The 72,089-nt window shown below is 46.3% G+C and overlaps 2 pseudogenes; both read left to right on the top strand.

Annotated features, from left to right (window-relative positions):
* Window positions 1–52,273: 52,273 nt before the first annotated feature.
* On the top strand, window positions 52,274–56,985 carry LOC123139101 (F-box/kelch-repeat protein SKIP25-like; annotated as a pseudogene).
* Window positions 56,986–57,933: 948 nt separating this feature from the next.
* LOC123139100 (5-methyltetrahydropteroyltriglutamate--homocysteine methyltransferase 1-like) lies at window positions 57,934–63,376 on the top strand (annotated as a pseudogene).
* The last annotated feature ends 8,713 nt before the right edge of the window (window positions 63,377–72,089 follow it).

The raw sequence follows: 72,089 nt of genomic DNA, 5'->3' as shown, positions 1-72,089 counted from the left end.
TGCCCGTCGTCCGGTAGCCGGGGCGCTATGTCTGCGGCCAAGTATCCGGCCGCCCGAAAATTTGCGATATGCTTTTCCTTCACGGTGGAAGCCACCCACTTGCCTCCTGCTCCGGACATGTTTAGCTGTGCAGAGAAGACTTGGACTAGGGCGCTGGAGCTCGAGGAGGCAAGGATGAGCAAAGGACGAGGAAGGCGTGGGTGAAAATGAGGATCCTTTATCCCTTTATAGATGCGACGAAAGCGGTGCGCCACCTCACTTACCCGTTGAGAATCGCTTACTTCCCAAGCGCCACGATTGATGGCGCGGTGGGATTACCCATACCCGTATTGATAGAATCCCGTGATAACGGGACACGATCTCTGCTGCGACAAGACGTGTCAAGGAAACCGCCTCGCAATACGCGTTGTGGCTGGTTGTGGGGAAATAGTTTGAATAATGACCCGACCGTAATGACATATCACGTCGTCTGAAAAGTTGTCAGCTGAAATATCATTCTCTCTACGGTGGTATGTGAAGATCATTTTGCAGGTCCGGACACGGTCTACGTGTTCTATAATTACTTTGGAGTATTTGGAGAAGGAGCCCGCCTTGCAATGCCGAAAACAAGACTGTGCGCCGGACTCATCGTCATTGAAGCCTGGATCAGGGGCTACTGAGGGAGTCCTGGATTAGGGGGTATCCGGACAGCCGGACTATATACATCGTCCGGACTATTGGAGCATGAAGATGCAAGACTCAAGACTCCGTCTCGTGTCCGGATGGGACTCTCCTTTGCGTTGAAGACAAGCTTGGCGATCCAGATATTGTGTTTCCTTCCTTGTAACCGACTCCATGTAAACCCTAGCCCTCTCCGGTGTCTATATAAACCGGAGAGGTTGGTCCTTAGAAGGCCGATCACAATTACAATCATAATCATCATAGGCTAGCTTGTAGTGTTTAGCCTCTACAATCTCGTGGTAGATCTACTCTTGTACTACTCATATCATCAATATTAATCAAGCAGGAAGTAGGGTTTTACCTCCATCGAGAGGGCCCGAACCTAGGTAAACATTGTGTCCCTTGCTTCCTGTTACCATCAGCCTAAGACGCACAGATTAGGACCCCCTACCCGAGATCCACCGGTTTTGACACCGATAGCTGCTGCCCTCTCTCCCCTAAGGCCCACTAAGGCCCAATACTTCCCCGGGGGTTTCCGGTAACCCCTCCAGCACTCCGGTTTTCTCTGAAATCATCGGGAACACTTCGGTGTCTGAATATAACCGTCCAACATATCAATCTTCATGTCTCGACCATTTCAAGACTCCTTGTCATGTCCGTGATCATATCCGGGACTCCGAACTAACTTCGGTACATCAAAACACATAAACTCATAATACCGATCGTCACCGAACGTTAAGCGTGCGGACCCTACGGGTTCAAGAACTATTTAGACATGACCGAGACACGTCTCCGATCAATAACCAATAGTGGAACCTGGATGCTCATATTGGCTCGCACATATTCTACGAAGATCTTTATCGGTCAAACCGCATAACAACATACGTTGTTCCCTTTGTCATCGGTATGTTACTTGCCCGAGATTCAATCGTCGGTATCTCGATACCTAGTTCAATCTCATTACCGGCAAGTATCTTTACTCGTTCCGTAATGCATCATCCCACAACTAACTCATTAGTCACATTGCTTGCAAGGCTTACAGTGATGTGCATTACCGAGAGGGCCCAGAGATACCTCTCCAACAATCGGAGTGACAAATCCTAATCTCGATATATGCCAACTCAACAAACACCATCGGAGACACCTGTAGAGCACCTTTATAATCACCCAATTACGTTGTGATGTTTGGTAGCACACAAAGTGTTCCTCCGGTATTCGGGAGTTGCATAATCTCATAGTCATAGGAACATGTATAAGTCATGAAGAAAGCAATAGCAACATACTAAACGATCAAGTGCTAAGCTAACGGAATGGGTCAAGTCAATCACATCATTCTCTAATGATGTGATTCCGTTCATCAAATGACAACTCATGTCTATGGCTAGGAAACTTAACCATCTTTGATCAACGAGCTAGTCAAGTAGAGGCATACTAGTGACACTCTGTTTGTCTATGTATTCACACATGTACTAAGTTTCCGATTAATAAAATTCTAGCATGAATAATAAACATTTATCATGATATAAGGAAATATAAATAACAACTTTATTATTGCCTCTAGGGCATATTTCCTTCAGCATCCAACCAAAAAACAAAAATTCACATAAGCGAGCATTCAGCATAACTAACACCGAATAATGCACCACAAGTAGGATATAATTTAATTGCAAAACATCTCGAGTAGTTGCCTCGCACTATCTACCACATAGTGCGGCATACTCTGTGGCCAGTCAAAGGCACTCCTCATATGTGAAGTTTGAAGGCACTATGAAGACATTGGTCTTCTACATTGTCAATGGCATCTGCTTCAACACGCGCGATTTCTTCATCAGGCGGTTGGCAGCTTCAGGCATTGATCTGTTTCGCCTAAAATTCTATGCACCATGGATTATGCGGCTGCCTAAGCTTCAATCATCACTCAACTATCAAGCTTCAGCGTGCAATCATGTTGTCTTCTTGCCTGAAGTCGATATGTCTCATGAAGCCATCTATCCAGAACTTGCCAAGGAACCAGTTCTTGAAGACTATGCTACTTTCCAGAGCTTCTCGACACCTCTTGAAGCCACTCATGCACCCAATACTACTACTGTTGTTGGTCCACTTGTCGGTCAGCTTTGTCTTTCGCATCATGCAAACACTAATGCAATAGTCAACATAGTTCCTCAAAGGCCTCAGAAGTGTACCCGTGTACTCAATGACAAAGAACTTCTTGTTTCTCTACATTAGAAGCATGATAGGCATCATGATTGGATGAAGTGTCAGATGCAAAGTCTTCTTGTGGATGTCAATTGTATTCACAACCTCTTCACCAATAACTCATTTGTTGCACATGAAGCATGTCGGCATGCTTGGAACAGCCTCATTATGCTCTGTTCTGAAGATGAACTCACTTCAGATGGCTTCACAGAAAGATTCAAGTTTGACTCCAAGCCTCCACAATCAGCTAGTTGGCGTCCTACACCATCATTTGAAGATTCTGACTACTCACCATCTGCTCCAACTGTTGTTGCACGAGTCATTGATGAGGAGGACGATGCCACTTCACCAGCTATGGCTTCACTGCATCACGATGTTGCATCAGGCCCGACTGCACTACCCAACTCCACCGTTTACCCGCCTGCCCCAACAACTTCACCAACACCTCCGGGGAACGCTTAGATACCCTAAGTCTTCACTCCTTTTTGGTCATTCGATGACAAAAGGGGGAGAAGCATATGGGTTGATAGTCTTCAAGCGGGTTCATATGGGTCGGGTGTTATATTTTTGTTAAGTCTTGCAACTCTTGTTCATGAACTGTTGGTTTTTGAGTTGTAACACTTAAGACAAATGGGACGCCTGCTACATTTTCTGTTGTTTTTAACTGCGTGGTTGAATTCCTATCTTATGTGCATGAAATCATTCTGCGGACGTCCATTTTGCATTGTGCATGCCATTATCTTCAATACATTTTTGTATGCATGATGATTTGTCGTCACGAACTGAAGGAGATCTCCACAAAGCAAAACCTGCAATGTGCATTTTTATTCAAAGGCAAATTACTTATATGCACATCTTCAAGGGGAGACCTTTCAAATTCATGAAGCCAATGACCACGTACTTTAACTTTCACATATTTTTAGTCCTATTGAAAATTTCAACCAGTTTGTCATCAATCACCAAAAAGTGGGAGATTGTAAGTGCATCTAGTGCCACCCCTAATTGGTTTTGGAGTATTGATGACAAACGTGGTTGAGGGCCTAATGTGTTTGTGAGATTCACACGGGAACACAGGTAGAAGTCCCTATTAATTTGGTTTACCCATCGGAGATGACCCCTAAAAATATGAAGACATTGAAGACAATGGTGGTTCGTGAAGACATCCATGTCAAAGATAATGACATGTGAAGACATTCACTTGAAGACAATGGAGTGCGAAGACATAGTTTCTTTCATAGTTTCATTTTCTTCTTTCTTGAGTCATAGGAACCACCGAACTGTCAAGTGGGATCCAAGTGAACAAAGTCAGAAAACTGACGTGATGCTCAATCCAAAACATTTTTCTTCGAGTGAAGACGATGAGAGAAAACCTTATCCAGAGTTGGATGAGTCGGCTTTACTTCTAGCACAAGCAAAGCTATCGCGTTTGTTTGAAATCCGACCATTGGAGACGTGTCGGTTCCTTAGTGACCTAGGGTCATTTCGGACATATCATGTCGGGTTGCCTCCTGGCTATAAATAGCCCACCCCCTCCATCTTAAATTGGTGGCTCCTCAGAGTTAGTGCACGACTTTTGTTGTTTGAGAGCAACCCACCTCTGAAGCCTTTGAGAGAGAATCCTTGTGAGGACAAAGCCGAAAACACCCAGAGCCTAAAGAGTGTTTGGCATCACTGAAGTCTTTCTGTCCACGTGATCTGAAGGCTTATTACACTTGAAGACTGTGATCTTCCAGTCGGTTAGGCGTCGTGTTTTGAGGTTCCAAGAGTCATTGTGGATCGCCGGTGAACGAAGTATGTGAAGTTTTGCAAGTCTGCCTTGAAGACTTACCTGAGTGATTGGGCGAGGGCTAAGTGACCTTAGTTCAACGGGAATAAGGTGAAGACGTGGTCTTTTGAGTTCAATCTCAGCCTCCCTAACCAGACGTACAGTTGCCACAACAACTGGAACTGGTCTACCAAATCCTTGTCTTCGTCAAGCAACTGGTTCTATCTCTTCACTTGTTTACTTACAGTTTAGCCTCGTGAAGTCATTGCTTTCCTGGTCTATTTGACTTCATATTGTGAAGATATTCTCTCTGATTGCATATTTGGCTTCATATTGTCTTCCTATTCTGATCCACTCTACTTAGCTATTATCTGTCTTTGTGTGTACTCTGTACTATTTCCTTGACTATGGCATGGCTATTGTAGTTTATCTTCCACTTCATATTGTATAAGTTTTATTTGGTTGTCTGTATTTGAAGACATTGCCTGTCTTGAAGACTTGCAAAAAATTGCCTATTCACCCCCCCATCCATCGATAACTAACACTTTCAAAGAGGAAGAGTAGTTGTAGTCTTTGTTTTTTTTCTTTTGTAATTTTCTTTTTTCTTTGTAATTCTCCTTTTCCTTTTGTAATCTAGAGCGTGGCCTTGAACTCTTTTACTTACGAGGGATGGAAGGTTTTAACGAGGCAACCACTAATAAAGCTCAAGATTTATCCCACATGCTGACATTTTGCTTAATTTTATTTTTCTATACTTTTTGGAGTTATTCGGCCCAAACGTGCCAAACGCGGCCCTGATAAAAAATGTAAATTTTTTTGGCTATATAAAGGGCTGCCCACCCCTCTCATTTCACACACACTCAAACCCCATCTCACCTTCAACACTCAAACATGGATGCTCCACATGTTCACTGAAGAACCTCGGACATCTGGGACTACTTCGACGAAGAAATATTTGTGGAGGGTGGTGTCAACGTGCGTAAAGCTAAGTGCAAAAGATGCGGGTACTTGTTGACCTCGGGATACGGAGGAACCAACCACCAACATTGACACAAACAGGGACACATCAAGAGAGACGAGCAGGCCGCGGGGTAACAAGTCGTGTAGTTGTACTGTTAGTATTTTTTCCTTTTTTCTTTGTAATTTTCTTATCCTTTTGTAATGTTCGTTTCCTTTTGTAATGTAGAACCTGTCATTGTAGGGACATAAGGTTTTAATGAAGAATGCATTACTTTCTCAACAAAATTAGGACAAGCATTAATAAAGCTCAATATTTACCCCACATGATAGCACATTGCCACATTTTTATTTTTTATATTTATTCTTCTTTTTCAATTTTTTGCCTTTCCCCTGACATACACATTTTCTTCTTCTTTTTTGAAAGTAATAAATGTGCTACGAAATTTTGTAAGTAATAAACGTGTTACAAAATTTTGGAAGTAATAATCGTAGCAAAACCTACTTCTACCATGCTAGTGCTACGTACGAGGGACACGCCGACGAGCGCACTGCAGCCCTGCGGGCCTGCGCTGGTCACCGGCGGAAGTGCCTTTTTTTGAAGAAGTCTATTTTTCACCCTCCAATGTAGCCTGAGGGACAAATACCCCCTAAACTCAAATTTGGTACAATCACAACCCTCAAATCCTTAATACCAGGTAAATCTTCCCCCTTAAGTGGTTTTGCTTTGATTTTAGACGGCTTTTGGGCAAATTCGTGTGACGTGCCATGGTATTTGGGTGCACATCAAACACATTAACAGTCGCCACAAGGGCGAGTAACCGTGCGGTACATGTGTCTTTTTTACTGTGCTAGCGATAAACAAAACAAAACAAGGGAGGTAAGTACATATAGGAGATTGAAAGCAGTTGGGAAAGACCTAGCCCGGGGTCTCCGCACGACTCACTCCTCGCTTGACGCCGCCGCCTTCTCTCCTCTCCCTAGATTATTCTCCAAGAGAATTACTTATTTGGCCCTTTCTTAAAATCTACTTCCCTTTCTGACCCAAGAAACTTTTTTCTTTTTTTTGACACTTAAACTTCATTTTGTTCCCTACGTGACACATTCATCCATTTTTTCATCCAGCAATGTTAAATCGCATGTACAAAGACAATTTTATCCCTAGTGATAGTGTCGGCAAGAAAGGGAAGAGAAGGAGCACGAATATGTTGGAGATCTCACGTTCAAATATTCATATCCACCACCGCCCAACTAGTCGTGTTGCAGCTTGATCCGGCAGGAGCCTGCATGACGTGCATCCGGTTCGGAGTCCTAACGCTAGCCTCTTCCTCCTCCTCACCACAAGAACCAAGGGCGTGTTTGGTTGCCCGCATTAGGCCCAGCCTGTCCCGGGCGGGAAGAATTTGGCCCGTTTGGTTTCCTGCATTCACTGTGTGGCCCGCATCGCATGAAACTTAAAGCACGTTCAGGCCAGGCCCAGGGGAAACACAAGAATCGGCAGTAGCTCGCGAGCCTGGCTCGGGCGAGGCAGGGGAGGGCGACGCGCTTCTCCCTCGTGCGAGCAGGGGAGATGGCGCGAGCTCGCCCGCATCGCCGAAAAATCGACAGGAGGATTTCGGCTCACCTCCCGCCACTCCACCCCTATTTAGCCCCTCCCTCACCGCCCCAACTCCCGCCACCATTCTTCCTCCATTCGCACTTTCCCGCCGACGTGCATCGGCACTGACGAGCAGGTAAGTGATGCATCTTCATCGGCCGGCGGTCCACGGCGTCGGAGCTCCTTCACCGGCCGGCGTTCATCTTCCACCATCGCCCCCCTCGTCCTCAAGCTGCAGCCATGGCCTCTGTGAGTTCAATCCCCCTTTATCTCTATTCCTTCTAGCTAGATCTGAGCTACAACTAGGGTTTGATCTAGATGCATGGTTGATTAGTGGTCTGATCTATGAGCTGATATGGTTGGTTGCTATGCTGTGGTTGCAATTTGTGGTAGGGCTAGATGTTCAAGCATGTGGTAGGCTAGATTAGTAGTAGAGTTTGAAGTTGAACCTTGTGCTTGTGTTGAATCATGCTTAGATCTATGATTTGTAGCTATTGGTGGTCCATTTGTAGCATGTTGTTTGTTGTAGATGTATGTTCCTTCTCATAGATTCTCTGGTATGCTTAGTATGATAGTGATGAAGCATGTGCTTGCTATGATAGTGATGTACCACGTACATGTATGCTCCTGCTTTCATGGATTGTCCGGTATGTTGTGTGCTATGCTCACTGTCAATGCGCTCTACAATTGTAGGACATGACCACGCAGACGCAAGATCTTAGTCAGGCCCTTGTCGTGTCCAACAGCCAGTTTGCTCCATTGTTTGTCGAGGACTCACAGCCCATGTTCGAGATGGCACCCGATTCAGAGGTGTTTGAGTCTGATTCCCTCTATGTGCCAGTAGTGCTCGTTGAGCCAACTCCTGCTGCTGCTACTGCTGCCGCTGCAATCAAGCTAGCAGCAGCAAAGGCAAATAAGGATGGTAGGTCGAACAACATGAAGTGGCAGCCGTTCATGTCCATATTCATGCTGAACAAGATGTGTGGGCTCATCTCTAGTGGAGTTAGGACTGGCAAGGGCTTTAAGGAGGTGCACTTGAACACCATTGTGAAGCAGGTGTTCGAGTTCTGTGGGCAAGAGGTGTCTGCCACCCAGGTGTACAACCACCTGAGGAAGTGGAGAAGTCGATGGATCCAAGTGTCCAAGCTGAGAGACCTTAGCGGCGCCTCATGGGATGAGAACACTTGCTCCATAGTTCTGGAGGTAGAGCACTACGCCGTCCATGTCGCGGTTAGCTCACAGCCCTCTTCCTTTTCATACTGTCCACCATTGCCTACTCCTAATCGCAACTAACAACGCTTGTGTTTCATTCTTAGGACCACCCAAGGGACGCTGAGTTCCTCAACACACCCATCTAGAACTACAACCAGATGCAACACATCTTCTCCTTCGGGCTGGCAACTGGGAAGCATGCCATGGGCTCGGGTGAGCCTCTTGGTTCTCCCATGCCAGACATCCCTGGGACACCGGACGTCGAGGTCCTTGATGGCCCTGACAAGCCCGCTGCGAAGCCCTTCGACAAGCCATTTGACCCCGTCCATGATAGGAAGAGGAAGAGAGGAGGCCGCTGGAGGAGGAGATCAATGTCTTTTGCCGCATGACTGAGGCGGTGAAGGAGGTGGCAACAGCCATCAGGGAGTGCAAGCCCCTCGACGTCCACCCTGACATGTATGGCACTGTCATGACCCAGGTGGATTCAGTGACGAGGCTCTCATGGAAGCTCTCAGCCACCTGCTTGACAACAAGGCCCAGGGTGTTGGGTTCGTTGCGATGGCCGACGCTCACATGGTGCTGTGGATCAGGAGCTGGCTGGGCAAGCACTACTACTAGAGTAGTGCTGCCTGTGAGCGTGCATGATCCCCGACGGTGATGGTGGTGGCGACGACGACGATGATGACGATGACGACGTACATTCTGTGTAGCTAGGGCTCAAAAAATATTTGATGGTCTGTATTTTTTGGTGAGGTGGTATATACTAACCCCTCACACTGATGGTGAACTTGCGGTGGTAGGACGACACCCTCTTTTGGATGTGGTGGTAGGTTAACACCAAGGTAGTGCTAGGTTGAACTTGCTATGCCGTATGATCATGCATGCTTTACTTCTCTTCTGCTCCATTGTTGTTTGTGTGCTACTTTGCTTGCTACTTGTGCTCCATTCATTTGCTACTTCAACTCTTGCTCTTGTGCATTGCTAGGGCAAGTGGTATGCCATGTTCATTGGTGAAGTTCCAGGGGTTTATAGTTCATGGGAAGAAGCCAATGCACAAGTGGCATCGTATAGCAACAGCAACTATAGAGGGTTCAAGACTAGGCAGGAAGCAGAACAAGCTTACTCCGCCTAGGTGCGAAAGCACTGAGGCAGCAGTGTCGACAGTGCCAAGGTTGGAGTTGTCAAAGTGGAAGCTGCTAAGGTGGATCGTCAGTTCGGCCTAAAGCTGAAGAACTTCATCATCTTCGCCCAGTTCGTCACCATTGCTGTGTTGTGGTGTTGGTGTGCTAGGTGTGATCATTGTGGGTAAGCTCACCAACTAGGGTACAAGGTAAGCACAACATGTACGCTGTATGCAACCAAACACTGTGTTCATGTGCCGCTAGGGCCAATGCAGCCAACCAAACAAAGTGCACTTGCATATTACCTAATGCAGGGACTAGGGATGCAGGCAACCAAACAAGTTGCATATGGCGTATTAGGGCCTGTTTTTCCTCAACCAGGTTGGGTTGAGAAGGGTATGCAATGCGACTACTATTCCAAACTGGAACCAAACACGCCCCAAATCACCCAGTTGCTCACGCACGATACGTGCAAAGCTAGCTCGAGAAGCACGCTAGCTAGCACCTCGATTGATTTTGCCTAGAACAGTGCATTGTGCACGCACGTCTAGCCGGCATGTCACATGCGTGCGCGACCAGTGGAAGCTATTAACTCTTAATTGATCGGATCGATTCAATTTCGACGGAATACTCTCATAACTTATACGCTATGGTAGAGGCTGAATGGGTTGTCACTGTTCCATTCATCATATTATTATTAGCCCCTGTAATTTTTTTATGATTAGTCATATAGTACTTTTTGTTTTTGTTTATTCAACCACGACAAAATATACCAAATTACTTCTATGTTTGCATGTGAATAACTTGGTCACAGACAACACTAGGGGTAAAATAGTCCTTTTAGGTCAGACTTAACATCATTACTAGCCAAAACTGGCGGAAGTGTCACGTAGGGAACAAAATAAAGTTTATGTGTCAAAAAAGAAAGAAAGAAGTTTTTTGGGCCAAAAAGGGAAGCAAATTTTAAGAAAGGGACAAATAAGGAATTCTCTCTTATTCTCCTCACGCCGCCACCTCGAGCAGGCACTACAAAAAAAAGACACATCCATGACATTTTGGGCCGAACGAAAATCTTTTCTATCATACTTATGACACTTCTATGACGATAATTATGACAAAACCCGGTATCATCATAGATGTGGTGGGGTCCTACTTCTATGAAAAAAAATCATGATAGAAAATGGGCTTTTCATCCTGGGCGGGCCGGAGACGCAGCTGCATGACATTCTTTGGGCCGTCCATGACGGAAAAAATCGTGGTAGAAGCAAGGGTGCGGAAAATATCAGGGAGTCCCCGGTTACGGTGGCTGGTTGGGGGTCGAGTGATGTGCGTTTCTCTCGTACGTATGCGTGTGTGTGCGTGGTGTTGGGCTCTAACTGAACCCGAGCGATTGCACTGCAGGCTACGCGTTACTGAACCCGAACGATCGATCGATGGCTGTTAACTGAACCCGATCGAGCGATTCCTTCGCTACTGCTGCTAACTGAAGCTGATCGATGCTGCCTCTAGATGAACAGTGAGTGTTGCTGGGGGGTTTGGATGAACAGTTCCTGGTGGGGGTGGATGAACAGGACCCCGTGGCGTTGCATCTGGATGAACAGGACCCCGATCGTTCGAGCTGGTTGGGGCTGGATAAACAGGACCCCGTGGAGGGCAGGATGAATAGGACCACCCCATGGAGGGCAGGATAAACAGTAGACGGTGGAGGGCTGGATGAACAATAGCCCGTGGAGGGGTGGTTGAACAGGAGTCCATGGAGAGGGCTGGTTGAACAGTAGTCGGTGGAATAGCGCCCGGTGGAGGCTGGATGAACAGGAGCCCATGGATGAACAGTCGCAGGTGGAAGCTGGAGCAGGTCGATGGTGGATGAACAGTAGCTCGTGGAGGCTGGAGGGGGTCGATGGTGGAGATGAACAGTATCCCGTGGAGTCCCGTTTTGCGGTACGCCACACCCCTCCCGATGAACATGACCCCCGTTTCGACCGTAGCGCTCCAACACAAGTCTGTTTCCTCCGTTTTAAGGTGTGCCACACCCCTCCCGATCAACAGGACCCCCGTTTCGGCAGTCCGTTTCCTCCGTTTTGTGGTACGACAGACCCCTCCCGATGAACAGGATCCCGTTTCGAATGTGGCCGGTCGAACACAAGGTCGTTTCCTCCGTTCTGCGGTACACCAGGCCTCGTTTCCATTGTCTGTTCTGTCCAAGCCCTCCCGATGAACATGACGACGCATTCTGTTCCGACCCAGCCGGTTGGCTCCCCATGAACACGACGACGACGTTGTTTCTCCGTTCCCACCCAGCCATGTACACAAGCCCTAGCCATACGTATGTGCGAGTAGGCTTTCGAGACCCTGCCCGTATGTACGTATGTGGCCATATTTTCTTTCTTGCACCCTGGCCGTTGTATGTACGTGTGCATGCTACGTGCGCGCCTCTACTACGACACATGCGCGCCTCTACATCGACCAGTATGTACGTACACGTTCGCGACCAGAATGACAATGCTACGTACGCTTCGACCAGGTGGGTCCCGACTGTTAGGCACTTCCTTGCCTGCGAAGATGTAGCTGGTGGGTCCATGCAGTCAGGGGGCGAATCGTTTTTTTGCCCGGACGCACTTCCTTGCGTGCGAAGATGTAGCTGGTGGGTCCCAGCAGTCAGGGGGAAACATTTTTTTCGAAAAATACGATGGTCCGTCCGGTGGGTCCCCGCTGTCAGGTGGAGGAATAATTATTTTGCACGTAATAAGGAGGCACTTCCTTGCTGCGGCCGTGGACCCAGCTGTCAGCCTCTCCACGTACAGTCCACGTCCGATGGAAGTCGTTCCTTGACAACGTTGACCACACCGCGCCGAGAGCACCAAGGCGGTGGACGATGGTGAGGCCTAGGAAGGGGACGACACGGAGCCAGGGAAGACGTGGTAGTGGAAGCCCGCGTGGAGAGGAGTACGAGGGTTCACTGGTTCGGCTACGGTGTGAGGCTGCCGCCGCCGCAGGGCCTGGCTAGCGGTGGGAATAGTAGGGGCGGTGAGGCCTCCACGCAACATAGCCGGCCACGGGATGCAGGAGCATGCGGCACGATAGGAGCTGCTTTGGGCGGCTGGAGCAAGAAGACCAGAGGTTGAAGAAGCACTAAGGCCGTTGGATGGACATCATACGGTCACTAGAGCTAGAATCGTTCATATTGACTAAGTTGACAAAGCCCTCTGTCCCCGTCAACTTAGTAAGCCCACAAGTCAGCCTCCCACTGTGGTGGGTCCTAGCTGGCAGGGGGTATTCATTTTTTTTGTGCGCAATAAGGAGGAACTTCCTTGCGTGCGAAGATATAGTTGGTGGGTCCGACCTGTCAGCGGAGGGAACTTTTTTTCATGAAATATAGAGGCCCTTCCGGCGGGTCCCAGATGTTAGGTGGAGGAATCAATATTTTGCGCATAATAAGGAGGCATTTCCTTGTGTGCGGCCGTGGACCCAGCTGTCAGCCTCTCCACGTACAGTCCACTTCCGATGGAAGTCATTCCTTGACCACGTTGACCACGCCGTGCCGAGAGCACCAGGGCGATGGACGACGGCAAGGCCTAGGAAGGGGACGACATGGAGCCGGGGAAGACGCGGCAGTGGAAGCCCGCGCGGAGAGGAGTATGAGGGTTCACTGGTTCGGTTGCGGTGTGAGGCTGCCGTCGCTGCAGGGCCTGGCCAGCGGTGGGAATAGTAGGGGTGGTGAGGCCTCCGTGGCAGCACAGCCGACCACGGGAGGTAGGAGCATGCGGCATGACCGGCGCTGCTTTGGGTGGCTGGAGCAACAAGACCAGAGGTTGAAGAAGCACTAGGGCCGTTGGATGGACATCGTACTATCACTGGAGCTAGAATCGTTCATATTTGACTAAGTTGACAAAGCACTCCATCCCCGTCAACTTAGTAGGCCCACAAGTCAGCCTCCCACCAAGGTGGGTCCCAACTAGAAGTGGGAGTATTCATTTTTTGTGCGTAATAAGGAGGCATTTTCTTGCGTGCGAAGATATAGCTAGTGGGTCCGACCTATCAGCGGTGGGAACCTTTTTTCGTGAAATACAGAGGCCCTTCCGGTAGGTCCCAGCTATCAGGTGGAGGAATCATTATTTTGTGCGTAATAAGGAGGCATTTCCTTGCGTGTGGCTGTGGACCCAGCTGTCAGCCTCTCCACGCACAGTCTACTTCCAATGGTGTCGTTCATTGACCACGTTGACCACTCCGCATCGAGCGCATCCAAGGTGGTGGACGACGGTGAGGCCCCGGACAGCAACGAGCCGAAGATGGGAAGACATAGGAGTAGAGTCGCAGACGGAGAGGTGTACGAGGGTTAACTGGTTCTCGTGCGGTGTGGTTCGGCAGTTGGTGGAGAAGAACAGGAGGTGTGGAGGGGTGGAGGGATGGCCTGGCCAACGGTGGAGTAGCGCTTCACAGCGAAGCGTGCTAAGAAGAGCTGCTAGCAGCAGGAGGCAGGAGCAGTTCGTCCGGGCGGCGCTAGAGGAAGAAGACGAGAGATTGAAGATGGATGTCGGTCGTTGGATGTAAATCCAACGGCTAACGATGTCAGAATCATTTGTTGACTAAGTTGGACAACGACTTGCATTGGCTTTGACCTATTGGCCCACATTTCAGCCTCCAAAAATGTGGCACGTATTCAACCCATTTTTTCAGAATTTACAGTCTTTTTTTTGCGGGGTAGAATTTACAGTCCATTTGATCTTTTTTTGAATTACAGTCCATTAGCTGGGCTGGGTGAACAAATAATGTAGCATCCATGTGGTCCATTTATGTTTTTTCCTAAAAAATTACAGGCCATTTGCACTTTCTCGAAATACACAATTTTGCTGGGCTGATTCTAATTATAATGTTGGGGTGGACGCAGCAATGTTATCAAAAAATAAACAAGGGTTGAGCATTTTGTTATAATATATATATATATATATATATATATATATATATAATAAGTGATTTATTATTACATTGGTCCTTAAATCTTACCAAGCTTTTGTACACAATCACCAAGATTTTCGTTGCCAAAAAAATTCCAGGATTTTATTGTTAAGAAATTATTTTTGTAAGTTAACAAGATGTGGGATATTGTTTTCTTACATATGTAAGTATGTGTTAAATATATGATGACAATAACAATAATATATAATAACATATAAAATCATTTAAATATATATAATATAGTTAGAAGGGAAACATAAGTTGGACCAGGCGTTCCTATTCTTAAATAGAAAAATAGAACAGACCTCTGCGTTTTCTTAAAAAATAATACATAAATTGGCTGCCGATGTTTCAGGAAAAATAAAACCTCGGATGGGAGGTCCATAGGCCGGTCGATATATGACGGCCCTCAAGAAAATACAAAGAGCCTTATGGACCTCCCATCCGAGGTTGTGGGCTGCGCATGTTAAAAAAGAAAGCCTAGACTGGGCAGCTGTTCCGCCCGGGTTCGATTCCACCTATGCAGAGAAAATATCTCCAAAATTTTTGCCTCTGCCTTTATTGACATGTGGGTCCCAATTGTCATCTACGCACACCACGTCCTACACTTGTCAAAACTTCGTCCCTCGTTTTCTCTGTTTTTCGCACACTCAACATTGCGTGGGCATTTTGAAAATAGCATATCTTTTTGACTGTGCATCATATGAAGATGTGCTATGCATGAATGTTGATCAACAGGATGTTAACTGGCTGGTAGTTTCAGTTTCGACCATCAATAAAACTTCCAACATGATGTTAACACTGTTCGAAAAGGCCGTGTTAATATAAATGCTCTGCCTCTAAAAGTTGCAGTTTCTTATCTGAAACTGAACTTGGAGTTTCTTATCTGAAACTGAAACTTGCAATTTCTTCTCTGAGAATCACATTGTCTGCACTTTTATACTCCTATGAAACTACATTTTTAAGTGCTAAAATAGATCTCTAGAATTCATAAAATACTTCATATGCTCAATACTGCAAATCTGAAATTCAAAAGACATTCATATCTGAAAGTACTCTCAAAATACACAACACAAAACACAATTCACAACCTGCAAATACTAACAACGCTAAGCTCCTCCTGACAATTCACAACCTGTCCGACTATTGGTCTGGGGGGGGGGGGCAAATCCCTCCTATTCCTCGGCGGCAGATAGCCGCCCCGTGAGACGATGTGAACGGCGAGGGAGAGGATGGCGGGGAAGCGTCGTCGGGCCAACTGTTTTTCTCCTCTTGCAGTTGGGTTCGGTCGATGAAGACTCCACCGGATCGCTCTGGCACGTCACCCTCACAAACGGCACCCTGTAGATGCTCGATCCTTCAATCTCTGGTGGATGCTCCATCTGGGATCGATACTCCCACCACCGCTCCCTCACGATCGGATTCGGTGAATCTGTTTGCTCCATGGCCCAGAGGAGCAGCTCCATGTACTCTCGCGCGACTCCCTCCGGGAGTATCGCCGCCTTTTCGCTCTGTTGCATATATTTGGCCATGGATGTCGCCATTGCCGCTAGTTGGTCCTTGTTGTCAAACCAAGACTGTATCTCCAACATCCTAGCTAGCTTCACAGGGTCGCCGTCTGTGATCCTCACGTATCGGTTGTACTCCTCCATCGATCTACTTCTCCACAACACCTTCACTCACCGGCGGTGGTTTTTGAATGGAAGAGGAGAGGAGCAGCATTGGTTTTAGCTTAGAATGGGAGAGGAGCGACGCTAGTTTTGGATTGGAACAGGAGAGGAGGGGCGGTGGTTTTGAAATGGAAGAGGAGAGGAGCGGCGCTGGATTTAGATTGGAACAGGAGAGGAGCGGCGGTGGTTTAAGAGGAGAAGAGCAGAAGAGCGGCACTGGTCTTGGAAGTATTTTTTGTTTTGCGTATTTTGGTCAAAGTTTGACCACGTACTGTATTTGATAAGCAAAATGTGAATGCATGTCACCAAAAATTGTATCGTTTGGTTCGTATCTGAATGTACTTTCAAATTATATTATTTTTGCAATGTATAACATATATTTTATTTGTGAAAATCGTGGTCAATTATGACCCAGAATAAAAGGGAGACTAGTTAATGTGGGGTCGCTTTCTTAATTGAAGGGTAAATTGATTTTGATTTTGATTTTGATCCAGTCACAGCGCGCCGGCCCTCTCGTCCAATCCTAAATCGCTGCCACACGCTCCTCTCCCTCTTCTACATTGCAAAACCACCTCCTGTCCTCTCCATCATCTTCATTCCAAAACCACCGTCTCGCCTCTCCCTCTTCTCCATTGCAAAACCACCTCCTCTCTCCTCGGACGAGGATCCCCTGATGTAGCCCATCCTGCCATTGAGACACTGACACATGGGTCCCACCAAGCGCGGGGCCCATCTGTCAGCGACTGAAAGGCAGGGGAACCTCTCCTCTCCATCATCTCCATTCCAAAACCACCGTCTCGCCTCTCCCTCTTCTCTATTGCAAGACCACCGTCTCTCCTCCCATCTTCCAAAGCTAGCACCGGACCACTCGGAAGGACATCTATGGAGGGGATGCAGCAGCGAATCTGGTAGATCGCCGGCAGCAACCAGGTAAAGTTAGCCTGGTTGAAGGAGATCCTTACTTGGTTTGACAATGAGTGGGAGATTTCGAGGATAGTGAGGGCCATGTGGCAATGTATGCGAAAGAGCGAGGCAACGGCGATGAGGGCGGCGATGTACTCCATGGTGGCAGTCACGCCGCAGTCCTTCAAGTTCATCGAATATCTCCTCTAGGCGATGGAGCAGACAGATTCGCCCGAGGCGAAAGTCAGGCGGAGGTGGTGGGTGTACAGGTCAAAGGTTGAGCACCCAGAGGATAACAAATCAATCGAGTATGGTGTGTCGTTCGTGAGGGTGCAGAGCCAGCCGGAGCCACAGGAGTATTCGTTCTCCCACCATAAGAGGAGGCTGGATGGCGTGATGTCGCTTCCCCGCCGTTCTCCACGGTTCCCTCGACGCTTGCCTCGTTTCAACGGCGTCGGTAGGGTTTAAGGTAAGCTTCGCACTAACCTAATATTCCATCTACTCATGGTTACAATCAGTGTGACAACTAATAAAAATCATTCTTACAATCAGTCTCCGAGTACTACGCCAATCACCCTAAAATAGCTCTGGACCTTTGGGTCAAAGTTGTGACACTGTGTACAAATAAAGAAAAATATATTGGTCCTTCTTTCAGAAAAGAGTACACCCCTAGAAAACTGCCAATATAAGCTACTAGTATTATTTTAAGTCTAAGCTACTAGTATTTGGTTAAGAGGATTTGCTGCCGAGAAAGATCCATCCACAGTGAGCGCCACACATCCCACTGATGGTGGTGGATGCCAATGCTTAGATGGAGCAGGGTTGGTGCCGGTAATTTTTACTTGGCACCTAGCACTCTGCATATATGCCGGTTCCATCCGTACATTTGTGCAATTCCACCAAAATGCAGCTAAATAACCCTGCTTGCACAGATAATGAAAAGGCGTGATTACATTTTTTTGACAGAAAGACTGTAAGGGAACCCCTTATAGTATAATTGGTGCAACAAACCCAAATTGCAAGTACCGTGCCTTGAACCTGGGTGGGTGGGAAGGCATCAGCCCCTTCCTACCACTAGGCTATGCCTTAGTCTAGGCGTGATTACATTATAGTGGCTCTAGTTGATGAAACATACACTAATAAACAGAAGAAAATATTACATCATACTGGAAATCGACCCAAGTCTCCCCGATACACCTTCTGCCAGTGATGAACATCAGTGTACAGTGGTAGTACAAGGAGGGGCCTTGAGACATTCAAATCTCTATTTTTGTGCAGATCAACTAAAATTAAGCACCCCAGTTTGCAGAAACGCTTAAACATTAACAATGGGACTAGTTGATGAAACATACATTAACAAAGAGAAGCACTTTCTTTATCTACATTGGAAATGAAATGATAGAGGGGACACTCGCTCTATTTTAACTGTATTATTACTTCATTTTATCAGTGACACTAGGGTCGAGTAGGTGGCAAACAAGGTGTACCGTGCGTCGCAAGGATGAAGGCCGGGGGTGCTTAGACTGGGATGCTGAAGCTGGCTCTTTCAGTCCCTATCTCCCCCCTGATGTTTCTGTGGTAGCATTTGGGTTGTAATCCAAACTTGGTCGAGCTGGTGCTGCGTCCCCCTACCTGCCTAGCTTATGTGGCGAACTTGTCTCCTGCTAGTACTTAGTCTGTTCTAGTAGTAGTTGCATAACTGCCCGTTTACATTGAGATGTTGTCAGATAATGGTTCTCTATGGTTGGGTTTCTTTAATGAAATCGAAGGGAACCCCCTCTTTCGATGTATAAAAAACAGTGACACTAGCAGTGCCAAAACATTGCCTCAAATTAATAGTGCCACTAGATTAAGGTGCAAAATAATAACATTACTGCGTTATCATGGCAGTGCCAAAACAGTAGCACAAGAGCAGGATCAACATGCAGGATCTTTGGCAAACGGTCAAACCAAAAAGGAACATACCTCGTGATGGGAACCATATCTGCAGTCAACGCCATCATAGAAGGGATGACACCAGTCAACAACATGGATGATTCAATTCATGGGACCTTTTGGTGCAGTTCACCTAAAATGAAGCAATGTCCCATGAGCTAGCTTCTTCTTCTTCTTTTTTTAAGAAAAGGGCTCCAGCCCCGGTTCCATTTCCATCAGAAAACAAAACCCACAGAGCTTCTTCATTAGTTGCAATAAAATTGAGCAACATCAAGGTTGGTCGTGAAGCTCCTGGAGAGTGTGCGGACCAGGACAGTTGCATATCTAACGAAAAGAAGCAATTTATCTTAATGGGAAATTTAGCAGGACATGAAAAAAAGTGCCATTGATTCATATTACTAGAGGCATTACATTGAAAACAACATTGGTTTAACGTGTCCTTACTTTTAACAGTGCCACTGCTACATTTTACCAGTCGCATTACATAAGAGCGGCTCGGGGCAACAAACATCAGAAGACGATATCTGGGTTGGTCCCATTTTTTGTTTGGTATATAGCCACCTTATACTGTGTGAGGCTAGCAAATCTAGTGTTGGACTTACTCTGTTGACTTGTCCCCCAGTCCCCACTTTCTTTCCTTTTTCAACCAATAGATCGGGTTTATATTAAGTTTGTACTGCGTTCCCTTTATTTCCCTATTAGACCTAGAGACCATTTGGATAGCCAGTCTCTGCTACTTTTCGCCCCCATTATTTCCTCTTTCGACCAAGTCCTAGATTCAAGTAAAAAATCTTCCCCCACCCCCACCCCCTTTCTTCCTTGTTTGAACCAAGTACAACTAGATTCGAGTGCATGAACTAGTTTTACCTCTTGACAGTAAAAAAATTAGGTGGTTTTCGAACAGCCGATCGATCCTATCTACACGAGGGGTCCTGAGAAATAGTAAAAGATACAAATGCAACAACGTCAGGAGCTAGAGAAGTAGAGCAAGGCTGGTTCCGAAGGAAGTTATACCTGAGGGTCGCCGGGATGTCACGAGGTGGGCGGCGGGAGGCCGGATCTGCCCACACTACAACAGCGAGGAAGAAGGGGTGGGAGGCCCTCCCTCGCCAGCGATGCTTGGGAGAGAATGGCAAGGCACGCTGATCGGGACGCGCCGACAGTGGGTAAGAGCCGTCGCCGAGGACGGCCACGTGAACGTTGCACCTTCTCACCTTCCCAGGCGGAGAGGATCCGGCTGGATCTGTGACCAGCGGTGAGTAGAGAGAGAGTGTGGCCACCACTGTCGTGTTTAGATCTGGAGAGGACGAGACAGTGTGAAGAGAGCAACACTAGCAAGCAAGCGCGGAGGCTCCTGCCTATATAGTGGAGTACTAGATTTCTTTTGTCTACCGACTGGAGCCAGCTTGACCTTGGCAATGACTGTCGAGAAGTCTTCATGCATGTGCCCCGGAGGCGCAATTGTCGTCATTTTGATCTGAAGCACCGGATTATAACATATAACACGAAAAAATGCCACATGACAAGAAATCATAACCTCACTGCCCAAAGGAGACAAGATGAATCCCGACAGACAAACTAGATGAGGATCAAAGCTCAAATTAAAGATAAACTCGTAGAAAACGGGTCCGTCAATAGTAGTCTTCGTGCATGTGCCCCCAATGACTAGCCCAACTCAGTTGTCGTTGTTTAACCCTCGTAGTGATCCGAAGCACATGACACCTAATTTTGCGAGATGACAAGAAACCTTTTTTTAGATTTCTCACCAAAACTACAACCCTGTACAACACAGCCTGCACGATTTGTAGACGATAGCCAATCCAGGCGTGTTTGCTGGAGTCTGGTCACATGCATGGATGAACTGATCTTCCGTGTCTTGCAGGGATCGTCCAGGTACCAAGGTGGAGTATGTGCTTCTATTAACTTAGCCGACTTGCGGGGCCGGGGAGTGTGCCTATGGTCGGTTCTCAAATGCGGTCCCACATGTGTGTGCAAACGCAATATGATGCGCGTTCCATTCAGAGAGTGGTGTGCCAGACCGACCGACCGTCTGTGGTGCGACGCGAACGCGACGGGCATGTTGTATACTCCGTACATGTGTACCGCCATTTTCTTAAGGCTTTGCTCCATGGCGCAAACCATGGATACAAAATTAGTATATTGTACTATTTAAAAGTCGAGGGCGGGGCTTTTCCCGCGTGGTAGGCGGGTAGTTCTACATAGTCGGTTCGACAAAGACGCGAGAAGATGAGGGAGTAGGCTGCTGCAAACATAGGGCTGTGTGATTTTACAATGAGTTACTGTTGGACAGGTGGGGCTCGGTGATTTGACTTGCCATTATCATTTTAACCGCGGCGCTACGACCGGCTTGAGTCTCCCGATTCCTGACCACTTCCATACAGGTGCCTCTCGCGATGCTCCACCATGTAGAGTCTGGCTCTTGCTTGAGAGCCCACTCCTCCACTTTTTCCTTGCCTCTTTCCCCCACATATGCAAAAATGCCATGTAAAGCGGGCTTATATCCCACTATTGTACTTGATCCTACAGGTGCTAAGCCTGCCACATAGGCATAAAGTCTGATGTGGCAATTTAATTAAGAAGAGAGAGACTAGTTTGGTGACCTCGGGAAGAAACGGTGCTAAGCGCATGTACCTAGATGATAGACTAGTTTGGTGGTAGGCGCGACCATGATACGGGCTGCTGGCAGCTCTTGGATCTGAGATCGAACGGTTGCATGCTAAGTTGCTGAAAATTTGCAGAATAACCCTCCAGGATAGGATGTTCACCCATAGGTCTAGAATCACGCCATGCAACCATTCGATCTCAGATCCAAGGGCTCTCAGAAGCCCGTATCATGGGAGAATGGAAAGCTTCGTATCACCTGTAATTTTCCCGACGCTTGACATGACATCGAACGCCATTTAATTGGGAGTCGAGTAGACATGACATCTAATTGGGCCGCCATAGTACTGTGCATGAATCAATTTATCCACCAGGCAAGCCACTACCCTGCCATTCTCACGCCCCCCCCCCCCACTCGACATTTTTACAATCGATAAACCGCTCCTAGTCGTCCCGTCCTTTCACATTATGGCAGTTCCACTAATACTAACCGTCCTCCCAAATCCATGGTGTCCCAAATCTCCATGATCGGCGGTGAGTACAAGGTTAGAACCATCGTCGGTGATGAGTTCGACGTCATCTACACATGTTCTTCCGCAACGGTGAAAGAATGCCTTGCTCGCTTCAAACACATGTTCGAAAACTCAAATGATGAGTGGGTCGCTGGGCTAGATGTTGAGTACACCACAGTCCTGGGAAGCGAGAAGAAACTAAAGGAGGCAGAGAAGAAGAAGCCCGTCGTGATCCAGGTTTGCGTGCATGACTTATGCTTGGTCTACCACATATGCCATGCCAACGTTGAGTGCGAGGAATTTAAGAAGTTCCTCAAGGGAGGCCGAGTCAAATTCGTTACTGTAGACTTTAGGAACGACAAGGAAATCCTGGGTCGGATAGGCCTCGTTGCAGGCGACCTCTTCGACCTGCAGAAGGAAGGGCTGGTGCCCTCCCTTGATCAGCCTTCAATGTTGACCCTGGCAGGAGCCATGGTTCATCCTTCATATGGTAAACTAGAGAAACCTCCATACATGTTTCATCGTCATGCATGGTAGTGGAATGTACTAGATATGGACCACATCCACTACGCTGCAATGGATGGCTACCTTTGTTTCAATATCTACAAGGGTTGGATGAAGAGCAAGAGCCAAGTGTGCGGTTCAAGCAAAGAAGTATCTCCCAAGAGGAGGAGGGACAAGGACGAAATCGAGGACATGGACAAGGACTCCGAGTAAGGTGGCAGTGTAGTTGCTCATGGTGGTTCTAATGTAGTGTCTACCGGATTAGTTGCTTAGTTTAATTTCTGGTGTGCTTAGTTTTATTTGAGGGGTGTGTTGTGCTGAGCCCCTAGCAGAACTATGTTAAGTTTCTTCTTGTTATATTTCGTACATTTCATCTTTTAGTTGGTATAGTACTACCACTCGTTTCTTGACATTATATATGTACAATGTATATGGCCAACTTCATATAGCTAGCAGTTTAGTTGTCAAAGAATTTCAGGGTGCTTAGTTTTGTCAAAGAATTCCAGGGTGCTTAGTTTTATTTGAGGGGTGTGTTGTGCTAGACACCATTAACTTATCATTGTGAGAATCGGCTTATTTTTGTCATGTAACATGGTCAACAGGGTTTGACGTGAAAATAACAATGTTTAATGGCATTTCTGAGCAAACATCTAACTTAACGATGGCATTTTTTAGATATCTAATTGCATTTTTGAGCAGGCATCTCACGGATCGATGGCATTTTTTGAGTAGTTGCAACTTCTAATGGCAAAACTGAGTAGTGATACACAACTAGTGGCATAAATAATAAGAACCCAAGAATTAAATAGGGCTAATTTCTTTATTTCTTTATACCTTTGTGTGTGAAACAATATACGCTGCCTACCGCTAGATTTTCTTTACAGAGGCAACATAGAAATATATGAGTGCCCTGTTAAATTTTGGAATTATTCTGGGTTCATTTGGCCTTTTTTATATGTTAATTGAGTTTTTTGGTCATTTAATGTGCATAATTCAAATTTGAACTACAAGCACATGCTTCCTGTGCACCAAAGTTGACTGAAAAATCACATGTGTGTCCTCGGGTGAATTTCTAGGTCCCATGCAAGAAATGGGAATGAAATTCCAACATCTGGGCATCGTGGTTCAGCCGAGAACATTGAGAAGCTAGGTTTTAAAATTCTTGTAAATCCAAAACATGCCTGAAAATCATGAAACTTGGCATGGTGTCATGTCATGGTACTACCATGCTGTGGTAAAAAATGCAGAATAGGAACAAGTTTTGGTATAAGTTTCTTGCAAACCGGAGCTTCTCTCAAGAAGGCTCGTGTTTCTGAGAGGGAACGTGTCACCTTTGTGTGCATAATTCAAATTTTAAATACAAGCACATGCTTCAGTGCACCAAAGCTGGTTGAAAAATCACATGTTTGTCCTCGGGTAAATTTCTAGGTCCCATGCCAGAAATGGGAATGAAATTCAAACATCTGGGCATCATGGCTCGGCTGGAAACATTGAGAAACTTGGTCTTTTAATTCCTGTAAATCCGAAACACGCATGAAAATCATGAAACTGGGCTTGGTGCCATGACATGGCACCAACATGCTATGGTAATTTTGCTGTCCGATTTGCGAAGACGCACACATTAACAATCAACAAAGTCATTTTGGAACAAGTGCTGTCACGTTACAATCGAAAACACAAGTATTATTGAAACCGTGGGTGTTCTATTTATCATTTACGTGCCACCGTGCGTCCCCTTTTTTATTAGCTAGGAGGCGCCGTGCAGGGTAGCTATTTGAGTACGGGAGGCGTGCGATCAGACCCCTGCGCGTGCTTATCGGGAGGAGAGCCCTTTGACCTCCATCTGCCGTCCACCTTTGTCCCAAGGTACCATTAATGGCGCCCGAGCCTCTGTTTAATGGTGTGGCAATGTCTAACTCGACTAAGATTTAAGAGAGAAAAAAGAAAATCTAAAAAGAAAATTTTGCACGGATCTTGATGTAAGATCCGACGAACCTATATAGCATCTACTGCGACTTATAGCAAGACTAATGAATATATATAAGGATGACGAGAGTGGATAATAATTGTCTTACATAATTAGGAAGATAATTAAAAAAGCCACATGCGGCTACGTCCGAAATACACAAGGGCAAAAGAAGAAGGAAGACGCATACAACGATCTGGCTCGCTGATCTCTACTTTCTTTATGCGCTGCAGGTCGTAGAGACTAGTTCTCGCGGCCGGCGATGATCTCTTTCATCAGGTTCATGTCCTTAATACGCTGCTTGGTAGCATCCATGGATTCCTCCACCAGCCTGTTGCGCTCGATGCGGAGCATGGCATTATCGTCCATAAGTTTCTTGATGATGACGCCCGTCCTCTGCAACATGGCAGTGGTCTCCTCCTCCTGCTTCGCCCTTCCGGCGATCTTCACCCTCAGCGGGTCGCGCTCTCCCCGGAGCTTCGCATTTCCCTCCCCGAGTTGTCAGATGACGCCGGTAGCCTCGTCCTGCATCCTCGCCCAGACGGAGATCTGATCCATCTGGCTATGGACTATCGCATGCATGCGCCTATAAGAGTCCTCGCCTGCCCGCGAGAAATTTTCCCAAGCCGCCGCGGCGCGGCGGGACCTCCCTGCTGCTTCGGTGGCGCGACGGGACATCTCTGCTGCTTCCACGGCATGGCCGGACCGGTCTGTTACATCGATGGCATGGTGGGACCTCTGTGCTGCTTCGGCGGCACGGCGGGACCTCTGTGCTGCTACTGCTACGCGGCTGGACATGTCGGCTGCTTTCGCGGCGAGGTGGGACATCTCTCGTGCTTCCTCTTCCATGCTCACCTTTCCCTGGTGGAAATCTCTTGACCCAGAACTCACGCTGGCTATGGCTTGATTATTTCTTGTGGATGATGAGTTGAGGAGGAATGTGCAGTCATCTTAGCATAGTAGTATTTATAACCGAGTACTACTAATACACTCCTAAGTGGGAAACCGTTTAGGTTGTGATCGGTGTGAATAGGTTTGCAATTAAATATAGCATGGTAGTAGTAGTAATTTGGAATGTTACGAGACGCGCTCAAGATTTATTGACGGGTCTAGTTTCGAAGTGCGGCACTATTCCCGGATGGTGTAACGTCGGCACGTTTTCTCGGCCGTGGTGTAGCATATGCCATGGTACTACTAGTTCTTTTTATACTGCTATGTACATGCAAAAACTGGCACCGTCGGATACATATCTTATGCTTGGCGTTCGACAGGAATAGCCTCGTGGCGAGCTATAGACTAGTCTTTTTTTCAGACGCATTACACCTATCTCTCGGGACTTCTCGCACGCACCATCACTACTCCCTAGGCCGATGCCACCCACATACAGTTGTACTCTGAGAAGAGGTGCACGCACGCACTCGTCCTCTCTCACACACGCATCTGTAGCTATGAATTGTAGTGTTCTCAACCATCTGATTGGCTCTATCATAGGTTTCACGTTGCTCCTTGGCCTTGAGATTGAGATGTTTTAAACGCAGAGGCTAAGATGGAGGCGCGAGGTTTTGGTTAATGTGCGGGCCGCACACGGCACCAACACGACATGAGCTTCTTCTGCCTAGTGCGCATGCAGTCGGGTGAGTTGTCCAAGTATAGACACAACCAGGCCCTCGTTGGTATCCGCGCCTCGACTTTGGATAGTGGAGAGTAACATAGACTAGTTACTAGTCTATGTTACTAGTACTACCTTCATAGTGGGTAGTGTCATATACGTAGTAGTATATGCATAGTTTTGCTCCATGGCGCAATCCATCGATACTACTATTGTACAAATGTATACATTTTTTAAAAGGCTAGAGGGCGGGGCAGTCTAGCTTGGTCCTTTTCACAAGAGGCAAGGGCCTTTGTGATTTGATGGCTCATTACTTCTGGAAGGCGGGGCCTTGTGATTTGACTGCTCGTATAAATGTGCCGATGACCTGAGAGGAGCAAAGAACTATGCGGTATACTCAAGTTTTCCACTGGAGTACGACGGAGGAGCACGAAACACGGCAGCCTAGTGCCATATCCTCTACCCTCTACTCTTATTATATATTACTAGCAAGAGGCATTGTTCTATTGGCGATAAAGAATGATCTAATTTGCTAGTCATCTCATTTTTAGCATTGTTCTATTCATGCCTCATAGAGAAGGTGACATGTGCTGCGAAACACCCAAAGCAAAATAAGAAACACATGACCAAAAGAAGAAGGAGGATTATCACCCCAAAAAAAGAAGGAAGACACACACACACAAGTGCGGGGCGCTGCTCTCACTACATGAAGGGTTGCTGGCCGCGGAGTCGTAACTGCTTCTTCATCGCCTCCACGACCTCCATCTCCTTGCGCGTCTCCTCCGCCATCTTCATCATTGTGTCCATGATGCGGGATTTCTCGGTGTGAGCCTTCATCATCTGTTCCACGGCCGCATTACGTACCTTGACAGCAGCCGGGTGCTCGATGCGGAACTTCGCCAACTCCTCCTTTTGTTCCATGACGAGGGCCTGCAACATCTTCATCGAGAAACTACTATTCTCATGCAGCTTCTTCCAGCCGGCGTTCTCCTCCTTCAGCAGGTCGAGCTCATGGCAGAGCTTTGCGTTGTCCTCCTGAAGTTGCAGGATTTCACCAGTCGCCTTCTTCTCCGAGGCAATGCTCTTCTTCAGCAGCATCACCAAGCCGGCGGTCAACTCCCCCTGCTCATTGAGCTCAGCGGGCATGTTGTCGAGGCTCTCCTTCAGTAGCTCCACCAAGTCGTGGATGAACTCCTTCTGCTTATTGAGGTGCTTATTGAGCTGATCGGGCATGCCGTCGAGGGATAACGACTCCAGCGCCGCCAGCTCGGCATGTTTGCCTTCGCGTCTAGGGCGCTCCTGGGAGCCATCGCCTACCAGTGAGAGATCTTTCGAGGTCTCTGCGTGGCGGCGAGCCCTCTTTTTTTTCCGCAGCCTTGGTTGCCGCTCCCTTGTTACGAGTAGTTCTTGACCTAGAGCTTTGCACACCGGCCATGGCAAAGACGGACGAAGAAGCAGGACTTATGAGGAGGAAGGTAGAGTAATTTTCGGTTAGGTAGTTCCCCTTTTTATAGCTTAAGTACTAGCACTAGTACTAAAACCTGCATAGTGGGAACACGTTCAGGTTTGGTACATACTGGTAGGTGTGAGCAGGCTTGCACTTAATTGTAGCACTACTACTTTCGAATGTGATGGGAACAAGGTAAAGATTAATTGATGGTTTTTGGTTCGAGGCCCAAAACGGCTCCCAATGAGTTTAATGGAACATAAATTTCAAGTAGACTGCACTGCTCAAATGCGTAAATATTAGGGACAATTGCAAGTTTGCCCCTAGTTGGAACCCACCCACGGGGTTTGCCCTTAATTTTCCACCTTGCTCAGTTTTGCCCTTAAATTTGTCCCATGGCTCGCTTGAATGCCCATTCGTGACGGCCCCATGTGGTCAGCGCCGTTTGACCACGGTTTTGCACCGTTTTGGACAGCACATGCCCCTGCCCTTTCCTTATATGTGGGACCCGCGTATGTATCGCATCTCATTTCCCCTCTCTATCGAATCTGTCTCTAGAACCCTAGCACAGCGGCGACCCAGGCAAACCCTAACCCTAGCTTTTGGCGGCGCGCATCCGAGCCCGGCCCGTGGTTTGGTCGATGTCGTGAGAGATCCAGACCACATCTTCATCGGCTACGATGGTGAAGACCCGTAGCTCACGCGGCGGCAGAGGTGAAATGGAGGGCGCGGCGTCAAGACATAGGACTCCGATGTCGATGGAGGATATGAGCCAACAGATCCCAGATGGTAAGTTCATCTGCTTTTTTTTCACTAGTTCTTGCTTTAGTTTTAGGTAGATCTGCCATGCATGATATTTTTTGGACGTTTTCTTGCATTCGTAGGATGAATCCAGACCGCGCATTTTCTCTGTCCATTAGAATGGAAACAACTCTTTTAGCAAGATCTGGTACTAAGGATCAAGGCACTGGCTTTACTTTTCCTCTTGTGATCGATGCTACAAGCACATTCAATTCTTTTAGGGATGCAGTATACAAAAAATATCCGTGGGGTTTGTACAATGTTGTTGAGTTTAGATTTTGGGACTAGGATAAATTTGCATGGATCCCTCTACAGTGTGATGATGAGCTAGCCCAGATGTTTGCAGCCAATGCACTGTTGAAAAGTGGCAAAATTGAAGCCACTGTCATACAGAGAGCCAGACCAGATGCAGCTCCTAGTACAGCAAAGCCCCCTGTCCCAGGAAACAAATCAAAAACTGCTGCTACTAGGTCTAGGAGCAGCAGGGCAACTCCAAGTAGTAGCTGTCATCCACCAGGAACTCCTAGTGCAAATGTACCATCTCAACCTGGTGCTAGTGACAGTAATGCTACTAATACTGCCAGTCAGATACCAATAGATCCTATAATTGAGGAGGCAGAGCCTAATGATGTGCTAGGTTCAGATGAAGAAGATGAGAGAATGTTTCCTGATCTAGTACCCAGGAGGAATGTGGACCAGCAGGATGAGGACTACATTCCAGCAGAGTTTTCAGATACAGATGAAGAAGAGGAACAGGAGAACATTGACATGGGATGTTTTGAGAATGATGATGAAGACAGGCCTGAGATGTTGTATGACAGAGATAATCCAAGTCTAGCTGAAGGGGTTGTCTTTCCTTCTGCTGTGGATTGTAGAAATGTTGTAGCTACATTCTCCATAAAAATGAAGTAGAGTACAAAATAGAGCATAGTGATCCAACAAGGTTCACTGTGTATTGTGCTTTTCCAAGATGTAGGTGGAGGCTGCATGCCTCTCTAAAGAGAAACAACACATTGTTTCAGGTACTAACAAATTGCATAATCAGTGCTGACTATTTTCCAATTGATGTTGTAACATAGTAATTATGATTAATTTTCCTATTGAGTATCTAACTTAAATTTTTAGTGTGCAGATCAAAGTAAATCCCTATGAGCACCATTGTCCCAGTGTCAACAGAACTGAAAGATTGAGAGCAGCCAAGAGGAGATGGATTGCTGATGCTGTGCAGAACTGGATAAGAGAAAATTCAAACATTGGTCCCAGGGAATTGCAAACCAACTTGCAGAAAAAATATGGTTTAGATTTGCCTTACATGAGAGTTTATTATGGTAAACAAATGGCTATTGACAACATTTATGGAAAGTATGAGGACAGTTTTCAGCTTTTGTACACATTCAAAGCTGAAGTAGAGAGAGCTTCTCCTGGTAGTGTTGTAGAAATAGATAGGCACACTGTTCCCTTCCAATTGAAGGGAAAGAGGTATGAAAAGGAGTGTTTCAGAAGAGTTTTTGTTAGTTTCAAAGCTTGTTGGAGTGGATTTTTAGCTGGATGCAGGCCCTACCTTGTTGTGGATGCTACAACTCTGAATGGTAGGTTCAGAGGGCAATTAGTAGCAGCATGTGCAGTTGATGCACATAACTGGATTTTTCCAGTGGCCTATGGTGTACTAGAGATAGAGTCCCAGGAGAGTTGGGCCTAGTTTTTCCAAAATCTGAAGCAGGTTATAGGACACCCTGAAGGACTTGTTATTCATACTGATGCTTGCAAAGGCCTAGAGAAGGCAGTGGACATAGTCTTTCCAGGAGTTGAGCACAGAGAGTGCATGAGACATCTTGCAGCAAATTTCTCCAAGAAATTCAAGGGGAAATTTTATGATGAGCATTTGTGGCCATGTTCACTCACTTATAGCATCAAGAAGCACAATTACCACTTGAGACAGCTCTGCACAAAACCCAAAGTGCAGGCTTACCTTGAAGGAGCACCATAACAAATTCTGGGCTAGAGCAATGTTTAATGACATATGCAAGGTTGATTATGTCACCAGCAACCTTGCAGAATCATTTAATTCCAAAATTAAAAAACTTAAAGGCCTGCACATTGTAGACTTGCTTGATAAGATCAGACAGTACATTATGGAGAAGTTTGGTCTTAGGAGCAGCATAGAACTTCAAAAATTCATGGGGCACAAAATCATTCCTAGAGTTATGAAGATCTTGATGGCAAAGAGCAAAGGGTTGGATATGACTCTAGTAAGGAGAAGTCCAACTGAAGGAGAAGTCACTACTGTAGACAAGGAGAAGAGAGAGTGGAGATACCCTGTTGATCTTCAAAAGGGGCAATGTAGTTGCAGGAAGTGGTAGCTCACAGGTCAGCCATGCATACATGCACTATTTTTCATTACATATTTGAGAGGAGATGCAAATGTCATAGATCAGTATGTGCATCACTATTTCTCAGTTGATATGTTCAAGAAAACATATGCTGAAAATATACCATCACTTGAGGGAAAACAACAGTGGGATATTGTTGATCCAGGTTTCAGACTTTGTCCTCCTATTCAGCACAAAGCTACAGCAGGAAGGCCAAGGAAAACAAGAATCAGGGCAGCAAGTGAAGGGAAAGGCCTTGGAGTTAGGAAGAGGAAATGCAAAAGATGTGGAGGGTATGGACATTTCCTAAAGAACTGCAAAAATGCCATTGATCCTGCATTTGGAGAGAAGAGGATGCACATTGGGGAGCTGACAATGCAGAGGAGCCTACAGAGCCAAATAATGCTGACCAAGGAGAAGATGATGCAGTTAGTGCAGATGAAATTGAAGAACCAGATCATCCAGCAACTGTAATGCCTTATCCAGATCATCCAGCAACTGTGCAGCCTTCTCCAGAGTCATCAGCAACTGTGCAGCCTTCTCTAGAGCAGCCAACAACTGTGCAGCCTTCTCCAGAGCAGCCAGCAACTGTGCAGCCTTCTCCAGAGCAGCCAGCAACTGTGCAGCCTTCTCTAGAGCAGCCAGCAACTGTGCAGCCTTCTCCAGAGCTGCCAGCTAGTGAAGATGATGTATCACAAGAACCTGCTACACAAGCTTCTACTGTTGCTAGTGCAGTTCTATGGTTTGTACTATTTGCAATGTTTCTCCTTTTACTTATTTCACTGCAACTAACTAACTTTATTCCTTTTTCCAGCACTCCTAAGAAGAATTGGAAAAGGCCAGCTATGAGAGGACCATCTCCCTGCAAGAAGAGGAAGATGAGCACTACTTCTACAGTAGCAGGCACACATGGGTCAGTGATTGGCAGCAATATGCATGAGAAAACTGCTGCAACTCAAGAGGAAGTGCAGGCTGATGTGCCCCAAATCCCAGCAAAAGTGACTAGAAGCAGAGGTAAGGAGATGCCAAACCCAGCAGGAAACACCAGGAGCAAAAGGGCCAAATCATGAGTGTTGTCATGTGTGAAACTATCAGTTTGGGATGATCTCTTATGTCATGTTTGAACTATCTGTAGTTGATATCTATGTGCACTGTGCACTCTAGTTGTATGAAGTACTATGTTTTCATGTGTGAAACTATCAGTTTGTGAACCTGAATTTAGTACTATGTTGTATGAAGTACTATGCAACTGAATTTGGTAGTTTGTTGTGTGAAGTAGTATGCAACTGGAGTGGGTGGTTTGCTATTGAATTTGGAACTATGTTGTCTCCTAACATCTTCACATATAACATATCAGTGCATAACTTATGAGGCATTCATACATCACTGCATTCATGGATCATAAACTGCAAATAGATCATAAACTTCATAGATCATAAACTGCAAATACATCAGTGCATTCATACATAACTGCACTCATACATCAGTGCATTCATGAGCTACTACATTAACAATGAAATTTTAGTGTGCATTTTGTGCACACACTGACATTGCGATAGCGAGCATACAAATTGTAACTATAGGGAAAAAACATTGTCCAAACGCGCATCATTTCCTTTCTTTCCTTCGGTTCTTTGGTCAACGCACGATTTCTCTTTGCAGATCAACTGCTTGCTTCTCCAACTTATGACTTTTGATCCAGCTAGCTTCAAGCGTTGCATGTAAATCTTTGAAAGCTAGTCCAACTCTTGCTGGAGGTGCAGGGTCAACCCAAACCACCCACTCACATTCATCTGGCAACTGCATGAACAATTTTCGATTAGATCTGATCTCGAGTGCTTCGTCATGGATTTAAACCCAAGAATGTAAAATGCAGTTCAAATTCTTACATCCAGGGGCAACCCAAAAATCGACGACCGGTGCTAGCTCCACCCCATGAGACACGACGAGCAGGGATTAGGCCATGTCCTGGACAATGATGCTTCGAGCGATACTCCAGGACGGAGAAGGAGGAGTATGGCGAGTAAAAATCTGAGCTGTGCTGCATAATTCCTACCCCATCCACCTAATTTGACCAAAACCACATAAATCACCCGAAATTTGAGCTAACCCTAGAAAATGGGGAAATTTTTACTCTACCTATTACAAATTACCTCTTCAGCGGCGGCCGACGACGAGCTCTCCAATGACATACCCGACATCTCCATGGCTGTGGGCAAGCCTGCACGACGCCCCCTCCAACAGCTCCTTCCTTCCGCCCCCTTTTCCTTCTGCCTCCTTTCTTCTGTCTAGCGCGAGGTAGCAGACGACTAAAAGGCTAGGGATATCGAACCAGGGGTAAAAATGTCAGAAACAACGCAAAACCATGGTCAAACGGCGCTGACCACACGGGGCCGTCACGGAAGGGCATTCGAGCGAGCCATGGGACAAATTTAAGGGCAAAACTGAACAAGGTGGAAAATTAAGGGCAAACCCCGTGGGTGGGTTCCAACTAGGGGCATAAATGTATTTGTCCCTAAATATTATGTTACTGTCAAAAATTGGCACAAAATACGAAGGAGACCAATGGAAGTACTACTAGCAACCCATGATTTAACTACTCGCATGCGCGCAGTGGAGTAGTAATGTCTTTCTTCCGCCCTCACGTCCACTCAATTTGCATGCGCTGTATTAATTGACTATCAATGAAGTGAAGGACTTTACACGCGTCAAATTATCACATGGGGTGGATCTTGGTACAAAATTGCGTTCGCCCGTGTACCCGCGTGTGCGTGCGAGGGAATGAGTGCGTGCGTGGCGTGCGTGCACATCTTTGCTTCGTGCATGTACCGCCAGTGCATCTCAGGGAGGATGAGTACATTCTTCTGGAACCAGCAGCACGTCACTGTGATCAATCCACGGAAGGATGTCGCGACAACGCCTCCACATGTGCCACGTGCCCACGTGGCTTCATGAACTGTAAGAGAGACACTATGTAGCGTGCCATTGTGTTTTGCACATACTCGAAGTACTAGTAAGGTACACGTGCATTGCATGCATCAGATTTTGCAACCAAATTACAAATAAATACCACACTGTAGCATGTAAGCTCTGAGTCATATATGCCTGATGTAGACCTTCGTTTAATTCTTATAGTTCATCTCATTCAAAATCAATTAGTTTTTATAAAAAACCTAGGGCCTCTTTCATTTGTAGGATTTCCAAAACGCGGGAATAGGAAGAACATGGGATTAGAGTGGAATGTCATCTTGAATCCTATAGGATGGTACGAGTGTTTGATTGTGCATAGAAAAAACGCAGAATTCTTTCAAAGAGTTTTGAGTGGATGGGATGTTACCTATGAAATCTAGTGCAAATGAATCATATGGAAACATTCCTATGGTTTACAATCCTACGAATCAAACAACCAAGATAAGAAAAATTCCTAAGGATTAGAATCCTCCAAAATTCCTTCGAGAATCCTTTGAATCAAAGAAGCCCTTAATCTATTTTATGATTCATGGAATTGTGCATTGTAAAGCATAAAGTACAAACAAATAATGGCAATTCAACTAGAAAGAAAGTTTGGGCAGTTACAATACGAAAGATTCTAGAACAAAGGAGAACCACTTTTGTTTTGAGATTTGTGCATTATGCTTAAGTTCAACCATGGAGTCTGCTAGATTGTACATGTGGAAAGATCCGGTGGGGTCTAGAAGATGGTGCGAGGGGCCGAGTGGAGGGAGACTATGAAGGAGTGCACAACTACAAGATCGATATTTAGAGAGAGGGGGCGAGAACGTGCGTTGTTGCACCCAGTGGCGGAGCCATGGAAAATGTCCCATGAGCTAGGGGGCCAAGCATTGCTAATCCTTTACGAGGAGGGCCAATTCATCAACTTAAACCATTTTTACCAGAAATTGTCTAATGATCACATTCATATTATATTAGCCTCGATATATAGTGATGTTAGGGGGGGCGGGGCCCTTGCTGCCCCCTGTCTTGGCCATTGTGCGCGCGTCTGAGAGATGAAGCGGAAGGCATGGATGATGAGAGGGGGGCGTTGGATATATAATTAATGTGGGTGTATTAGCTATATATGTAATCCTATATAGAGAGGTCTAGATTGATCGATGTGGACGTGGGAAAGAGGGTGAGACCTCATTAGATATATAGATTGATCAGTTTATGTGGAAAACTATGAAAGACCTAGCTATATACACACACACACACATAGAGGAACATCGATCGTTGTGCATGAACGTCGGAGATAAAGAATGGCTGATATGATGGAGAGGGGGATGTGTGTGTGTGCGCCTTCATGGGAGACCGACCTAAAGAAAAAGATTGCATGTGTGCGATCGATAATGCCGACTGGTAGTGTGTGTGCATGCATGCACGAGAGAAAGTTAGTGGTATAATTATAAAGATAAGACCAATGTGTGGGTGTAAAAGACTAGGTGAGGTCATAATCAATGTAAAGTTGAATTCAAATATTTGAATAAGAGATCATGATGTTTGAAACTCATGCATGCATGAATATAATGGAGATCTACGCGGTGTGGTTTGGAAACGAGCATGTTGCAATGTATACACATTGAACAAGGTCGGATTGGTTTGAATTTGAGATACCGATGGCCGACATCATTTGGCCACATTGCATCCGTGCATGGACAAACTATTCTAATTGGAGATGATGGGTGGCTTTCGCATCACATATCTATATCTATACCCCTATATATATTATATTATATATTTTTTTATATAGTGTGCGGATAACTTTAACTTTGAAAGATGGTCGTTGGATGAGGCCAATCCGATGGTGCAGAGCTGGCAAATTTGAGCACTACTGGCCGTTGGATATCATCTAGATTCCACCAGATTTTGCCACATGTACAATCTAGAAGACTCTATGGTTGAACTTAAGCATAATGCATAAACCTCAAAACACAAGCACTTCTTTGTTCTAGAATCTTCTGTATCATAATTGCCCAAATGTTTTTCTACATGATTTGTTTTTACTTTATGCCTTACAACGCACAATTTCATGAATCTTAAAATAGATTAGCTTTCTTATAAAAACTAGATGATTTTGAATGAAATGAACTATAAGAATTAAACGAACATCTACATCATGCATATATGACTCAAAGCTTACATGCTATAATGTGGTATTTATTCATAATTTGGTTGCCAAATCTCATGCGTGCAATGCACGTGTACCTTACTAGTCTAAATTGTGTCTGTGTGTGTGTGTTGTGCGTGTTAAACACATTGTACGCAGGATATCATACTAGTCTAAATTGTCTTTTTTTTTATTTTGGGTACACGTTAAGCTTGTTCTCCCGAAAGTTCAAGCCGCGCCTTGTTATGCCGAAATTTCAAGCTAGCGTCTCTATCTATCGTGCTGCGAAACTCCCGCCTCTTCAATCCACGCCTTGTTAGCCCAAAATATTTAAGATATATCTTTGTCTCGTTGTGCTCTGACAACTCCCTCCATCTCAACCCATGCCTTGCTATTCCAAAATTACAACGCGCATGAAAACTCCCACCTCCTATGAAATCCCGACACGCGAAATGCCCGTGATACCCCTGAACCGAAAGAACCACCTCAAATCGGTGGGGGTACTTTCATAACTTACCCCGCATTTCGGACAAGCGCGTCCCTAAGCCATGGTTCCCCACTCCCATCCCATCCGCCCACCCATTCATACACCGAGGCCGGGAAAACTCGCGAAGCCCCACACCCTCCTCCGTCCGCCACCCAGCTGGAGCCTCTTCCCCGACGACGTCGTCCACAGCAACACCTCGACGTTCCTCATCCACCATACTGGATGAGGATCCGTTGTCGATCTGGTCGTCCCGCCGGTTCAGCCACCCCGTCCTCCACCTCCAAGGAGCTTCCCCGATGTTCCCCTCGTCTTTCGCACCACCTCCATTCCCACACCGCTGTCTTCACCTACACTACCGGAAGAGCATCAACATCACCGTTTCCTCGGATGAAGTTGCGGCCTAATCGGCGCCACCAAAGAGGTTGTACACTAATCGCCGCATTTTCTTCTTGATTCGATCTCACGGTACTACCGGCGCTCGGTCCCGAGCCGACACGGCGCGGCTCCATCCACCGCGGCGTCGCCGGCCACTTCCTCCATGGCGTCGCTCCCTCGGCGGTGACGTCCACATTAGTAGGATCTGCTGCTGCTTTAGCTCTCGCTCGCGTTGCTGCTCTGCTCTTGCTCTTGGTCCCCTGCCTGGTCTGCTCTTGCTCTTGCTCTTGCTTGCGATGCTGCTCTGATTTAGCTACACTTCGGTCAACTGAATTGACTTTTGGGTCAGTCGATTTTCATGGGGTGGGGGGGGGGGGGCTCGCCGGAGTTAAGGAAGAACCAGCCACAGCGGGGAGGGGGGCTCGCCGGAGAAGTACCCCACTATCTATCTTAGGGTTCAGGGTGGTGCAGGTGGTCGCCGGTAGTGGTGGGGCAGTGGTGTGGGGATCGCCGGAGAAAAAGCTCGGCACGAGGGGGCCTAGAGGGATGGCCGGGGCGGCGGTGGACCGGTGGTGGGGAGTGTTTTCGGGGTGGGCGGGGCGACTGTTTGGCCGGTGGTGGCTGGCGGCTCAGGGGGTGGAGGTTGAAGATGAACTGCAGGCCCTTGATTTCGTATCCAACGGCTGCAAAATCGACTGACCAGAGATGAAAAAGTCAGTCGACTGACGTGTAGCCTCACCTCTAGTGCGTTCAGTTTCGACAGTAAAATTCAGTTTCAACAGCAAAATTCAGTTTCGATAGTTAAGTTCAGTTTCGACAATTAAATTCAGTTTCGACAGTTAAGTTCATAGATGAGCGGCTGATGTATACATTTAGCACTTTGTGGTTATGTATTTAAGGTCATCTATTGGAGATGCTATTAGAATTCCAATCAGGTTAACGTTGTCTCTCTTGTCCTGCTTTAGCCGGCGTTGTACAACTCACTGGAGCTGCTCCAACGACGAAACCCTCCATCACAGCAGAGCAGTACCTCGGGCTCCATCTCCAGACGCCTAAGATCTTCTTCCCCTCCTCCGATAGCCAAGTCAGCCGGAGCATCCTCACCGGCCAACCCAATCACGCTGAGATCGACATGGCTTCGCCAAAGAGGTTGTACACTTCTTGTGACTTGACTTAATCTCACCATACTTCTTTGCATCCTGTGATCTTCCAATTCTTGTGAACCAAACACCCAGGTTGGCACAAATCCTGTGTTTTTAAATTCTCTGTTTTGCACGTGCATTCCTATCTTATTCCTGTCTATTTCCTATCCCTGCATTGTTAGAATCCTCAAATTCAAACAAGCCCTTACACAATTACTTCTATTACAGATATGTGTCAAAGAAAACCTTGTGTGGTTTGTCCTGCTCCTGCGGTGCTGTGTTCCACCCCAGCTCAGCTGCTCCAACGACGGAAGGGTTCACCACAGTAGGGATCCGCTCTCCAGACTGTCTTTTGCCGCCTCAGATCTTCTTCCCCGCCGCTGGCAGCCACGACAATTGCATTACCATCATCAACTGAGAAGATGACCTTGAGGACTACATGCAAGAGAGGTCGCACTCTTCCGTGTCTGCTTACGTTATGCATCACTTAATATGATGACATGCTACTTTATTGTCGTGTTCACCTATTAGACTCCGAGTCAGGTCCAAACTTATGCTGAAACTTGAGTTTTTAAATGGTTGTGGGGTGCATATCGGGGCAGCAATCAGTACTATATGTCTACTATCTGGTTAATCTCGGGTGTCTACTATGAGTTTGACGTTGGGTGCAAACAAACATTAAAGGAGCCATTATCTGTATTTTTTAACTAAAGATATTATCTGCCTGCTATCATTGGTTTTGGGTCTATCCACAGTTTGCTACCACCACTCTGGATTTGTGCATGCACTCCTTACATAATCTCACTATGTTTTACTCCTATGCATGTCAGTTATTGTACACAATGGAACTGAACATGTAGAGCAAAAGAGACGAGCCTTGCGTGGCAATAAAATTTCATGCAGACATCGCTCCATGGTGGGCGCAAAGGCAGCCCCCTCCACCCATTTTGGATCATAATCAAGAGGAAGATAACTGTTCTGAGGGGGGTTCAAAAGCAGAAGACCACTCCTATTTACCCCATGAGGTCTTCGCTCTAACTTGGCATGCTGATGTTGGTTATATCATGCATATGGTGCCTTGCATTGCTTACTTTATACATCAAATATGTCAACTGCTTAGTTTAGACATGCTTTGTGTGAATGCCATCTATTTAGTTTATTCATCGTTTATGTGAATTATGCAATGCCATCTTGTTTAGCCAGGCATCCTATAGGTGATTTTTTCAATGCCATCCTGCTTAGCTAGTTATCTTATATGTGAATTATATCAGGCCATCCTTTCTTTTTGTTAAGTATTACATTTGTCAACAATGTTAGTACATTCAACTACTCTTCATGTGCATCAGCCATTTGACACGGTGATGGAAAATTCTGGAGTGAAAACAAGGTCCTCAGAGCAGGCTATGCTATCTGACGAAGCGCATATCTCGCTGGTTATGGATAACTCCTCAGAGGAGGATTCACAGACAGATGACCAGTCCTATCCCCCCCCCCCCGAGGTGTACGCTCTAATTAACTTGGCAGGGTTATGTTGCTCATATCATGTGTATGGTGTCTTGCATTGCGATGTCATTTCATTAGTTTAGACATGCTTTGTGTGAATGCCACCTGTTTAGTGTCTAATTACCATATATGTGAATTATGCATTGCTATCTTGTTGCAAGACATTATATATGTGAATTATGCAATGCTATCTTGTTGCAAAGGCATTATATATGTGAATTATGCAATGCCATGTTGTTGAGCCAATCATCATGTATGTGAATTATATCATGCTATCATTTTTTGTATTACGTGTTCCATTTGTCGACAACGTTTGTATATTCAACTACTCTTCCTGTGCATCAGCCATTTAAAGCGGTGATGGAAGTATCTGGAGTGAAAACAAGGTATTCAGAGCAGACAATGCTACCTGCTGAAGCAGACATCTTGCTAGATACAGAGAGCTCCTCAGAGGAGGATTCAGAGACTAATGACCAGTCCTATTTCCCCCCTGAGGTCTATGCTCAAACTTGGCAGGGTTATATTACCCATGCCATGCATGTTGTCTTGCATTGCTTAGTTTTTACATCATATATGGATTTCCATATGCTTACTTGCTTACTATATAAATCATATATTTGAATTATATCATGCCATCATGTTTACATACACAACATCTATCTGAATTATGGCATGGCAACCCATTTAATAAAGACATCATATAGTTATATCATCTCATCCTGTTTAGTGTTTACAGTCATCATATTTTGAAGTATGTCATTCTATCCGGGAATTATATCATGCTATCATGTTTCCATAGGCGGCATGTATGTGAATTATGGCACGCCAACCTATTTAATAAACACATTATATAGTTATATCATGTCATCCTGTTTACATAGTCGTCATATTTTGAACTATGTCTTTCCATCTTTTTTAGTTAGCCATCATAATGTGAAATTGTATCTGTTGGAAATATGCCCTAGAGGCAATAATAAAATGGTTATTATTATATTTCCTTGTTCATGATAATTGTCTATTGTTCATGCTATAATTGTATTAACTAGAAACCGTAATACATGTGTGAATACATAGACCACAACATGTCCCTAGTGAGCCTCTAGTTGACTAGCTCGCTGATCAATAGATGGTTATGGTTTCCTGACCATGGACATTGGATGTCATTGATAACGGCATCACATCATTAGGAGAATGATGTGATGGACAAGACCCAATCCTAAGCATAGCACAAGATCGTGTAGTTCGTTTGCTAAAAGCTTTTCTAATGTCAAGTATCATTTCCTTAGACCATGAGATTGTGCAACTCCCGGATATCGTAGGAATGCTTTGGGTGTGCCAAACATCACAACGTAACTGGGTGGCTATAAAGGTGCACTACGGGTATCTCCGAAAGTGTCTGTTGGGTTGGCACGAATTGAGACTGGGATTTGTCACTCCGTGTGACGGAGAGGTATCTCTGGGCCCACTCGGTAATGCATCATCATAATGAGATTGATGTGACTAAGTAGTTAGTCACGGGATCATGCATTACGGAACGAGTAAAGTGACTTGCCGGTAACGAGATTGAACGAGGTATTGGGATACCGACGATCGAATCTCGGGCAAGTAACGTACCGATTGACAAAGGGAATTGTATACGAGATTGCTTGAATCCTTTACATCGTGGTTCATCCGATGAGATCATCATGGAACATGTGGGAGCCAACAAGGGTATCCAGATCCCGCTGTTGGTTATTGGCCAGAGAGCTGTCTCGGTCATGTCTGCATGATTCCCGAACCCGTAGGGTCTACACACTTAAGGTTCGGTGACGCTAGAGTTGTTATGGGAATTAGTGTGCAGTTACCGAATGTTGTTCGGAGTCACGAGGAGTTCCGTAATGGTCCGGAGGTAAAGATTTATATATGGGAAGTCCTATTTTGGCCACCAGAAAATGTTCAGGATTTTTCGGTATTGTACCGAGAAGGTTCTAGAAGGTTCTAGAGTGGGGCCCACCTGCATGGGGGGACCCACATGAACATGGGTAGTGGGGGCAAGGCCCCACACCCCTGGTCAAGGCGCACCAAGATCCCCCATTAGAAGGAATAAGATCATATCCCGAAGGGATAAGATCAAGATCCCTAAAAAGGGGGGATAACAATCGGTGGGGAAGGGAAATGATGGGATTTCTTTCCTCCCACCTTTGCCAACGCCCCAATGGACTTGGAGGGCAAAAAACCAGCGCCCTCCACCCCTATATATAGTGGGGAGGCGCATGGGAGCTGCACCCCTTGCCCCTGGCACAGCCCTCCCCCTCTCCAACACCACCACCTCCTCCGTAGTGCTTGGCAAAGCCCTGCAGGAGAACTGCAAGCTCCACCACCACGCCATCGTGCTGCCGGAGCTCTCCCTCAAATTCTCCTCTGTCCTTGCTGGATCAAGAAGGAGGAGAAGTCCCTGGGATGTATGTGTGTTGAACACGGAGGTGCCGTCCGTTCGGCGCTAGATCGGATCTTCCGCGATTTGAATCGCCGCGAGTACGACTCCATCAACCCCATTCTAGTAACTCTTCCTCTTAGAGATCTTCAAGGGTATGAATATGCACTCGCTCTCTCTCTCTCTTGTTGCTAGAATCTCCATAGAATGATCTTGGTGATGCGCACAAAATTTTGAATTATTGCTACGTTCCCCAACAGTGGCATCATGAGCTAGGTCTATTGCGTAGATTCTATGCATGAGTAGAACACAAGTTGTTGTGGGCATCGATTTTGTCAATTTACTTGACGTTACTAGTCTTATCTTGATTCTATGGCATCGTGGGATGAAGCGGCCCGGACCGACCTTACACGTACGCTTACGTGAGACAGGTTCCACCGACTGACATGCACTAGTTGCATAAGGTGGCTATCGGGTGTCTGTCTCTCCCACTTTAGTTGGATTGGATTCGATGAAAAGGGTCCTTATTAAGGGTAAATAGCAATTGGCATATCACGTTGTGGTTTTGGCATAGGTAAGAAATGTTCTTGCTAGAAACCTATAGCAGCCACGTAAAAACTTGCAACAACAATTAGAGGATGTCTAACTTGTTCTTGCAGCATATGCCATGTGATGTGATATGGCCAAAAGGATGTGATGAATGATATATATGTGATGCATGAGATTGATCATGTTCTTGTAATAGGAATCACGACTTGCATGTCGATGAGTATGACAACCGGCAGGAGCCATAGGAGTTGTCGTAATTTATTGCATGACCTGCGTGTCATTGAATAATGCCATGTAATTACTTTACTTTATTGCTAAACCGTTAGCCATAGTAGTAGAAGTAATAGTTGGCGAGACAACCTCATGAAGACACGATGATGGAGATCATGGTGTCATGCCGGTGATGATGATGATCATGGCGCCCCAAAGCTGGAGATCAAAAGGAGCAAAATGATATTGGCCATATCATGTCACTATTTGATTGCATGTGATGTTTATCATGTTTTTACATCTTATTTTCTTAGAATGACGGTAGCATAAATAAGATGATCCCTCGCTAAAATTTCAAGAAAGTGTCCCCCTAACTGTGCACCGTTGCGAAGGTTCCTTGTTTCGAAGCACCACGTGATGATCGGGTGTGATAGATTCTAACTTTCGAATACAACGGGTGTAAGCCAGATTTACACAAGCAAAACACTTAGGTTGACTTGACGAGCCTAGCATGTACAGACATGGCCTCGGAACACAAGAGACCGAAAGGTCGAACATGAGTCGTATAGCAGATACGATCAACATGAAGATGTTCACCGATGATGACTAGTCCGTCTCACGTGATGATCGGACACGGCCTAGTTGACTCGGATCATGTATCACTTAGATGACTAGAGGGATGTCCATCTGAGTGGGAGTTCATTAAATTAGATGAACTTAATTATCATGAACATAGTCAAAAGGTCTTTGCAAATTATGTCGTAACTTGCGCTTTAGTTCTACTGTTTTAGATATGTTCCTAGAGAAAATTTAGTTGAAAGTTGATAGTAGCAATTATGCAGACTAGGTCCGTAAACTGAGGATTGTCCTCATTGCTACGCAGAAGGCTTATGTCCTTAATGCACCGCTCGGTGTGCTGAACCTCGAACATCGTCTGTGGATGTTGCGAACATCTGACATACACATTTTGATGACTACGTGATAGTTCAGTAATGTTAAACGGTTTAGAATTGAGGCGTCGAAGACGATTTTGAAACGTCGCGGAAACATATGAGATGTTCAAAGGGCTGAAATTGGGATTTCAGGCTCGTGCCCATGTCAAGAGGTATGAGACCTCTGACGGGTTTCTTAAGCCTGCAAACTAAGGGAGAAAAGCTCAATCGTTGAGCATGTGCTCAGATTGTCTGAGTACTACAATCACTTGAATCGAGTGGGAGTTAATCTTCCTTAAGAGATAGTGATGGTTCTCCAAAGTCAATGCCACCAAGCTACTAGAGCTTCGTGATGAACTATAACATATCAGGGATAGATATGATGATCCTTGAGCTATTCGCGATGTTTGACACCGCGAAAGTAGAAATCAAGAAGGAGCATCAATTGTTGATGGTTAGTGAAACCACTAGTTTCAAGAAGGGCGAGGGCAAGAAGGGATACTTCATGAAACGACAAATCAGTTGCTGCTCTAGTGAAGAAACCCAAAGTTTGAACCCAAACCCGAGACTAAGTGCTTCTGTAATGAGGGGAACGGTCACTGAAGCAGAACTACCCTAGATACTTGGTAGATGAGAACGCTGGCAAGGTCGACAGAAGTATATTGGGTATACATTATATCAATGTGTACTTTACTAGTACTCCTAGTAGCACCAGGGTAATAGATACCGGTTCGGTTGCTAAGTGTTAGTAACTCAAAATAAAAGGCTACATAATAAATGGAGACTAGCTGAAGGCGAGGTGACGATATGTGTTGGAAGTATTTCCAAGGTTGATATTATCAAACATCGCACGCTCCCTCTACCATCGGGATTGGTGTTAAACCTAAATAATTGTTATTTGGTGTTTGCGTTGAGCATAGACATGATTGGATTATGTTTATCGCAATACGATTGTTCATTTAAGGAGAATAATGGTTACTCTGTTTATTTGAATAATACCTTCAATGGTCTTGCACCTAAAATGAATGGTTTATTGAATCTCGATCATAGTGATACACATGTTCATGCCAAAAGATATAAGATAGTAATGATAGTACCACCTACTTGTGGCACTGCCATTTGAGTCATATTGGTATAAAACGCATGAAGAAGCTCCATGTTGATGGATCTTTTGGACTCACTCGTTTTTTGAAAAGTTTGAGACATGCGAACCATGTCTATTAGTATGTACGCATGAAGAAACTCCATGCAGATGGATCATTTGGACTCACTTGATTTTGAATCACTTGAGACATGCAAATCATACCACATGGGCAAGATGACTGAAAAGCCTCGTTTTCAGTAAGATGGAACAAGAAAGCAACTTGTTGGAAGTAATACATTTTGATGTATGCAGTCCAATGAGTGCTGAGGCACGCAGTGGATATCGTTATGTTCTTACTTCACAGATGATTTGAGTAGATGCTGAGTATATTTACTTGATGAAACACAAGTCTGAATTATTGAAAGGTTCAAGTAATTTCAGAGTGAAGTTGAAGATCATCGTGACAAGAGGATAAAATGTCTATGATATGATCATAGAGATGAGTATCTGAGTTATGAGTTTGGTATACAATTAAGACATTGTGGAAATTGTTTCACAACTAATACCGCCTGGAACACCATAGTGTGATGGTGTGTCCGAACATCATAGCTGCACCCTATTGGATATGGTGCATACCATGATGTCTCTTATCGAATTACCACTATCGTTTATGGGTTAGGCATTAGAGACAACCGCATTCACTTCAAATAGGGCACCACATAATTCCGTTGAGATGACAGCGTATGAACTATGGTTTAGAGAAACCTAAGCTGTCATTTCTTAAAAGTTTGGGACTGCGAAGCTTATGTGGAAAAGTTTTAGCCTGATAAGCTCAAACCCAAAGCAGATAAATGCAACTTCATAGGACACCCAAAACAGTTGGGTATACCTCCTATTTCAGATCCGGAAGCAAAAGTGATTGTTTCTAGAAACGGGTCCTTTCTCGAGGAAAAGTTTCTCTTGAAAGAATTGAGTGGGAGGATGGTGGAGACTTGATGAGGTTATTGAACCATCACTTCAACCAATCTGTAGCAGGGCACAAGAAGTTGTTCCTGTGGCGCCTACACCAGTTGAAGTGGAAGCTAATGATAGTGATCATGAAACTTCGGATCAAGTCACTACCAAACCTTGTAGGTCGACAAGGACATGTACTGCTTCGGAGTGGTACAGTAATCCTGTCTTGGAGGTAATGTTGCTAGACAACAATGAACCTACGAGCTGTGGAGAAGCGATGGTGGGCCCGGATTCCGACAAATGGCTCGAGGCCATAAAATCCAAGAGAGGATCCATGTATAAAACAAAGTGTAGACTTTGGAAGAACTACTTGATGGTCATAAGGTTGTTGGGTACAGATGGATTTTAAAAGGGAAGACGGACAATGATGGTAAGTGTCACCATTAAGAAAGCTCGACTTGTCGCTAAGATGTTTTCCGACAAGTTCAAGGAGTTGACTATGATGAGACTTTCTCACTCGTAGCGATGCTAAGAGTCTGTTGAAATTATATTAGCAGTTCCTGCATTGTTTATGAAATCTTGCAGATACGATGTCAAAACATTGTTTCCTCAATGATTTTCTTGAGGAAAGGTTGTATGTGATACAACCAGAAGGTTTTGTCAATCCTAAAAGATGCTAACAAGTATGCAAAGCTCCAGCAATCCTTCTAAGGACTGGAGTAAGCATCTCGGAGTTGGAATATACGCTTTGATGAGATGATCAAAGATTTTGGGTTTATACAAAGTTTATGAGAAACTTGTATTTCCAAAGAAGTGAGTGGGAGCACTATAGCATTTCTGATGAGTATATGTTGTTGACATATTGTTGATCAGAAATGATGTAGAATTCCTGGAAAGCATATAGGGTTATTTGAAAAGTGTTTTTCAATGGAAAACCTGGATTAAGCTACTTGAACATTGAGTATCAAGATCTATAAGGATAGATCAAAATCGCTTGATAGTACTTTCAAATGAGTACGCATCGTGACAAGATTTTGAAGGAGTTCAAAATAGATCGGCAAAGAAGGAGTTCTTGGCTGTGTTATAAGGTGTGAGTATTGAGTAAGACTCAAGACCTGACCACGGCAGAAGAGAGAGAAAGGATGAAGGTCATCCCCTATGCTTTAGACGTAGGCTCCACAGTATGCTATGTTGTGTACCGCACCTAAAGTGTGCCTTGCCATGAGTCAGTCAAGGGGTACAAGTGCAATCTAGGAATGGATCACAGGACAACGGTCAAGGTTATCCTTAGTAACTAGTGGACTAAGGAATTTTCTCTATTATGGAGGTGGTAAAAGAGTTTGTCATAAAGGGTTACGCTGATGCAAACTTTGACACTAATCTGGATGACTCTAAGTAGTAGACCGGATTCGTATAGTAGAGTTGTTATTTGGAATAGTTCCAAATAGCGCGTGGTAGCTGCATCTAGGAGATGACATAGAGATTTGAAAAGCACACACAGATCTAAAAGATTCATACCCGTTGACTAATAACCTCTCTCACAAGCGAGATATGATCAAACCCAATGGGTGTTGGATTCATTACAATCACATAGTGATGTGAACTAGATTATTGACTCTAGTGCAAGTGGGAGATTGCTGGAAATATGCCCTAGAGGCAATAATAAAATGGTTATTATTATATTTCCTTGTTCATGATAATTGTCTATTGTTCATGCTATAATTGTATTAACTGGAAACCGTAATACATGTGTGAATACATAGACCACAACATGTCCCTAGTGATCCTCTAGTTGACTAGCTCGTTGATCAATAGATGGTTATGGTTTCTTGACCATGGACATTGGATGTCATTGATAACGGGATCACATCATTAGGAGAATGATGTGATGGACAAGACCCAATCCTAAGCGTAGCACAAGATCGTGTAGTTTGTTTGCTAAAAGCTTTTCTAATGTCAAGTATCATTTCCTTAGACCATGAGATTGTGCAACTCCCAGATACCGTAGGAATGCTTTGGGTGTGCCAAACGTCACAACGTAACTGGGTGGCTATAAAGGTGCACTACGGGTATCTCCGAAAGTGTCTGTTGGGTTGGCACGAATCAAGACTAGGATTTGTCACTCCGTGTGATGGAGAGGTATCTCTAGGCCCACTCGGTAATGCATCATCATAATGAGCTCAATGTGACTAAGTAGTTAGTCACGGGATCATGCATTACGGAATGAGTAAGGCGACTTGCCGGTAACAAGATTGAACAAGGTATTGGGATACCGACGATCGAATCTCGGGCAAGTAACGTACCGATTGACAAAGGGAATTTGTATACGGGATTGCTTGAATCCTTGACATCGTGGTTCATCCGATGAGATCATCATGGAACATGTGGGAGCCAACATGGGCATCCAAATCCCGCTGTTGGTTATTGGCCAGAGAGCTGTCTCGGTCATGTCTGCATGATTCCCGAACCCGTAGGGTCTACACACTTAAGGTTCGGTGATGCTAGAGTTGTTATGGGAATTAGTGTGCAGTTACCGAATGTTGTCCGGAGTCCCGGATGAGATCCCGGACGTCACGAGGAGTTCCGTAATGGTCCGGAGGTAAAGATTTATATATGGGAAGTCCTATTTTGGCCACCGGAAAATGTTCAGGATTTTTCGGTATTGTACCAGGAAGGTTCTAGAAGGTTCTAGAGTGGGACCCACCTGCATGGGGAGACCCACATGAACGTGGGAAGTGGGGGCAAGGCCCCACACCCCTGGTCAAGGTGCACCAAGATCCCCCCTTAGAAGGAATAAGATCATATCCTGAAGGGATAAGATCAAGATCCCTAAAAAGGGGGGATAACAATCGGTGGGGAAGGGAAATGATGGGATTTCTTTCCTCCCACCTTTGCCAACGCCCCAATGGACTTGGAGGGCAAGAAACTAGCCCCCTCCATCCCTATATATAGTGGGGAGGCGCATGGGAGCTGCACCCCTTGCCCCTGGCGCAGCCCTTCCCCTCTCCAACACCACCTCCTCCTCCGTAGTGCTTGGCGAAGCCCTACCGGAGAACTGCAAGCTCCACCACCACGCCATCGTGATGCCGGAGCTCTCCCTCAACTTCTCCTCTCTCCTTGATAAATCATGAAGGAGGAGAAGTCCCTGGGATGTATATGTGTTGAAGGCGCCGTCCGTTCGATGCTAGATCAGATCTTCCACGATTTGAATCGCCGCGAGTACGACTCCATCAACCGCGTTCTAGTAATGCTTCCGCTTAGCGATCTTCAAGTGTATGAAGATGCACTCGCTCTCTCTCTCTCATTGCTAGTATCTCCTAGATTGATCTTGGTGACACGCAGGAAAATTTTGAATTATTACTACGTTCCCCAATAGTATCATGCTATCCTGTTTAGTTAGCCATCATATATGTGAAATTGTGTCATGCTATCCTGTTTGGTTAGACAACATAAATGTGAATTATTTCATGCCCTCTTTTATTCCCCACTATCCATTGCACTTGTCTATCATACAATGTCTGTACATTCAATTACTTTTCTTGTTTATCAGCCATTTGAATTGGAGAGGGTGATGGCAATATCTAAGGGAGTAACAACACAGTCTTCAGAAAAGATAGTGCTACAATTGATGCAGATAGAACCACGGTTGTACTTGCCTAAGAACTAGCCCCACCATACATAACCCTGACTCTCGCAGATTGTACCCCTACCCAGTTGGACAGAGAACCAGCTACACCCCTTCTAACCCCAACCCTAGCAGATAGTAACCCAGTTCCAGTTGACACAACACCGTCTCCACCACAGAGCACCCAAACACGAGCAGTTACTAAGGGAACTGCAGTGCCCAAAGCATGAGGACCACCACTTCGAATCCCAACTCAACGCTTAAAGGAGAAGAATAATTGTTCTCAGGTCAGGTTCTGTAGCTATGGTTCATACTCCTTTGCTCTTGCATCACTGTATTTACTCAGACCAACTATTTTCAAATTTGAAGGATGGAATTGAAACTCCAATGGCGCAACAGGTATGTTTTAAACTTGTTTGTCTAACTCGTTTGCTTTTGTAACTTGCTCTATATTGATTTCAGTTTCAATTGAATAAACAGTTATGTTCTCATGTCATGCACATTACAAGTGTCTCTATAGTTTCCCACACTTATATTCTGTCTATTTTCCTTTGTCTTGAACAAATATTATTTGAACTGTGTCTCTATCTTGATTTGGCAACAAAAACTAGAATGATATAGACCATAAAGTGACCGTGGTACATAGATATATGTTTGTTTCATGCTGTTATCATGTGGACTTTACTACTGAACTGATTTACCAAAATGAATTTCATATACAACATGGTAAACCTGTGATGTGTCTGCTTGTTTCTCTTTTAGAATGCGGACAAAATATTGGAGAACAGTACCCCGTTATGCAATGGTGAAGGAAGTAATGCAGATAAGGTTCAAGATAGTGAGACATCCCTGTTGGTCTTCGAGAAAGCTGATAAAAACTACCTTAACGACAGTGAGAGAACTCAGAAGTCCTGTCTTGATGTAGTGTTCGAGTTACTGGCCACTAACGCTGGCACAAGCTCTTCGAACTCGCTGCCTAAATCAGTTCGTCTTCTTGAGTCTCAGCTTAAAGTTGAAAGACATTGATGATGTGTTGCGACAGGAAGTTGAGGACTGAGGAAGTCCCTGCAGAATTTAGATGCATACTTTCTGGTGCAACAGCAAGCGCTGGAGGATTTAAGCGCCAAACAAGAGAAAGTTAATAAGCTTGCTAAGCATCTTGCCAGCATTATGGGTACCCATGATATTGTTTCTTGAGATCTTTTGAAGTGGTTTCAGTTATGGACATGTTTTGCTATGACGTTTATTTGCACTGGTCGCCAACTTTGACAACTAGTGTATATGATATGCTGCTTTGTTCCCTATATTTGCAGTGGTGGTGAACTTCGATGCCCAGTGGATGTAATATGTGTAATAGTCGTGATAGCCTAGCGTAAGTTGCTTGCTTATTTATTTCTGTGTTGTCTTGTTTATTTGTTTGCTTGTAGTCAGTGCTGTTCTTTTTCCGTGGTTTGCTAGTGGCCGCAATAACCTTTTTTTTAAACTAGGCCACAATAACCATGGGCTACATATTTACTATAGTGACACTAGGCCTTCTACGGGGCGTAGAAACAATGGGCCTTCTACGGGCTGTATCATCAATGGGCCTTCTATGGGATGTATTATCAATGGGCCTTCTACGGGCCGTATGATCAATTGCCCAAACATGGGCCAATAACATACAACTTTATGGCCGTAAACGGGCTAGAGTTGGAATCGTCCGTTCATGGGCCGACCATAATGGGCCGTCATTAATCGACCGTATTTGATGACGCTATGAAAATGGCCCAACGTATTAACGAGCCACAAACGGGCTGACTATAAGCACGGGCTTCTTTGGCCCACAAGTAGAAAATGACAGTAATGGGTTGTAAGTAACCGAATGCTGAAAATGAGTCCAAGAATAAATGGGCCCTGAGAAGGCCGAAAGATAACATGGGCTGGAAACGGCCCAATGGAATAATGGGTCGTTAATGGGTATAAAATGATACACTGTTCATTATGGGCCAGTTTCACCACGGGCCGTTAATGGGTATAAAGTGACACATTGTTCATTACGGGCCAGTTTTACCACGGGCCATTAATGGACTGAGAGTAATAAGGGCCTCATATGGGCCGAAAGATGTCATGGGCCATACATGGGCCGGAAGTTAAAACAGGCTAGAATTATATTGGACGGCCCAGATGATGCTACTGGGCCTAATTCGGTTAGGCCATAAACGGGCCCTGGGTTAGCGGGCTGTAAATGGGCTATATGCGAACAAGCCATTAACAGGCTTGCCATGGGCCGGCCCGCCACCTTTTGACCAAGTCAAACGGGCCGTCCTTTTCAAAGGAATGGGCCTCTGTTGGACCGTGCCATGTGTCGACGTATCATAGGCACTTTGTGTCCAATGAGTGGATGACATCTGTCCCAACGGTGAGCTGACACGTGTTTCCTCTAGCCAATGATGATTTTACACGTAGAAAATCCCCATTGGTCGGGGCTGTTAACGGGTTATCGGATCCAAAACTGGACCCGATAGCTTAACGGCGTTCCGTTACGGTGGATGCCATGTGTCAGTCACCCTTGACGAAAGCACTTCTGTGACGCGCGATTTATCGTCATGGAAGTGGACACTTCCGTGATGATAATTTTGGTAATGTCATGGAACACTTCTATGACAACACATGTATGACTATCTTGATTTTGTCATAAATTTGTCATGGATATACATACATGACACAAAATGTGACCTACTGTGACAAACACGTATCATCACGGAAGTGTCCCTTTTTGTAGTGAGGCCGGAGGCGATGCCGATGGGTCGAGCCCGCCACGGTGGTGGACCCCCGGAAGGGCAAGGACCTTGCCATGATTCCTTCTCCTCCGAGCTCCGCGGGCAGTAACAGCTCCTCCACCCCTCTGATGACTACGCGGGAGGCAGCGTCGATGGGTCGAGCTCCGCCGCGGCGTGGGTCGACAGGAAGGGCAGGCTGGCCGCCGTTCCCTTTCCAACACCTTTTCCCCCAAGCTCTGCGGGCAGCATCCCCGACTTTGCCTTCGCCTTGGGTCAAGCTCCACAACGGGAAGGAGGATCATGGTGCAGAGGGGCGCGACGGGGTCATTCGACTATGAACTGGATTCCACCATATCCTGCGACAGCAGCGAGCGGTTATCAGGGAGGAGGCGAGGAGGAGCAGGTCATGGACGTTCACGATGTTGCTTCTTGGAGTTATTGGAGTGCGTTCTTCATTGTTTCTTGGTTTCTTCTCGAGCAGGTGGAATTGTCATACGCCAAGGACGCGCTCCCGAGAAAGGAAAATGTGGCTGCCTCATATGAACCAAAAATGAACTCTCAAATAAGGATCTTTGAGAGTTTCAATGAGATGGTAATAGATCTGGCTGAGTATATACAATGCACGGTTAAATGATGGCACCTTGTATGATGCAAAGATTCTGAAACCTTCAGTTGACGCACTTCAGGATTTTATTAAGGAGATTGAGACTGTAACCAGTTTGCAAAATTAAAATATCATCTCACCAAGGGGATTCGGCTCTGACAACTACTGTCTTGTGTTGGTGTATGATTACATGCACCAGGGAAGCTTAGACAAAGTGCTTCATGGTAAGCATCATGATGAAATATGTGTGTGACCTATTCCATCCCCAGCCTCTTGGAAAGTAGCCTAAATATTTTGTAACTGTTCTTCAGGGAATTGTGAGGATACTCTTAGTTGGGAAAAGAGAAATAAGATAGCAATTCACATTGCAAAGGCACTTGAATTTCTGCATGATGGCTGTGTCACCAAGTCTGTGATTCATGGAGATGTTAAAGCTGCAAACATCCTCCTCTTAGAGAATTTTGAGGCCCAGGTATAAATATTTGCAAATACCAAGAGCATATGGGACTCATTTTCCGCTCTAGCTTTCTGCAATAACTACTTTTATTAATACTATAAAACTAGACATGCAAGTTGCTTGATGCGTAAGCAGTGCTGAATTGCGGTTAGCATGTATGTTGTCAATTTCTCTTCTGCTTGTGACTTCGTCTCTGTTTTTAACATTCCAGTTGTCTGATTTTGGGTTAGCAAATAAAGTTTCAACTTCAACCCCTCACCTAACATGCACTTACATCACATGAACTTTTGGGTTAGTATCATCTCTGAGCTATGGTTGTTGTCACTTTATGTTTTATGAAATGTGGAGTGTCTAAGCAAATCACTGTTGCGACTGGTACATGGCACCTGAATATTTTTCGCACGGGAAGGTGAACAAGAAAACCGATGTGTATGCATTTGGGGTCGTGCTGCTGGATATAATTTCAGGGAGGAAACCCATTATATAACAGGATGTGCGTAGGGCCAGGAAAGCCTGGTTGGATGGGTGAGTGCCCCTAACACGATTTATATGCCTAGCTGCTTCATCTCAGCAGTAACATGCTCTGGGAACAAGATAGTAGTTGTGCATTTAGATATATGTTAAAGAAAGGGGATACTTCGCTATTGACGTATCTAGAGGGGCCCTTGTCAATTTTTTAGGGTAACAATTTTTTACGTATGTGGAGGAGGTCCGACCAGAGCAGTGGCATGTACTTCCCTTGGTATTGTTTTACGTATCTAAATATGTCTTCGTTAACAATTTTATTTGCTAACAATTATTTATTTTTGTTACTTCCATTCTGATGCTTCCAAGCCAAAATTAATGAGCTTTATATACTGGTTTGCTCACTTTTCTCTATAGAGCAGTCCAACTCATTAGCATCTTTATTATGTAGTACCTCTCATATTTGTGCCTTGTATCCTTAGTAGAGCTGAATCACTGGTCTGCTTATATCTCCTATCTCTCAGTCTTTGATCATTATGTTTTATTGGTTCATATTCACATATGGGATCATTACCTTGATTAGTCTCAGTGACGCACTCCAGGAAAATAAAATTATGATGGATCAAGAGGTACGGCGTTAGGCACAATATACCAATGTTTTTCTGTAGTCAACTTATGATGGATCATGAGGTATGGTGTTAGGCATAATATACCAATGTTTTTCTGTGATTCCAAAGATGTTAGCTATTACTCCTTCCAACTAAGTTGTACTTGACAAACGACAAGTAAAATAGATAAGAGGGAGTACTAGGAAAGCTCAAAATCTTAGTTTAAGTTTCAGAACTCAAGAGGTATCCCATACTATTGAAACTTTGATTAGGAGGTGCTCTCCTTAAATACTCAAGAGTACATGCTTTTGTTCTACCCCTTCTACTAGCAATTTGATGGTGCTTCTTGAATATTTTTGTTCCTAATGCATGCAACACACTACATCCCTTATCTGCATAGGTTTGCTTGTTCTTGAATCAATTCAAATAAATATGGTGCTGATTTGGTTCCTTCTACTTCAACATGTTCGAATACTATGGTGAGAAAAAATCTTTTCGAGAATCCACAAGTTTTGCTGGTCTTGAAGAATGTATTAAGTTCATTGCGAACTTAAAGTTCAGAGAAGATGGTATTCAAGGAAAGGTGCCGCCTGTCCCTCACCGTCCATCGTCTCTAGACACAACGTCGTCAGTAGCACCTTAATCTATCATCTTAATATATATGAATTATCTATCATCTTTAGCTAATCTTTAAGACTTAATAATCCTGCGATGTGATGGTTCGATGAACTCTACTTCCCTTTTGAAGATCATTTTTCTTTTGGAGCATGTTAGTCTTTGATTTCAGTTCAATGTTGTGCTCATCATCCAGCTTGTAAGACTGTGACCTATCTTATAATATGCACCTACCTTGCTATGTCTCTTGAATGAACATTTTTCTCCTTAGTTGCTGTTAATTGTACTCTGACCCGCATTTGCACGTGCATAGCTACACAACCAAGTAGTACAGAGTAAAGCTCGCCTGTTCCTGATGCACGCCATTTTCTCCCCTTAGCGTCGCCTCTTGTACGTGATGTCGTTCCTGTCGTTCCCCTCGCTCTACGCACTCCTCGAGGGCGCCAGCGACTACGACGCGTCCTTCATGGCCTGCGACTCGATCGCCGCATGGTGGAACGGGCTGCCGTCGCTGCCCCCGACGCTCTGCCACCCGTTGTTCCTCTCCCATGACTGCCGCTCCAGTTTGTGGCCGCGGCGGGGCCGCTCGTCCTTGTTGCGTAGTCCACGTAGCCGTTCCACCCGGCGTTGTGCCACCTGCTCATGTTCGACACGCCGCCGCACCCGTGCTGCGCCGGCTGATCGGCCCGCGGGTCCTGCTTCGCCACGTGCACCTGGGGCGCGACGGACGGTCGTGTATTCGTCGTAGGATGTGTGGGTGCTGGCTATGACCTTGCAAGCGTGCACTCCAAGGCGAGGGTGAGAAGAAAGGTAAGCGGCAACACAAATATGATGCGTCGCTAAAATAAAGGAGATGGACCTATTTGTGGTCTTGAGTGATGCTTGTTTGGTTAAGAGTGTTTGTTGTGTTATTTTTGTTCCTAATGCATGCAACACACTACATCCCTTATCTGCATAGGTCTGCTTGTTCTTGAATCGATTCAAATAAATATGGTGCTGATTTGGTTCCTTCTACTTCAACATGTTCGAATACTATGGTAAAAAAAATCTTTTCGAGAATCCACAAGTTTTGCTGGTCTTGAAGAATGTATTAAGTTCATTGCGAACTTAAAGTTCAAAGAAGATGGTATTCAAGGAAAGGTGCCGCCTGTCCCTCACCGTCCATCGTCTCTAGACACAACGTTGTCAACAGCACCTGCTATATATGAATTATCTATCATCTTTAGCTAATCTTTAAGACTTAATAATCATGCGATGTGATGGTTCGATGAACTCTACTTCCCTTTTGAAGATTGTTTTTCTTTTGGAGCATGTTAGTCTTTGATTTCAGTTCAATGTTGTGCTCATCATCCACCTTGTAAGACTGTGACCTATCTTATAATATGCACCTACCTTGCTATGTCTCTTGAATGAACATTTTTCTCCTTAGTTGCTGTTAACTGTACTCTGACCTGCATTTGCACGTGCATAGCTGCACAACCAAGGCAAGTGCGCATAGGTACGCACAGGAGGCGCGCCAAGGGCGTGCCCTAGCCACTAGTACAGAGTAAAGCTCGCGCGTTCCTGATGCACGATGTTTGCTCCCCGTAGCTTCGCCTCTTGTACGTGATGTCGTTGCTGTTGTTCCTCTCGCTCTACACACTCCTCGAGGGCGCCAGCGACTATGACGCGTCCTTCATGGCCTGCGACCCGATCGTCGCATGGTGGAACGGGCTACCGTCGCTGCCCTCGACGCTCTGCCACCCGTTGTTCCTCTCCCCTGACTGCCGCTCCAATCAGTGGTCGCGGCGGGGCCGCTCGTCCTTGTTGCGTAGTCCACGCAGCCGCTCCACCCGGCGTTGTGCCACCTGCTCGTGTTTGACACGCCGCCGCACCCGTGTTGTGCCGGCTGATCGGCCCGCGGGTCCTGCTTCGCCACACATAGGTGGGGCGCGACGGACGGTCGTGTGTTCGTCGTAGGATGTGTGGGCGCTGGCTACGACCTCGCAAGCGTGCGCTCCGAGGCGATAGTGAACCCCGCCGCACTGTATGCACCATGGGAGCCGCTCCCGCCGATGCGGGACGGCGGGTTCAACTGGGACGCCACGGAGGTCCTTTGCGCGGGAAGGTCTGCAATGTCAACCTATGTGGCAGGTGCCAAGGAGAGTGTCGTGTTCAACCTCGTGGCCATCCGGTGGGAGGGCATGCTGCCCGGCATGCTCGTTGGGTGGAAGGGCCCTGCCGCGGCATCCCTAGACTGTGGTGGCATGCTCTTTGCCGTGGATGAGGAGTGCGGTGCGCTCAACACTTACGACTAGGGATTGGATATGTATGGCACCAACCTATATGCCGGCGTCCTCGTCACCATCGTCTGCAACGACATCCATTGTGACTTGAGGAAAAAAGAGTTGAGCGAGGATGAACTGGTCTGCAACCAAGAAAAACTGGTCCGCTGCCACGTCAAAAGAGTCAGAACCATCTAAAATCTGATAAGTCATCAACAAACCACAGAAGGGGGAGAGTTATCCGGTTCGAGGATTTGAGGGTTGAAATCGTACCAAATTCAAGTTCATGGGAGTATTTTTTTTGTCCCTCACGACACATTCAAGGGTGAAAAATGGACTTTTTTTTCAGCAATCGGGCCAGCTGTGCCGGCCAGATAGCCCATGTAGCGAGGGGTAGCCTGGGCCAGGTGCGTGCCAGCCCGGCACGGCCTGAGGACACTTAGCGTGCCTGGCCGGGCCGTGCCTGGCCGTTTAACCCAGGCCGGGCCGTACCGGCCCATTTGGCCAGGTCTGTATACAAGTTCCACACACACACGGAATCGTAACCCCATCATATTCGCATCACAATAAAAAAAAAGGGCAACCTGGTGCATGTAGCTCCCGCTTGCGCAGGGTCCAGGGAAGGGTCCGACCACTTTGGGTCTATAGTACGCAGCCTTTCCCTACATTTCTGTAAGAGGCTGTTTCCAGGACTTGAACCCATGACCTCATGGTCACAATGCAGCAGCTTTACCACTGCGCCAAGGCTCCCCTTCCTCTTGGTCTACCCTCTTGGTCTCTGCAATCTGGAAGCCGCCTGCCCCGTCGACCTCTTGGTCTCTGCAATCTGGAACCCGCTGGATCGCCGCTCCCGCACGCCTCTTGCCGCCTCCTTCTTCGTCGGTAAGCCTTTGCTCACAAACTCTCCCGATTTGTTCACGAACTCCCCCGATTTGTCCTCACAAAGACCACTCTAATATCCCAATCTGTTTCAAGGTCGCGATGTCTGCCGCCCCCATCCCCAGCTGGGTGATGATGGAGCGCTTCGTGTTCCGCAGGGACGACGACGAGACTTTCCCGGACTATGACAAGGCACCCACCATCAGGGCGTCCGGCGCCACCTCGTGGAACGCCCCGTTCCGCATCGCCATCTGTCTTGAGAAACCGCCGCTCATCTCCCGCCTGTACGCGCAGTTTCCTGGCTTTCTAGATCCCAAGAAACAGACAGCGTGTTTGTTTGGAGGGAGTTGCCAATGGGGAATGGGAGTTTAAGGTCTATGGGAGTTAAATTCCTTTGATTGGCTCAGGTAAATGGTAGTTAGGATGGGAAGAGGAAGTGGAATTAAGAGGTCCAACTCCCTTCAATCTCTTCCCTGGGAGGACCATGTAATTAAGCGTGGGAGTGGGAATTGACGTAAAATGAAAAAACTGTTCGCTCACGTCCTGTTGTTCAACGGCTGATGAAGCGCTCACTTTTCTAATCCAAACTCGCGTATCGTCAACAATTCCCAGTCCTGTAACTCAATGTAGAATTCCCACTGATAATTACTACCACACACCAAACATGGGAATGGGACTAATAATCTACTTCCCAAATCTAATCTCTTCACAAATTCCCCCTCGTAAACTCCCACGCCCAATCCCTCAAGCTGCCAGCTCGTGTTTGGCAGCTTGAGGGATTGGGCGTGGGAGTTTACGAGGGGGAATTTGTGAAGAGATTAGATTTGGGAAGTAGATTATTAGTCCCATTCCCATGTTTGGTGTGTGGTAGTAATTATCAGTGGGAATTCTACATTGAGTTACAGGACTGGGAATTGTTGACGATACGCGAGTTTGGATTAGAAAAGTGAGCGCTTCATCAGCCGTTGAACAACAGGACGTGAGCGAACAGTTTTTTCATTTTACGTCAATTCCCACTCCCACGCTTAATTACATGGTCCTCCCAGGGAAGAGATTGAAGGGAGTTGGACCTCTTAATTCCACTTCCTCTTCCCATCCTAACTACCATTTACCTGAGCCAATCAAAGGAATTTAACTCTCATAGACCTTAAACTCCCATTCCCCATTGGCAACTCCCTCCAAACAAACACGCTGTTATGTTTAGGGTTGCCGCCTGTACCAAGGAACTAGGGGGTGTGGTGGTGCAAGACTTCTTCATCTACAACGCCAACAATCCTTCCTCGCTGAAAGCGCTACCCGCTTGTACCGAGCCATACCCAGATTATTCCCGCGCTGATTGCCGCTTACCTCGTCCACCTTCTGGCCAGAAGGTGGAGCGGCGCCTGCTGGCCCTTGAATCTATGGGCCTCTTGTGCGGTGAAGGCGAAGGGTTCGCGGTGGCAGAGTTGAATGTCTACCCCAGCCGCCGCAAGGTCTACGCTGACATATGCATGCTGCACGCTAGTACATCAGCTAGCCCTGGACTTGAGGAAAAATGGAATTCCATCCGTGTACCAATCCTCGGTGTTGAAGACCACGATGATGTCTCGCAACTTTGTTATTGGCAGACCAACACGGTTATTCCTTTCGATCATTTTCTATGCTGGATCGACTATTACAGAGGCATCCTCCTCTGTGATGTGTTTGGAGTCCCCAATCCTACCGTGTCCTTCCTCCGTTTTCCGCTGAACAAGTTCCCTTCTACTCACAATCGCAGCAACACATCCAGTTGGGTGTACCGTGGTGCTTCCGTTGTCGACGCAGGCCGTACACTAAAGTTCATCGATATCGCCCGCAACGATGGCATTGGTTACGGGCCACTCAAGCCTGGTGCTGGCTTCATTGTCAGCTGCCACACTCTCTCGTCATGCAAGTCGGCGTGGAAGAAGGAGTACGAGGTCAGAAATGAAGACCTATGGGCACTCAACACTCCTGAGTGCCTTCCTCGTGACATCCTTATGTTCCCTCAAGTGCACATTGACAACCCAAATATAGTGCAATTCATTGTTATAAGCGAGTTCAAATGGGCACTCAAGAAAATGCGAGTGGTGGCCATTGACATGAAAACCATGACTGTGGATTCATTCTCCAAGTATATCGATGGAAAGGAGGACAAGGACGTTGACTATACCAAAAAAAGGTCCAACGAACCCCTGTCATTCCTCCCATGTCAGTTCTCCAACTTCTTCCAGTCCTCAAGGTGATCATCTGTTGTCTTCTATATATTACCTACTCAGTACATTTATGTTCGGTCTCATATTTATTACTACATGCATGCAAGTTAATCACTTTTAATTTTGTTGACATTTCAATCTTGTCCTTGATACCTTTTATACTCCTCCGTTGGAGAGCTCATGCCGTAGTAATTAAGAATCTTATGTGCAAGAAAAGAACCAAGATTGAGTACTGATTTTGGTGAATTATATGTTGTAATAATTTTGGATCCCTTTGCTGTTATCTTACAGATATGTATTTTGCTATGTGTGCAAAATAATTTGGAAAGTTCCTTGACAAAGAAAATGAATTTCAATATTCCTGCAAATTAATTGATTTTAATTTTTTGTTGGTGTAGAAAGACGGCGTCCCATATTGTTGGATACCCTCGCATGGGCCCCAAGAGGGAGCTCAAGTTTGCATTGGAGTCTTTCTGGGATGGGAAGAGCAGCGCTGAGGATTTGGAGAAGGTTGCCACCTACCTCAGGGCCAGCGTCTGGAAGAAGATGTCAGAGGCTGGGATTAAGTACATTCCCAGCAACACCTTCTCATACTATGACCAGGTGCTTGACACAACAGCCATGCTTGGTGCTGTCCCGGACCGCTACTCTTGGACTGGCGGCGAGATTGGTCACAGCACCTACTTCTCAATGGCCAGGGGCAATGCCACCGTCCCTGCTATGGCGACGGCGAAGTGGTTTGACACCAACTAGTAAGTCAATCTCAATCTGCATCTCTTGAATGCTTACTAGAGGTAATTTTTTTTGGGCGGGATATTGGTCATACAATTTTGCTTACTGGCTTTTGTACTCTTCTGCAGTCACTTTATTGTACCTGAATTGAGCCCAGAAATAAAGTTCTCATATGCTTCACACAAGGCTGTCTCTGAATACAAGGAGGCAAAGGCGGTATGCTCTTTGAACCACAGCATTGTCTCAGATATTTTTAGTTATAACTCAATATTTCCTTTTCATAGTTGTTTGCTTACACATATGATTCGGTAGTAAAAATATCTTCTGAACTGTACTACTTTGTATTTGCTTTTTAAACCGATCCCACATAAAGTGCTGATTTAGTATGTCTTGCTTTGCTAGATAGATGCTCTTTAGTTAGGGTAGATCCCAGGTCTTAGCAATCACACATGGCAAAATGATGCTAGTTGATTTTGCAACCTATATGCCTGAAGTTGAAAATGTATAGTCCTGGAACAAGCATGTTTTTCTGTCGTGCAGAGAATGCATTTCCATTTGCATACCTAGCTGAATACAGAAATTCAGTTCAAGGATCTTCAGTTTTTTTTCCCATTTGTTTCTAGAAAAAACCTCTTGCACCAATACTGCAAGTTCTTAATGGAATGGATTATGACGAGTTTATTTTATTTCATTACCTGGGGTGTTTGTTTGCTTAATGGCTGATTAACTTGTCTTAAGCAGACCCCACAGGGAATTATCTTCTAATATATGTTGCATAATGGTAGTGATACAGTAGGACCCTATCTAGACATATTCTTTGTGGTAATGTTTACCTTGGAAGAGAAGTGGCTTGCCATGCTATTTGTCTTCAGAAAATGATGCCTGCACCCTACATGTTCTTCCATGCAGCTTGGTGTTGACACTGTTCCAGTGCTTGTTGGACCATTCTCATACTTGCTGCTCTCTAAGGCAGCGGAGGGTGTGGAGGAATCATTCTCTCTCCTATCACTTCTTGATAGCATTCTTCCAATCTACAAGTAAGCATCAGCTGAAGCAACCAACTCCTTTTGTTCACTTGAATCTTCAGTTGATAATGTCATATGTTATATAAATTGCAGGGAGGTTGTCGCTGAGCTGAAGGCAGCTGGTGCTTCATGGATTCAGTTTGATGAGCCCACCCTTGTTTATGACCTTGATGCTTACGATTTGGCCGCGTTCTCCTCAGCATATGCTAGCCTTGAGTCAGCACTCTCTGGATTGATGTACTTATTGAGACATACTTCGCCGATGTTCCTGCTGAATCTTACAAGTACGTTTCTCTAGTGCTAATCAGTTCTACTGCCATTTTATGTATTTTGAGTTACCCTATTAAAATAACAAAACACTAATCCTTTTGTAACCACAGGACTCTCACATCATTGAGTGGTGTGACTGCCTATGGTTTTGATCTTGTTGATGGAACCAAGACACTTGATCTTATCAAGAGCGTGGGTATCCCATCTGGAAAGTACTTGTTTGCTGGTGTTGTAGATGGACGGAACATTTGTGCTAATGATCTTGCTGCATCTCTCAGCACTCTTCAGTTTCTTGAGGCTGTTGTTGGCAAGGGTAAGCAGTAAACCATGTATTCACTCTTTACTACCTCTCGCCTCTCGGTCATGACTGTTCTTTAGGTGAAACTTTGACCATAAGTTCCTATGAAAATATGTTGGTTCAAATAAAACCAAGTATTGATTATTAATGAATAGTTCATGATATAATCTAGTAGTATTAATGTGTTGCAGATGTAGTTATTGTTCTTAAAATGCTTTATTAACAGTTCAAAACAAAATTTTCTAAAACGGCCTACATTGTGACTCAAGAGGTGGTATCTGTTATCCATTGTCATTCCTTTCTGTATTAAATAAACAATTGTTTTAACATTCTTGCAGACAAGCTTTATTTGTTCTTAAAATGCTTTATTAACAGTTAAACACAAATTCTAAAGCGACCTACATTGTGATTCGGAGGTGCTATCTGTTGTCCATTGTCATTCCTTTCTGTATTAAATAAACAATTGTTTTAACATTCTTGCAGACAAGCTTGTGGTGTCCACCTCCTGCTTGCTGATGTACGCCCCTGTTGATCTCGAGATCGTGACTAACCTTGACAGTGAGATTAAATCGTGGCTAGCATTTGCTGCCCAAAAGGTGGTTGAGGTGAATGCACTTGCCAAGGCTTTGGCTGGTCTAAAGGATGAAGTATGACGTTCTTTTTTCTCTCTCTCTAAGCTTGGTGCTTCTTTGCACCACTTCAATTGCAACTCCTAACTAACTTTACTGACATGTAATGTTGAATATTATGAAATACAGGCCTACTTTGCGGCCAATGCTGCTGCTCAGGCTTCCTTTGGGCCAATGTTGAGGTCATCACCCAGAGTGAAAAATGAGGAGGTTCAGAAGGCTGTAAGTTCACTGAACTTCTGTCATATATACTCACATTAAAAGTTCCCAGATACCAATTATTAACAGGAAGTGCATTTCTTACAGGCTTCTGCTTTGAAGGCCGACCACAGCCGTGCTACCCCTCGATCTATTAGACCGTTACATATAGAGTTGTAAATGCAGTCAACAATAGTTTCTCTTCTTCAATCCAGAAGTTGTATGGTTTGTGAACCTTATTCATAGTGGTGTCTCTGCACGGCCCGAAAATTTGCCGCCGATGACCGCTGATAGCTCCAACAGCTGCTTGGACTCACCGCCCTTATTATTTGGGCAACGCTAGGCGCCGGCGCACCGGCCCAAATTTGGTCCGGTCACACCCCGCACGTCGGATCCCTCCCCGTCCAGCCGTTGGATCTAATCCCCTCTTCGTCCCCTACCTCTCGATCCTGCGTCTGTTTCTTTCTTCTGTTTCCAAAAATCACAACGACGCGCAGCGTACCGCCCCTGGCTGCTGCAGCGCCCCGCTAGACTGCTCGGGTAGTCTCTGCTCACTTCCTCACCGGTGACATTGAGGGGCCCGTCTCATGGACAGTTGCAGTTTTTCCCCCAATTTCTCATGAACGATTGAGAAAAAGTATGGTGGTAGCAAAAAAACTCGCCGCTCGTACCAAAAATTGATGACGATTGCAGCAGAAATGACCTCGCCAATTTCTCAGTTCTCACAAGCAATGAAGGAAAAGATGGTGGTAGCAAAAAAAACTTTGCCAATTGTAGCAAAAATTGATGAAGATAGCAGCAAAACAGACCCACAATTTCTCATGCACGATGAAGAACAAGATGGTGGCCGGTTCCAGCATTGGTGCGTGCTAGTTGCAGCCTTTTCTGTCGAGCGTCGCCGGTGCCAGCAGCCGCGGCAGCTGGTTCCAGCACCCGCGGTGGCCGGTTCCAGCAACGGTGCATGCTGGTTGCAGCATCCTGCGACGCCGGTTACAGCACCAGAACCACTTCAAAACCCCGCCGTGGTTTGAGCATCTTGGTCGCCGAACGCCGAAGCTCCCGGCCACCATGACCGCAGTGTTCGGTAGCCGCTGTTGGAGCATGCGGGACTGCGGTCCTTCCTCCGTCTCGTGTGCCCAGCCAGCCTTGTGGCAGCTCATGGCAGATCCCATGGCGGAGGCGTTGGGAGGCAACAGAAAGTGCACTGGAGCGCCAAGACATCGGAGAACAGGGGCGGCCGGAGGCGCGCATGAGCTTGAGGTGGGTATGGCGGAGCGCATGCGTGGATGTAGAGAGGGATGAGGCTGGGTCAACGCTTGGGGAAAATAAAGTGTGGATGTACTTGCTCGAAGGAAGAGATAAGTTGAGGATAGAGCGGTGCGTGCTTGAGGTAGACGGCTCCTCGTGCGTGCGATGGATCGAACGCCTCGCACGTGACCGGCTTAAAGTTCCGCCGGTCTGCCGGCCACAAGCGTTTTCCTTATTATTTTGGTGGTATCCAGCCACCGGTCAATCACAATCATGGGCAGGATATTTCCAAATCAAATGAGCTATTCCTTGGCAGTTTTCAATCTCCATTAATGCTGATCCAATACCAGTCTTTTTCAGGGCCCAAAAAGGATTGTTGGGATGATATACAACACTGTTTATACTATTTCATATTGGATCAACGGCATTACGGTTATTCTTGTTAGAGTTTAATTAACATGTGTTAATTATGGGGTAAATGTGCCCTTGTAACTGCCATCTCTCCCGAATGGACGCCTCTTCATCGCATCCCTTCTACTTGTATAAATGCCTACAATCATCTAATGAAAGAGACAGAGGATTCACTTATCACGCACTTTGCTCTGCCAAGAGCGAGAAGGCCAACCAACTCGCTGGCCGTGGTGCTTGCCCTTGCCGAGGCCACCCTCGCTCCAGCGCTGCCGTCCGCGCCGCTCCGCTGGAGACGCCATCCAGGGCGCTCAGCACACCTCTGGACGTGGCCTTTACGCCGACGCTCGCGCTCCCGTGGGGCTTCCTGGCTCATGGCCGGCCCCATGCCGCCGCGCCCACAACCGGAGCCGCATGCGCGCCTGCATACGGGGCTCCGCCCCCACCCGCTCCTCCACCGGCGGAATGGCTTGCGCCGCTGCCGCTGACGCCCGCCCTTGTTGTCCCGTTCGCGCTCGGCCGTGCGCCGCGCCGCACCGCACCCTAGGCCACGACCTCTTCGTCGTCCGGCCGCGCCGGCTCTCACAGCCGTCGGCCCCGGTGAGATACTCGGCCTCGGGACGGCTTCAAGCCCACGCGGGCTCTTTCCGGCCCTGACGCCGCTTCTCCCTGTGTGTCTCCCTCCGTCATGGTTGCTCCAAGCGCCCTCAGGAACGACAGCCGCGGCGGCTCAAAGCTGCCTGCGGCGGAGGCGTCGGTGCGTGGCGCGGCTTCACTTGCCCGCCCATAGCGCCAGGCTTCATGCGCGCGTGACGCGGCCCTGGCCAGTATGCCAAAGCGGCGGCGATGGTAATGGTGTTTTCTCCCCGTTGGAACCGCACGTGAGAAACACAGAGATAACCTTATCTCTTTGCTAGTTTGCATTAAGATCCTTGTATTTACAGGAATTTGCAAAACAGGCTAAAACACTGGTCCAGGCTAACTGTATTATTTACTAGTACTTGCCTGTCGTAGACCCTGTTAATTACTGTATTTTTTTGTTGAATTTTAAAATTCCAGAAATATGTGTACGTTGATACTTGACATGTTCAATGTGTTTACCACATTTTATTTTTATTGAACATGGCTTTGTGATTGAGATCATCTTCTCTCGCATATCAAACTTGCAAATTTTTGAATATTTCTCCCTTAGCTTATTTGAAATCACAAGGTAATGAGTTGGGATCTACTGCTCATTTGCAAACTGTCCTCTCTTACTGTGAGGTCTATGCTTCGTCAATCTCGACAAGCGATTACCTTCAACGCGTATTCCTTATATTTAAATTGTAGCATACACAAGATAATGGCCATGCAGCCGATTACTATGAGATCTAAATAATATTCAATGTGTTATGTTCACACAATTGAAGTTGAGAATCAATTCAAGTTTTCACTTGAACATCAAGTTTACAACATCATTACTATTCATTACAATAGTAGTGTATTTCTGTTGAGTATGATGTATTCCGGAATGCATGTATCTCCATGTTTGCTACATGTTAAGATTAATACGTCTATTTACAATTGAGATTTTCAATTTCTTGCAAATACATATGCAAAATTCAAGGTGTCATCCTTATCAATTTGAGATTAACACTAATGATTTCAAGCCACGTTCTTGAAATCTATTAATTTTGCAACATTAAGATGTATTTATACTACACAATCTGTAATATAAATAAATTACCCGTTTTCACCGGGGATAATATGTTCTATGTGTTTACCACATTAACATTCTTCATGAACATGTCACATCGATCGAGATTGATTTCTCCCGCACAATAAACTTGTAAATTTTTGACAATAACATCTTCCTCATTATATTAGGAAAACACAAGGTAATGAGTTGGATCTACTACACATGTGCAGACTATCTCTATTACTGTGAGATCTGTATGATCTTCAATATGTTATATTCCCACAATTGAGGTTGAGCATTTTTAAGTTATACACTTGAGACAAATTTTTGCATTCTTATTACAACACTATGATGATTTTTAATTTACTTCTTGTAAATTAATTATCTCTTGCTTGCCCCTACAAATAATCGATGGCTAACAGTTTGAGGCACTTGTCCTCAATGGCCACAACTTACTTAAGCGGTTCATGGACATCAAGATCAGTCTTGCATCCCATGGGATAGCGCGTGCAATCCAAGCCACGCCACCGGGATGCAAAGGACCTCAAGGGCAATGGTTTGAAACTCACTTCAAACCCTCAACCTGACCATCAAGCTGTCATGAGACCCTATGACCATGGAGAGCATGATGGTTGAATATGCATCAACCGACATGTTTGGAGACTATACATTTAGTCCCTTAGTCTCCATAGTGATCTATTTATTTATGTCCATTGATGTTCTAATAAGAACATGATTATTATTGTCATCATATATTGTATATCACAATATATTGTATCAGCACTTTCATACAAATTCATTTGTATGTATTCTATATATCCGACAGTGATTTTCTTGAGAATCTTCATGTCTATATATAGATTTCTACGGGGGTCAATGCGATGAAAAATGATATGTGCCTTGTGGACATATGCACCACAAACGCTATACTCAGGAAAGTCCAATGTTTCCACTCTCATTGAGAGAAAGGAGATATTTTAAAATCGCTAGACGCGATGAGATTTGTTGGCTCAACTCGGGTCATATTTACTATCCCTGTGGGTACTCGAGTAACGTCGAGATGCTTCATTGCTTCCCAAGTTTAACTCGTACCGTACTAAGCAATAGAGATATTCGTCAAAATGGTTTCCATAGCGAAACTTATGCTGACAAGAAAGAGAAGTACATTCTCTTTACCATATGCAACGGATATGGCAAGCACATTCTCTATGTATCATCTGAATTGTACTACACATACTACAAGGATTAATTATAATCCTAATAATCTCTGCTTAGTTTGGCATCCTTCATAGTTACCGCCTTAGTTTCGCGTCCGCTCGACGCGGCCCCTCCATAGGACACAACTCCTCGCACTATATATATACTTTCGTCATCATCAATAAAGAAAGGAGTTCGAGATTACTGTTCATCATTGATTCTCTCTCGACCTCAATCTTCACACGTTATCAACACGCTCAACCATGAGTAATTCGACTCTAGCGCTGAGAATCGAAATAACAGAGGAAGGAGGAGAAGAACAAGCAGCGGACGACGGACGACGGTGGACCATCGGCAAGTCGTCGACCCCTAAGGTCTGCACAGCAAGGTGATCCCAAAGCCGGCGTCGCTACGGCGAACTGCGACGCCATCTTCATCCTCGCGGTGGTGGCCATTGAGGCTGCCCTCCCATCTCCACCACCACAATGTTGTCGCCGCACTCGCGGTGGCCAGTCCTACACGAACCTCCACAACGCTCGTTGCCTCGGTGTTGGCCATGCCCGCGGTGTCGCACGGCTTGCATCCTTGCGGTGTGCCGACACTCGCGACCGCGGCCTCCCGGCGTGGTGGTGCTCCTTGTGGCGCATCAGCAACTGAGTGATGCGACCCACCCGGAAGCGGCCGACGGGGATCTTCCCTCACCGGTGCGGCCGCCAGCCCGAGGCAGCGGCCCAACAACTCCGCAGACGCGCAGTGCTGCTTCCTGCCGTGGCCGACTGTGACGCCCCCGATTCAATCGTACACTAATCATGCACGCAAATGTGTACGATCAAGATCAGGGACTCACGGGAAGATATCACAACACAACTCTACAAATAAAATAAGTCATACAAGCATCATAATACAAGCCAGGGGCCTCGAGGGCTCGAATACAAGTGCTCGATCATAGACGAGTCAGCGGAAGCAACAATATCTGAGTACAGACATAAGTTAAACAAGTTGCCTTAAGAAGGCTAGCACAAACTGGGATACAGATCGAAAGAGGCGCAGGCCTCCTGCCTGGGATCCTCCTAAACTACTCCTGGTCGTCGTCAGCGGGCAGCACGTAGTAGTAGGCACCTCCGGTGTAGTAGGGGTCGTCGTCGACGGTGGCGTCTGGCTCCTGGACTCCAGCATCTGGTTGCGACAACCAGAACGAAAGGAAAGGGGAAAAGGGGGAAGAAAGCAACCGTGAGTACTCATCCAAAGTACTCGCAAGCAAGGAACTACACTACATATGCATGGGTATATGTGTAAGGAGGCCATATCAGTGGACTGAACTGCAGAATGCCAGAATAAGAGGGGGATAACTAATCCTGTCGAAGACTACGCTTCTGGTCACCTTCGTCTTGCAACAGGCAGAAGAGGGTAGGTCGACGTCCTCCAAGTAGCATCTCCAAGTAACATCTCATAGCATAATCCTACCCGGCGATCCCCTCCTCATATCCCTGAGGTAGAGCGACCACCGGTTGTATCTGGCACTTGGAAGGGTGTGTTTTATTAAGTGTCCGGTTCTAGTTGTCATAAGGTCAAGGTACAACTCCAAGTCGTCCTGTTACCGAAGATCACGGCTATTCGAATAGATTAAACTTCCCTGCAGGGGTGCACCACATAGCCCAACACGCTCGATCCCATTTGGCCGGACACACTTTCCTGGGTCATGCCCGGCCTCGGAAGATCAACACGTCGCAGCCCCACCTAGGCAAAACAGAGAGGTCAACACGCCGGTCTAAACCTAAGCGCACAGGGGTCTGGGCCCATCGCCCATAGCACACCTGCACGTTGCGTGGGCGGCCGGAAGCAGAACTAGCCCCCTTAATACAAGAGCAGGCTTACGTTCCAATCCGGCGCGCGCCGCTCCGTCGCTGACGTCTGAAGTGCTTCGGCTGATACCACGACGTCGGGATACCCATAACTACTCCCACGTAGATGGTTAGTGCGTATAGGCTCGTAGCCAGACTCAGATCAAATACCAAGATCTCGTTAAGCGTGTTAAGTATCCGCGAACGCCGAACAGGGCCAGGCCCACCTGTCTCCTAGGTGGTCTCAACCTGCCCTGTCGCTCCGCCACAAAAGATCCACACAGAGGGCCGTCGGGACAAAGGTCCTTTCAGCCCCCAATCCGTGAATCACTCGCGGGTACTCTTCGAGCTGACCCGACTTTAGTCACCATCTGTGTAGTATGTAGTAGGTATAGTATATACCCGTGATCACCTCCCAGGTGATCACGGCCCGATAGTATAGCAAGGCAGACTGACAAGAATGTAGGGCCAATGATGATAAACTAGCATCCTATACTAAGCATTTAGGATTGCAGGTAAGGTATCAACAGGTGTAGCATCAATGTCAGGCTATGCATCGGAATAGGTATAACAGAAAGCAGTAACATGCTACACTACTCTAATGCAAGCAGTATAGAGTAGAATAGGCGATATCTGGTGATCAAGGGGGGGGGGCTTGCCTGGTTGCTCTGGCAAGAGAGAGGGGTCGTCAACTCCGTAGTCGAACTGGGCAGCAGCAGCGTCGGTCTCGTAGTCTACCGGAGAGAAGAGGGGGAAGAAACAATGAATACCAAGTAAACAGATGCATATCGATGCATGACATGTCAAGAAGCGATGCTAGGCGTGCCCTAACGTGGTATGAGGTGGTACCGGTTAAGGGGGGAAACATCCGGGAAGTATTCCCGGTGTTTCGCGTTTTCGGGCAGAGGAGCCGGAGGGGGAAAGTTGCGGGTTCGATAGGTTAGGGGGGTGTGGTGGACGAACGGACTGCGTATCCGGAATCGTCTCGTCGTTCTGAGCAACTTTCATGTTGAAAATATTTTAATCCGGATTACGGATTAAAAGATATGATTTTTAAAAGATTTTATTAATTTCAGGAATTTAATTAATTATTTAATTAATTCGAAAATGCTTTTATGACATCAGCATGATGTCATGCTGACCTCAGCAGTCAACAGGGTTGACCGAGTCAACCCTGACAGGTGGGTCCCGCATGTCATTCTCTAATATCTAATTAACCTAATCAGAGTTAATTAATTAGTTAATTAGTGATTAGGTTAATTTAATTATAATTAATTAACTTAATTAATTAATTAATTAATTAATAATTCTATTAAATCATTTTAATTTTATTAATTATATTTATTGTTTTTATTTATTTTATTATTTATTATTTTAATTTTATTTCTATTATTATTTATTTTTTTATTTATTTTTTTTATTATTTTTTATTATTATTATCTTTATTATTTATTTATTTTTTTTGCGTTCTGGGGCGGGGCCCCAATGTCATAGGCCCCAGGGGGCCAAACGGGCGTGCGGGCGTGCGGGGTGGCCCGTTCGGGCGCAACCCAGGGGGACGCGGGCGTGGGCGCCCGCCCGATCCCGCGCCGGCGTGGCGGAGGGGGGGGGCCCGACGAGGAGCCGGCGAGGCGGTCCCCGGTGGGGCTTCGGCGGTGGCGGGGCTAGACGGGGTCCGGGTCGGATGAGGTGAGGCCGGGGCGAGGTCGTGGGTTCAGGGGAGGGGGAGAGGGGCACCGGGAGGCGTGGCCCCGAGCGCGGCGAGGGCGGGTGGTGCGGCGACGGAGCCGCGGCGGAGGGGCGCCGGACGTGAGGGCCGCCACGGGCGCGGCTGGCGCAGTTGACCGGCGCGAGCAAGGACGGCAAAACGCCGGCGAGCTAGGGAGAGGCCACGGCCGTGTGCGAGCGCGGCGGGCGTAGGGGAACGGAGGCCGAGGGCCTCACCGGGCTTTGTAGGGACTAGGGGCAGCGGGCGCGGTGGAGGTCGGGGGCGACCGGCGAGGAGGGAGTCGGGGAGGCGTGCGCCGGCGTCGGGGAGGGCGGGGGCCGAGGCGGCGAGGTCCAGGCGGCGGCGGGCGCTCCGCGCGTGGGGCGACGGTGTGGAGGGGGGGTCCGGGCGGTGGAGAGGAGGAGGGGGGTGGAGGCGACCGGTTGGGGCGGCGGGGGGCCGCCGGCGAGGTGGGGCGCGGCGGGGGTCCTCGCCCCCGATCTGGATCGGGGCGGGGGCAGGGGAAAGGGGATCGGGGGGGGGCGAGTGGGGAGTGGGTAGGTTAGGGTTTGGGGCGTGGGGGGGGTTATGGGGGTGCCGGTTGGGCCGGCCCAGGGGGGGGGAGTTGGGCCAGGCCAGGGGCCAGGTGGGGTGGGGCTCCGGGGGGGGCTGGCTGGGCCGGGGGAAGGGCTGGCCCAGATGGGCCAGGGGAGGTTCCCTCCCCTTTTCTTCTTCCTTTCTTTTCTTTTATTATTTTTCTTTTTCTGCTTTCTGTTTTAGTTTAATTAAAATGCCAAAACATTTTACAAAAAT

The sequence above is a fragment of the Triticum aestivum genome, chromosome 6B (assembly GCF_018294505.1).
Source record: "Triticum aestivum cultivar Chinese Spring chromosome 6B, IWGSC CS RefSeq v2.1, whole genome shotgun sequence".
NCBI lineage: Eukaryota > Viridiplantae > Streptophyta > Magnoliopsida > Poales > Poaceae > Triticum > Triticum aestivum.
The sequence above is the reverse complement of the archived record's forward strand: the minus strand, read 5'-3'. Positions and strand labels throughout refer to the sequence as shown.